The sequence below is a fragment of the Ictidomys tridecemlineatus genome, chromosome 5 (genome assembly GCF_052094955.1).
Source record: "Ictidomys tridecemlineatus isolate mIctTri1 chromosome 5, mIctTri1.hap1, whole genome shotgun sequence".
NCBI lineage: Eukaryota > Metazoa > Chordata > Mammalia > Rodentia > Sciuridae > Ictidomys > Ictidomys tridecemlineatus.
In genome coordinates, this window is record NC_135481.1 from 88,923,420 (window position 1) to 88,995,059 (window position 71,640).

Here is a 71,640-nt window from a genome sequence, read left to right on the forward strand (position 1 = left end):
TTCAGAATTAACCTAACGTTTACAGCCAATTGATTTTTAATAAAAGTGGTCAAGGAAGTTTTCACCATTCAGTGAAATAAGAATAATACCTTCAACAAATGTAATCAGGACACATGGACAACCACAGGCCAAAGAATATGGTGGACCTCCATCTCATTCCATGCTTCATAATCAACTCAAAATAGATCAATAGCCTACATAATAGTTAAAAACATAAAACTCTCAGAAGAAATCCTCAGGGAAATCTTCATGCCCTTCTGATTTGACAATGGATACTTGGGTCTGACACCAAAAGAACAAACAAACCATGAAATAAATAAGTTGGACTTCACAAAAATCTTGTGTATTAAATGACAGTGTTGAGAAAATGAAAAGACAACCAGCAGAAAGGGAGAAAATGTTTAAAAATCACATATCTTAAAATAGTTTGGTATCCATGACATATGAAGAACTCTGATAACTCAACAATGAAACACCAAACAACATAATTTTTTAAATGGGCCTAGGGCTTCACTTAACATCTTATCAAAGAAGTTATGCAAATGAATACTCAAAAAATGCAAAACATTATTAGTCATGAAGGAAATGCAAATCAAACTGAAGTATCACCCCACTTCACACCACCACAAGTATAATAACAAATCACAAAAAAAGTAAGTATTGGCCAGCACGTGGAGAAATAGGAACCCTCACACATTGTGGGTTGGAATGTAAAATGGTGCAGCTACTGTGGATAATGCTTTGGTTCCTCAAAATGTTCAACATTGGATTACCATATGACCCAGAAATTCCATTCCTATATATGTATCCAAGAGAAAGAAAGAAAAACATATTGGGCAATAGAAATTTGTAAACAAATGTTTATCTCTGAATTAACCATAACAGTCGGAATGTAGAAACAATATGAATGCTCATCAAGAGATGAATGAATAAATTGTGGTGTAACACAATAGTCATAGGACCACATGCTGTGGGTTAGATGGATCTCAGCACACTATTCTAAGTGAAAGAAGCCAGGCCCAACAGATACATACATGATTCCAATTCTATGAAATATTCAGAATATGCAAATCCATAGAGACTGAAAGAATAGTGGTGGTCAGGGGCAATGTGGAGGATGGTAGTATAAAGGGGAAAGTGGAGTGACTGACAGGCTACAAAGTGTCCTGGGATGATGAAAAACTTGGAATTACAGAGAGGTTGTGTTTGCACATTTTGAAACCATGAAATGTCACTGAAATTGTACACATTTTTTCTTTATTGTTCTAATTAGTTATACATGACAACAGAATGCACATAATACATGAATGGAGTATAACTTCTCAGTGTTCTGATTTACATGATGTAAATCTCACTGGTAATGTAGAACTATATGCACATAGGGTAACAATGTCGGGTTCATTCTACTATCCTTCCTAGTGCCATACCTGCCCCCTCCCTGCACTCCACTCTTCCTTACACAAAATAACTCTGTTTTTCCCTAGCTCCCCCTGATACACACTTATTGTGAAATACCATCTACATATCAGAGAAAACACTCTGGTTTTGGTCTTTTAGGATTGGCTTATTTCACTTAGCTTGATATTCTCCAGCTCCACCCATTTACCAGCAAATGCCATCATTTCATTCTTCTTGAAGGCTGAGTAATATTCTACTGGATATGTATACCACATTGTCTTAATCCATTCATCTGTTGAAGGACACTTAGGCTGCTTACATACTTTAGCTATTGTTAGTTGAGCTGCTATAAACACTGATGTGGCTGCATCACTGTAGTATTCTGATTTTAAGCCCTTTGGGTATAAACCAAGGAGGGGGATAGCCAGGTCAAATGGTGATTGCATTTTAAGCTTTCTGAGGAATCTCCATATCACTTTCTATAATGGTTGCACCTGTTTGCAGTCCTACCTGTAATGTATGAGTGTACCTTTTTCCCCACAACCTCGCCAACATTCATTGTTGCTTGTAATGTGCAGATTGAAATTGTACATGTTGAAGCAATTAATTGTATATGATATGAATTGTACCTCAATATTTATTTATTTTTCTGCAGTGCTGGGAATCAAAGTCAGGGCTTCACACATGCTAGGCAAGCACTTTACCACTCAGCTATACCTACAGGACCAATCCCAAATAGTTTTTAAATAGGCCATACACAGTGCTTAGCATAATTTCTTTTTAATTTAAGAAATGAAGATATTACATGAGTAAAAATATGATAGATCACAGAAGACATTAAAGATAATTATCAATGCATGGTAAGAAATCAGCTAATTTTAATTCATTTGCTAAAGTTATTGTATAAATCTTACATCATTAAGAATTAAATGCATATTAATTTTTAACAACTAAGAAAAAGAAACTATGGAAATATTAACTGGTTTGTTTTCTTTCAGTACTAGGGATTGAACTCAGGGCCTTGCATTTGCACAGACTCTACCTTGGAGCTACATCTCTAGTCCTGTTTATTTTGAGACAGAGTCTCACTAAGTTGCCCAGGCTGTCCTCAATACTTGTAATCCTCCTGCCTCAGCCTCCCATGTGCCTGAGAATAATAGATTTTTTTAAAGCATTAAGAGAATGATTAAGCTGTAGGGTTGAGGATAAAAGGAAATTGTATTGCATGTACAGTATTGTCCCAAGTACAATACACTGCTTAACTTTAAACATCTGTGTGGGAGACAGGCAAAGGTGCTACTTTTGCTTTCGATTTTCTACATTTTCTTAATGATACATAATAATCACAGTTAGACAAGTAATTTATTTTTTAAATGCTTGCTGTTGGGTACATTAAGTTTCTTTTAAAAGAAAAACTTTAATAAATGTAGATGATTTGCTGTTAATTAGGAGGATGCCTACACTGGAATTACTCATTTTGAAACTTAATGTTGGCCTAGAAAGACTGTAAAATACAGAGAACACAAAGATAGAAACTTAAATCACCAGAATCTAACAATTTCAAGACATAGTTGACTTTTGAACAACATAGGTTTGAACTGGATAGGTCAGCTTGCATGTGGATTTTGGCGGTCAGGTAGATTTGTGAAAAATTGAAAAAGAAAAAGAAAAAGGAACCTCAAAGGCTAGAATATTGAGAAAAATTTTTAAAAGGGTATGTCATAAATGCATAAAATATATGTATGTAAGACTCTATTTTACCATTTGCTACCATTCAGTATGCATGCATCTATTATAAAAGTTAAAACTTATCAAAACTCACACAAACTCAGATCATACACAATGCCACTCTGTGGAGTGAAAGGCAAAAAAAAAAAAAGTGAAGAGGCTGCATTTAATCTTCACTGCATGAATGAACTGCAGCACATCCTCATCCACTGCAGTAATTTCATAGCCATCTCCAGTCACTGTTGCTGTGAGCTCCCATGTTGTGACTCTTTAAAAGCCCCTGTGATGCTGATCATCATCAGGTGAGCTCCACACTTTCAAAGGTGGACAGTAATTAGTTGTTCTTATAAAAGACCTGAGAATGGGCTCAGCTAGAAGCAATCCTTCACTTCCAGTGGAATATGAACATTGGCATTACCAGTGTCTACTGTGAGACTTCTGTCAAGACCTTCCCTCTCTGGCCAAATATACAGAGGACTAAAAGGACAATTGCTGTCATTTGGCTGCCCAGCTTGCTTTCTCATTTCACATTGTATTAGTGACCTGACTATCTTTTAGGATATCAGTCCTCTTTCATCCTTAGTTCAATTGCTTTGGGTGGAACCTATCCCAGTCTACACTGAGAAGTAGGAGTAACCTGGCTGAGGTCAATCAGAGGATTCAACCCTTTGAGCCTCAGCAACTTGTTAATTTAGGCCAGTGAATGTTCAGTGTGAGAATTTTACTTGAAACATTGAGACGAGAGGTGGACTCTATCACACTGAGGTTTGATACTTAAGTGAGAGATGTATAAAATCTCCCTGGGAAGAAGCCATGATGACGAATGGTTTGCCAGGTAGGATTAGAGGGTGGTAGATGTGCCTTGTTACTGCCTGTCCATCACTCTGGTCATGACCTTCCCCTCCACAAACTATGCCCTGCTCATTTTCTACCAGAGGCTCAGCTCTCCAAGGGAAGGAGACAAATCTCCAACATGCTGGTCCTAGCACAAGAGATGGAGGCACATCTGCTAAACGCATGTCTGCTATATAAATTACCTTAATGAGCTTAGCAGCGGGGCATGGAGGCCATGGATGATTGTATCACTGGGAACCCAGAATTCTTCACTGGATAACACCACATCCTACAGTCTTCACCTTATGCTCTTGGGTTCCCATTCTGAGCTGGAACAGGTGGTGCACTGTGAATCATCAGCACTGGGTACTGATGTGGTCACTGCCTGTTCTCCCACAACCACTCAGAAGATGTCATCAGACCAGGCAGTGGGGGTAGGGAGCTCTCATATAAAGCCCTCTATGATGAAATGCCTTAAAAACAGACAGAAACACAAGATCTCACAGCCCACTCCACCTTCTTCTGCCCCTGGGGACTAAAAGAAAACAAGGACGAAGCTCCACAAGTCCTTCTAAGAAGATGCATTTGCTCCTGCTCCTGTTGGCCTTCTTTCTGCCTCCCAAGGCACAGGCAGGTGAGTGACCATTCCCTCCCTCAGAGGTCCAACCCTAACCCACAGGGGGGCACAGAACTCCTATATCCCTTCTGCACAACCCCTGATACAGTCTTCTACCCAGAGCCTTCTGAATCCCAGTTCCAACCCCACTGCAGAACCCCAAGAGAGACACTGGGTAAGCTAGCAACAGGAACATAAGGGCAGAAGTCTTTTTGGGAGAAGAGCCAATGGATTCAGTCCCCTGCCTAGATACCATTCTGGTCATCTGGAAAGTGGGGCTTGGCTACAAGTGCACCCCAGAGGGTGGAAGGGAGGAAATGTTCAATTCTCCTGGAAAGGGGTAAAGTGGGTCTGGCACCTGTGTCTGGGGTGAGACAGGTGCACCCCTTCCAATTGCTTAGCAGAGAACTCTAGAGCCCAGAAGACCCCAGAAATGCTGGAATCACAGTCCCCAGAAAACTTCCTTTTCTCAGTCCCAAGCCACTCCATCCCTTTCTCCAACTCTGTTTCTCTTCCCAGACCTCTGGTGACTCCTTGTTTTCTAGTAGGAGCCACTGTGGCAGACACTAACTTCTCTGCTTTCCAGAACCCCAGCAGCACTGCCCTACCAACCCTCACCCAGAGACAAACTGGAGCCATTCCTTTGTGTATCCCATGAACTACATGTCAGGCCTAGGAAATAGGACAGAACAACATCTAGAGTGAACTGAAATCCTGGCCATTAGCAAGCACCAAGTGTCCTAGGCATCACAGCACTCAGGAGGGCCTCAGAAATTTCTGGAAACAGAAGGCTCCTCTGGGATTTGATTGTCCCTAAAAATGTATGCTCAACTCCACCTATGTCAGGAGGAAGAATTCGTAGACCAACACCTGCTTTCTTTACCTTTTCCAGAAAAGTAAGATGAGGCCCCATCCCTCAGCCCCTGCCCAGACTCAGGTCATCCAAGGTTCTCAAATGCCCCACAGTTCTGGAGGCATGAAACAGATGCCCATCTGCTGGATTCAGGGGGTGCACACAAGTGAGGTGACTTTTTCATCAGGGGAGATCATCGGGGGACATGAATCCAAGCCCCACTCCCGCCCCTACATGGCCTATCTTCAGTATGTTGCTCAGGGTGAATGGAAGATATGTGGTGGCTTCCTGATAAGAGAAGACTTTGTGCTGACGGCCGCTCACTGCTTAGGATGGTGAGTAGCAGGAAACAACCCAGACCCTCCTGGAGACATTCCAGAGATATCCCTGACTCCTTCTCAATGTTAGCACAAAAGGACTGGGCTAGACACAAACTTCACAGATCAGCAAAAGCCTATATTCAGGAACAGAGTCACACCTCTGATGGACTCACTTTCCTGGTAGAAAATGAGCTACTGGCCAAAGTAAGAGCTTATGCTTACATAGGTCACCCTGAGAGGTGATTTTAATTAATAAGCGTATCAGGTTGGGCACTCAGGAATTTGAGATCTGTTATTACGTGGGCCAAGGGGAGGGTTCTGGGTCAGTGGTCAGTATTTAGGATTTATATTTATTGGGCCAGATGGAGGGACTGGGCTAGGATTTGTTTTGAGAAGGATCAATGTTTTACCCTCTTTCCAGAACCTGCCATTCCATGCTTGATAAATATCTCCTCCCTGAGAAAGAATGTACTGGGAAGGGATCAATATATTGCCTTCATCCTCATTCTCATTTCCCAGGCCATACAATTTTGCAGTTTGTTGTTTTCCATATTCAGTACTCAGTACACACACAGATCCCTGGGAGAATATGTACACGAGATAACTTCAGGGATGGAAAAGAGGATGGGAAAAGTCTTACGAGGGGTAGGCAGGCCGACTCCAGAGGCACTACTGAATAAGAAAGGAGGACCAGGGTGGCCAACCCTGCCATATAAAGAGCTAGGAGCATGCTTGGCCATGAAATGGAAACTAAAAAAATTGCATGTGTTTTCCTGGGCATGATTGAATCCTGAGAACCTATGGTTCAGATATCAATGGCCTCAGAATTCTAACTACCTCAATGCTAAGAAGCAGAGGGCACTGTCACTCAGCCCAAGGCCTCCTGTCCTCTCTGCTTCTCCTCAGCTACAGCTCTACCCTGGCCTTGCTGTAGCCTGCTCTTCACAGCTCCTAGATGTATTCTTTATGACTCCACATCACCCATGACCACTGCACTCTCTATGCAGGCCAATGAACGTCACTCTGGGGGCACACAACATTGAAAAGCAGGAGAAGACCCAGCAGGTCATCCCAGTGAAAAGAACCATCCCCCATCCATATTATGACAATCAACGCTTGTACAATGACATCATGTTATTGCAGGTATGTCCCCCTCCCAGCTGCCTCTGCCCTCCTTAGTACAGATGGTACCCTCCCACCATGACCCTGCCCCTTTATTAATTTCCATCCTGGACATCATGGTGTCTAGGCCCAGAGGCCCTTGTCTGAACTGGACTCTTTTTCTTCTCCCCCCATAGCTAGAGAAAAAAGCCAACTTGAATGCAGCTGTGCAGCCTATCAAGCTGCCCAGGGGCAACGACAAGGTGAAGCCTGGGAAGGTGTGCCTTGTGGCTGGCTGGGGGAGACTGGCCCCAAATGGCAAATACCCCAACACACTGCAGGAGGTGGAACTGACATTGCAGGAGGACCAGGTGTGCAAGAACCACTTCCGCATTTACAATAGCAACATAGAGATATGTGCGGGGGATCCAAAGAAAAACAAAGATCCCTTTCAGGTGAGACTGAGTGTCTGTCTCTCTTGGCTCTGTGTGTGAGAGGCCCTCTTGTGTGAGAGATATTTGGGGGAAGATCTGGGGCCTGGAGACCAGGCAGCATGGGCCTCCCTCACCCAGTTGGCTGTCATTTCTCCCTGGAAAGAGAAGACGGGAGCAGCTGGGAGGACCTAGGGCCTGCATTGAATGATGCCTGCCTGGAAAGCTGAGCTTGCAATGCTCCACACTGCCTCAGCTCACAGGCATTAGAGACCTGTGCACTTATGTGTGCAGTTGCTCTCACTAAGTGGCTTCTCAGTGCTGGCACCCACCCTGGTCCCTGGGCTCATCCTCCATGCTGGTGTCTGTGCCACTCACCTGCTTCCACAACCTTGAAAAATGCAACAGTGGTCCCTCACACTTTCATATGGAGAAGATCCCAGAACCTGTGGAGCAGGATAGAGGCGGAACCCAGGAGGGAGGTGAAGTAATAACAATGTCCACAGTCAGAACATATCAGCTGAGGGCCCTTAGAGTCTTGCATAGTCCTCTGAACGCAGACTCTACAGGTCGTCCTTGTCTGAGAAGGAGCCTGAGATGGCAGGGAGGATCCAACCAGGAGGATACAGGCTCAGTCCTCCCTCTTCTCTCTTCACAGGGGGACTCCGGAGGCCCTCTTGTGTGTAACCATGTGGCCCAAGGAATTGTCTCTTATACATATAATAATGGGACACCTCCAAGCGTCTACACCAAAGTCTCCAGATTCCTACAGTGGATAAAGGAAACCATGAAAAGCCACCAACTGCAGGAGACAGACTAACTCTGTAACTAACCTCCTTTCCCAGAACTGATTCTAGAATCACCCTGGAGGAGGTGCCCACAACTGAATAAATGTCCCTTAGCAATGTGGGAAGGCTGGTCTCTTCTTTATTCACTGGCCTTCATTCACAGGGTTTGTGTGCCAGGCAGCCAATGACAAAGCTCTGCTGTTTTCTGCTTCTCTCTTCTCTTTCTCCCTCAACACCTGCATAAACCCCACACACAGCTGTGACCCAGCTCCTTCCCACCCCTCCAGTATCTCCGGGGCTTGCCTTTCTGCCAGTGTTGGAGCTGGGCACCACCAGGAGAAATTTTAAATGGCTCTTGTCCTGGGTCTCATGGTGAGTTTTCTACCTGCTCCCTTGTATGAGGGGACAGAGAGGAAGGGGAGAGCACCATGGGTCCTGGAGGCCAGGTAGGCACAGCTGAGGTCACTGCTCAAGGACATGATCCTACCCCCCTGGGCACCGGAAGGGCCCTCCTAAACAGGATATTTCTCTTCCCCAGGTTTATCCTTAAGAGGGACAGTCCTTGAATAGCCCCTCATTCTCACATGGAATTACATTCCTTCCCTGCCCTCCTCTGAGTTCAGGGTCCACCTTGACCTCCAACCTCATGGCTGCCCATTCTTCTCCATCCCTGCTCATATTCTATCAACTCCACTCCAGGCCACACTGATCTGGGCTGCTTCCTTACTCAAATCCCTCCACCTAGGACTCCCAGATCCCCATGGGTTTCCATCAGGCCTTTCCATTGGGGTGCCCTCCCAGCTCATGCCCTGGCAGAGAGGGGACATCATAAGAACCAAGGCAGTGCTGGCATCGTGCAGGGTTCATGGAGGACCTGGCTGGCAGGATCTCTCTCCAGGACACTTGGTCCTTCTTTCACTTGGGCACAGCTAAAGCAAGCCCTCACTTTCAGCTTGATGTCCTCCCTTGTGCTCAGGGTCCACTGGCCACCTGATCACTCAGCAGCCTAAGCCTCTTTCAGCTTGTTCCTCTTGGTCACAGCTGGCCTGCAGCCTGAGACTCCCTGCTAGTCAGCTAGGCTTCATCAGTTGTGAAAGTTCCAGAAAAGAGTGTCTTTCTGCAGAAGGACTGTGAAACACAGCTTTTTCCATCAGTCACACTCATTGAGCACTTCATAATGGCCAGAACTTGGGGATATACGTTAACACAGTAACAGACCCAAGTGGAATGGACAGTGTTGGGGACTTTCCAAATTTTCCTGCTCCACCCTCCCTATCAGTCCATAAGGCATAGACCTGTGTGAGAAATCCATTAGAAATCAGAATTTATATCTTAGTTTTATTTCCAGTTAAAGGCAGTATGAATAGGATATTGCATGATGCTCTAGGACAAAGACTATGAAATTTGGAAGTGACTTTCATCATTTGGTTTGTGGATGTGAAGCTGCTGAACTATTCACAGGAGCGTCCTTTTTATGAGAGAGGGCAACAAATAGGGAAGAAGATTACCAGGGCAACCTTACTTTCATTTGTTTTCAAAGTAGCAGATATAAACGCAAGTGTACAGATTCACACTGAAGGAGACACACACACACACATCCAGTTGGACTGCTCAGAAACAAAATCCCTGTCATTACTGCACCCCTGCCATACAGAACAACATGAATCAGGGAGGCTCCTGGGACCTGGGAAAATGGAAATATGGCTCTAATATTCAGGCCATCATGGTTACTGCTCCCATCCATGTCCCCAGTGCCACCTGGGAATGTCTTTGGTGGGAAGGTCCTTCTTGGATATGGTGTGTAACTTTTTGTTAAATAAAGGTATGCCTATGTGTGGCTAACCCCGCAGCCCTGGATCAGGGTCTGCTCATTAATATGGGGCACTGGAAGTTTAGCACAAGTTCTAGCTCTAGATTAATGCCACCTTGTCCCAGACACACACCGCACTACATTCTTTTTAGACATGGAGAAAAATCTCTCTTCAGTTATGTAACTTGCAAAAGTATGCCCCTTTCCATCCCATTGTGTACAAATCATGCTGCCACACAATCTCATAATGATGTTCTATAAGCAAAGAGCAATGGATGTCACACAGCTTTGCATTTGGGGCTGAAAGAAATCCTGCATCTAAGACATGCTAGGACCAGGTTCCTGCACTGGAAAAAAAAAAAAAGAAAAACACAGAAGAAAAAGCAAACAAAAAATAGTATTTAGAAAAGTGACTTGGTCATATGCCTACATATCCAATTTAGGAGTTGCATCTCCTTTGAGGAAAAGGTTCTGTGGTTTCAATAACTTTCAAAACTATTGTTGTAGGCCTTTAACCTCCTCAGGAAGAGGAAGAAGAAAGGAATATCCAAGGGTAATGACTGACCAAAGGTATCACACAATGTGGGACAGACCTGGAAGATCCCCGCACTGCATGCCAGAAAGGGATCTTATGTGTCTTCTAACACCCAGCCTAGGATGGCTTCCCAGCATCTCCTGACATGAGATGAGTTGCTTTCTGCTCGGAAACTGCCCTAGAGAGAAAGACTCTGTGCTGAAACCACCCAGAGGCACAAGATGAATGGACTCCGAGGCAGGTTAGCACCTTAAACAGGCTGACTCCTTCCCCTCTTCCTGGTCTGAGAAAGAACCCCCAGTCTTCCCCATTTGAAGGGAACCCCTTTCTTTATCTCACCCATTTTTCCCCATAGTCGCAGAAACTGAACACAATTAAGCAACAAATGTATCACTTATAGTAACTTTGAAATCTTTTTCATGTTTTTAGAAGTCTATCCATTCATGGTAAGCCACAGGTAAATTCTAGGGCATTTGAATACACCCATATACATACACATACATACATTGGGAGCATATATATAAGCTCCAGATTATTATTTACAACCTATTTTAATACACGCATAATGCTTTTGTTGAAATAGTCACAGAACTGAACTTGGGACTCAATGGGTTAATCTCTAAGACAGGAAATGCTTGGACTCACCAAGACCCACTTCCCCATCCCTCCTTTCCTCCAGGCCCACTGGAAGTCAAATCCCTGCACGGCCAGGGAGAGAGCTGCAACATGGTCCGAGTAGGACACAGAACCAATGGAATGCAAGGTCTGCTCATGTGTTTGGGGATTGTGTGTTGGTATAATTCTGTTTCCCAGCCCGACGCCATACTGCTCCCAGCACCATTCTTGGATCAGCTACAGAACTTACAGGACCTCTTTGGTGTACTGTCTCTCACCCAACACTGCTTTGTACCAACAAACATATTTCACCATAAGAGAAGTGCAGAAGTAGGTTCATGTGCCATATCACCCAGAAGCAGCTAAACTGATAAAATTGTGAAAGAGTCCATGGAAGATAACAAGGACAGATGACAGACCACCACCTGTGAGATTGGGATGCTGCAATGGCTTTAAGCCAGCAGTAAAGGTATGCTTGTGTTTCCCCATAGGAAGAATACCTGGTTCCAGAAACAAAGAGGTGCTGGTAACAGTTTTTCCTTTGACTATCACATGTAGTGGCTCACACTCAAGCAATGTTTCATCTATCTCCATAATCTTGACTTTGTTGGCCTAAAGGTCTTAATCCTTGAGAAATTAATCAACTGTAAAATAAGTGGATTCCTATGGTACCTGGGTGATTGGGACTGACTTCCAGGAGAAAGGGCATTCAAAATAAGTGAACATCAGTGAAAGACAATTGCAGCACAGAAATGGATAGCGTTGAGAATCTTCAAGAATAGGGTTGAAGTCGCTATAGGTGAAGAATCCTACCAGGGAGGATATCTAAGGTAAGAGTCTTCTGAACAGCTTCTCAGAAATCACATAAGACCCCTTCTCATAATGGCTTTCCAGCCTTCTTGGCCATGGACCCCAAATTCTCCTTAGAGAACTCCCAAGAAAGGAAAAAATCGTGGGATTACCAGGCTCCCTGCTGACACAATCCAGCTGAGACCAACCTATTACTGGCTTTCACCCTGTCATTGTGGTTTTGAACCACTGAGCTCTTGGGCAACTGAGGCACACCATCTTCAGCATTGCTCCCACCCCACTCTGCCCATCCCTCTAACCACAGCCCCTCCATCTTCTCTATTTACTAACGTTTTTGTATCCTCTGCCATAGCCAAAGAGGCTCATCTCCATTTATCCAAATCTTACACAGGAAAGGGTTTCAACAAATGATCATCCTGAAAGTCAATGAAAGCCAAGGAAATAAATACTTTCCTGGATCTATCACAATGACATGCAGATTCCTCAGTCCCAGGACCCACTACTGGCCAATGTAACACCTCCAGCAACCCTAACTTCCGACCACAGGTTCCAGTTTTCTGTTTCTGTGATCAGCACTGAATCAAGAGTGATGGGTGCTTAGGCTTGGCCAAATTATTACCCAACCATCAGATTTTGATCAGGCAGTGATGGAAGGCTGAGATCATCTCAGAGGAAAAAGCCCCCACACACCAGAAGAGAACACTGGGAGTTTAAAGACCAGGAGGACGCACCAACCTCTTTGACCAGGGAGGCCTTCCTGGGAAAATGAAGTCACTCCTGCTCCTGTTGGTCTTTCCTCTGTGCCCAAGGACAGAGGCAGGTGAGTGACTATCCCCAACAACTGAAGCCCAACCCTAAGCTCAGCCCTGCTCAAATGCTGCACCTCTCCATTCCGGCTCAGGTGCACCTCCAGCAACTTTCTAAACAGTAAGGTAAACCTCACCCAAAGACTGGCAGGTTTCATGGGGATGGAAGCACAAGGGAGGAGCAGGTTAGAAGGCTGGTCTCCATAAGAGCCAGGTGGCAATTATCCCTTCCCTAGCTCTACCCTTTCCATCTGGAAAGCAGGTCCTATCACAAAGACATTTGAAAGTATATTTACAAACAGGAAAGAATGAATAAGGGCAGCTTAGAGAAAAGGGCTGGCCTCTGTGATCAATGTAAAGCCCAGTAATGTTCTAACAATGTCCATCTGCTTCTACAAAGTTTGTCATTCTCAAAGTGCACAGGAAGAAACCTGGAACCCATTTGATCTCAGAATCCTTGGCATATTTGTCCCCTTAACAATTACATGTGCCTTAGTTCAGCCTCAGTTTCTTTTAGGTCTTTTTTTTCGTTACAAGTGGGTGTGATGGCTTTGCCAGACCCCATCATCCCTGATGCTTACAATCTCACTAGCATTCCCCTCTAGCCCTCAGCCACAGGCTAATCAGGAGCCATTCCCTCACACATGCAAGACCTTTACTGGGCACCTACTTGGTGTCTGCCTCCAGCACACAAACATCAAACCGACTCAGCATCCTGACTTTATGTGCAAAACCAGTAGGAGCTCAGTGAGAACTAAGAGGGAAACAAGAGGGGAAAGAAGACTGGGACACTTCAGACAAAGGACTGACCAGGATCTTTAGGGACTTTGCTGCTTGTTCCAAACTCAAATCCTGTCAGTCAACTCAAATCCTGTCAGTCAAATCCTGAAGCAGGAATTACAGAGCAAGGACTGCCCTGCTCTTCATCAGAGAGAGTATCTGAGGATTGTGGGTCACTCTTCAAGCCAGGAATTCTGCCTGGAAAACACTCAGGGCCCATGTTTGCTGCTGCTGGCTACTGAGACCCTGCCCCTAGGGACATGTATAAGGGCTTGAGCAGCCAGGACTACATGGCAATTGAGGAGACCAGGGGCAGGGCCAGAACAAAGAAGCATGGAGAGGGTCTTTGGTGAGGTCAACTTCCTGCTTGATGAAAGTGCTTGAGGACACAAGCCAGGCACCCAATCAGACAGAGACATCTCTGTTTGTGCTCCTAAGTGGGGGACCCAATAGAATAAGTGAAACATATGTATGCACAGACACCAATGAATAATAGTGAGCAGAGGGTGAACAGGGATAAGATAAAGAAAGGAGGAAATTCCAGAGACCATAAAAAAGAACAAACCAAAACTTCCCCCACTCGATATCAGTTCTGGGAACCCTTCTATTCAGAACCATTTTTCTGTCCCTTTGGCAATAAACCTGCTGCTTGCTTGCTTTCTCTACATCCTATTCGTCAGTTCTTTGCTGAACAAGGACAATGAACCCCACAACCCTAAATGGTAACACCACCACACTCAATCTTTCCCTCCCTGGAGTTGACCCCAGTCTCCTCTCTTCAGCCTTTGGCTCCATGATCACCAAGGGCAGGACAGAACCTTTCTTTCAGGGAAAATCCTTGGGGGCCAGGAAGCTGTGGCCCATTCTCATCCCTACATGGCATTTCTTCGGATCAAGACTCCAACTACAACAAAAGAATATGGGGGTTTCCTTGTACGTGAGGACTTTGTCCTGAAAGCAGCACACTGCTGGGGAAGTTGAGTTCATACATCTAAAGAAAACCCCACAGGGAATCCTCTCCTTTGGGGCTGAAGAGAAGAGCTCTGTGGAGGGTTGGTAAGCTATGGGATGTGAGGAGCAGGTCAGTGCAAGTGGCTTGTTATACAAAAGGAGAACGTGGATCAAGGCTGGATGGGAAGGAGACAGATTTTCCCCAAGAGCCCAGAGTGCACATGTGAGAAATTCAGAGTCTCACCTGGAGACACCTGAGCTCTGTGCATGACTGAGCACACTCCATCTGCTCCAGGAATTGCACCAGCCCTGGCTGCCAGAGATACTCAGCCCAGGGTCCTATTCCCCTACACGTCCTCCCAACTCCACCCTGCCCAGCCCTGAGTAAATATTTTCCTTCAGGGATCCTGAGCTGTATCCCCTGTAACTCTACCTCCCTGTGTTCTCTAGGAGCAGATCCATCACTGTCGTCCTGGGGGCCCATGACATCAAACACAATGAGCAGACCCAGCAGATCATCCCTGTAAAAAAAGCCTTCCTCCACCCAGATTACAACAGCAACTATTTCAATGACATCATGTTACTGCAGGTGAGGAATGCCATTCCAATGGGTCTTGAACACTTTAATCCTGGAGGATTAAATCTGCTGTCCTTCAGTCCAACCATCCTTCCTAAAATGAAGCCTTCACTTGTCTCAGTGCCATGAAGAAGGCAATCCCATGACTGGAGTTTTGTGGGCTGTTGGTTCATCTGAATTCCTTTTATCTGCCTTTAGTTGAAAAAGAAGGCCAAGCTGACTGCTGAAGTGAGCCTCCTCAAGTTACCCTCAGGACATTCCCAGGTTATACCAGGGATGGTGTGCACTGTGGCTGGTTGGGGACACATTGGCCAAAACATATCCACAACAAAACTGCATGAGGTACAGCTTGAAATCCAAAAAGACAAGGAATGTCTCTCTCGTTACACAAAACCATACAACTCCACCATCCAGATTTGTGTGGGGAACCCAAAAGAGAAGAAGAATTCTTTTCAGGTGAGTTCACCTGCTTTGGCTATTCCCTGCCCTGGGCACAGCAAAGTTTGAGGAGAAACAGGGCAAAGGGAAATACTCATGCCCCTGTTTCTCCTCAAATTGCCTTTCATCAATTCAGTCTCTGGTCCTGAGGGTCAGTGGAGACTAGATGCCCATTGTCACTTCATAGACAGAGACTTACTGGAGAAAGAGAGGCATCAGTCAACTGGAGGGAATAGTCAGGGTCAGGCTGCAGCCCCCGGACTGAATGAGGGAACAAGGACTGCCCTGTTTGTGAATTCACAAACACAACCCTCTAACAGTTCCAACCATATGGGGAGGGGATGGTGTGAGAATTGGAGCAAGCCAGCTCAGGGTTGATCTCTCTACCCACAGGGAGACTCTGGGGGTCCTCTAGTGTGTAAAAACGTGGCCCTGGGCATTGTGTCCTTTGGAAAAAAGAAAGGGACACCCCCAAGTGTCTACACCAGGATCTCAAGCTTTCAACGCTGGATTGAAAAAACAATGAAATCCTTTAAACTCCAGGGACAAGACTGAGAAGCCTCCTGAACTGATCTTCATCTTCTCTTGAACAAAGGCCCAAAGTACACTGGGTAGAGGAGTAGAGGGGACACTGCCAGGTGCTTAATAAACTTTCATCTCTAGAACACAAGTGCTAGATTCCTCCTTTCTTCACCAGCATAATATTCTGTAAGGTTCTGATTCATGTCCAGCAGGATCTGTTCACATTTATGATTCCTTACATGCTTCCCCTCAAGCACACTCCATCTTCCACCTCTAGAATATAAAACCATGCTTTGTTGATAGTAGCTCCAAATGACCTGTCCCAATGCCAGCTCCCTGCAACAGGTTGAGTTTAAGCTACCCAGGAATAAGGACCCTTTCTAGACAAAACTCATTCCTACAATGCCATCTTACCACATTCTGTACCTACACCCTGACTCCACCTTGATTCTGTGCTACTGTGAAAACATAAAAGACCCCAGGTTTGTAAAGGGAATTATATTTCCCACCTAGTGGAAATGGATATGTGGCTTTTGGAAAGCTGTGGTTCATTCAGGGCTCCCTCTTCAAATCAGCACAACTGGAAGCTTGGAAGCATGAAGACTTTCAGTAAGAATTTTCAGTGTCCCCAAATGCTTCTTAAGTGGCTGTCATGGCCCTGTCTTATGGCCAGAGCCAGTACAATGTCTGTTCTCCCAACAGCCCATCCTCCCCCAACCCCAAATGATCTTGCATCTTAGTCTGAGCCAGCTTCTCTCCACCTCCCATGTCCAGGTTCCCTGGAAACCTGTGAGGATGGGAGTGAACTTTCTATCCTGTGTTCATCAAGATTCTCATCCTTGATGGATCTTGAGCCCTAGCTTATCTTATGCCCCATTCATGAAGGACCAGGAAGCAGGGAATGACCTCAAAACCCTACTCCAGAGATTTCACTTGGGTCAAGCCCACATCAGTCCTCCTCATGCAGAGTTTTGCTCCTGAGCTCAGAGCCCAACAAAGACAGGTCACACTCAACAGCCTGAACTCTTGCAGGCTCTTCCATTTGGGCACCACTGACAGCCTGGGACAGAATTCACTGATTGGTACCCTGAACCAAAATGCCCATCTATGTGAGACTGCCTGCCTCTGTAGCAGGAAGGAAGGAACATTCTGCCATCAACCAATACAGCAATGCTCATTGGGCAAATACTGTGTGCCAGGCAGTAGGGTCCCTGCAAAACAGCAGTCATCATGTAATCCATGTGGTTTTATCTGATTTGGATGTCACTTTGCTTGAGTGGCTTTTCTCATCTGGATCTGGGTTTTAAATACACAAGAATCAGAGTCATCTTCTTGTCAAGATAATAAAACTCTTTTGAATTGTCTTGGTGTTACATGGTACACTTTTGAGAGCATTATCACAGCAGACCTAAGAACTACTGATCATGGGGTTTAGAGGAAATAGAGACTTTCTAGTCCTGTCAGTGTACCGGTCTACCTGTCAGTGTTTAAGAGCCTCCCATGAGGCTCAAGGAAGATGGTGAGGAGGACTAGAGTGTGATCAGGCCTGTCCTGATTTAACTTTATGGCATTAGAAAGGCCCTTGTACAGAAACTCAGACTTTAAACATATTTCACATTTCCCTGAAGTCTGGAGTCTGACTTTAAGCCTGGGCCAGTGTGAAAAGTTACCCTAGTTTTTAGTAAGGCCTGGCCACACCCACAATTGAACCAAGATAGGCAGGCTTACGTGTGCTTAAAAAAATGTAACCTTCCTCTAATCTGTTTTGAATATATTTTATTGCTGCTTTATGCATAGTATGTGGGTTCATATGAAAAACTCACACACACCTGAAAATCAATTTCAGTTCATAATGCCAACTTTTTCACTCCCAGCTTTTCCCTCCCATCTAACTTCTCCATTCTACTTGACTTCCTTTAGTATATCTACTCATTAATTATAATCAGCATAATTAACCAGATTATTAATTGGTATAATTAATTATATTTGCTTGATTATTTGTAATATTTATTCTTCCCTCCACTTCCCTTAATGTTACTCTAGTTTTTGGCATAAGACAGAAAACATTCAACATATGGATTTCAGGGTTTGGCTTATAAGCATGATATTCTCCATTTCCATCCATTTACTGGCCATAATGTCATTCTTTTTATGGATGAGTCAAATTTCACTGAATAAATATATACCACAATTTCTTAATCCATTCATCTACTGACAGGCATCTGGGTTGATCCCATAATTTGGCTATTGTGCATTGTGCTGCTATAACCATTGAGGTGGTCGTATTGCTGTAGTATGTCCATCTTTCCTTTGGGAAAATAGCAAGAAGTGAGATAGCTGGATCATATGGTAGTTCTATCCCTAGTTCCTTGAGGTCACCATTCTGCTTTCCAGAGTGCTTGTACTGGTGTGCCATGCCACCAACAATATACAAGTGTTCCTTTACTGCCCACAATATTGCCAACATTTATTATTGTTCATAATCTTGATCGTTGCCACTCTGACTAGAGTTAGATGAAATCATAGGACAGTTTTGATTTGACTTCCCTGAGTCTACAAATGGTGAACCCTTTTTTAACATTTATTTTTTAGGTGTATATGGACACAATACCATGCTTTTATTTGTATGTGGTGCTGAGGATCGAACCCAGGTTCCTTCGGTGCTCAGCGGGCGCTCTACCGCTGAGCCACAATCCCAGCCTGGAACATTTTTTCATACATATCTTGTCAATTTGTGTTAATTTCTTTCTTGTCTTTTCTTTCATTCTTACTTTCTTTTTTTTTTTTTTTTTTGAGAAACTTCCATTTTGTTCTTTTGTTCATTTATTAATTGGCTATGTTGTGGGGGTGGGGTGTTTTGTGTTAAGGCTTTGAGTTCTTTCTATATTCTAAATAATAATCCCCTATTGGAGGATTAGCAGGCCAAAATTTTCTCCTGTTCTGTGAGCAAACTATTCACACTCTTAATCATTTCCTATGCTGTACAGAAGCTTTTCAGTTTGATGGCATCCCGCTTATTGAAACTTGGTGTTTGTTTTTTGTTTGTTTGTTTCTTTTCTTATTCACTAGGGGTCTCATTAAGGAAGCTGGTGCCAGCAACTACCTGCTGGAGTATTGAATCTATGTTTTCTTCCAGCAGTTGTACAGTTTCTGGTCTAATTCCTAGTCTTTGATCTATTTCAATCTGAGCTTTGTGCATGGTGGGAGAGAAAATCTTATTTCACTTTTCTACAGATAGCTATCCAGTTTCCCCAGCACCATTTATTTTAACAGGCTATCTTCTCTCCAAGAGGTGCCTTTGTCAATATCAGACAGCTATGGATATGTGGATATCTCTCTGGGTCTTCTATTCTGTTCCATTTGTCTTCATGTCTATTTTGATGCTTATACCATGCTGGTTTTGTTACTACTGTTTTAGATGTAATTACAGATCAGGTATTGTGAGGTCTCATGCTTCACTTTTCTTGCTTAGTATTGTTTTGGCTATTCTGGGTCTCTGATTCTTCCAGTTAAATTTAAGAATTGTTTTGCTAATTCTGTGAAGAATGTCATTAATATTTTGATGAGGATTGAAATGCATCTGTATATTGCTTTTGGTATTTTGGCCATTTTGATAATATCAACTCTGTCTATTGAAGATGGCATGCTTTTTCATCTTTTAAGGTCACCTTCAACTCCTTTCTTTGGTGTTCTATAATTTGTGTGCCAAGCATTTTCCCTACTTAGGTAGATTAATTTTTTGAAGTTATTATGAATGGGATTATTTTCATGATTTCTTCCTCAACGGAATCACTGTTGGAGTATAGGAAATCTAATGATTTATGGGTGTTGAACTTGTATCCTGCTACATTGCTAAATTCATTTCTATGCTCTAGAAATATTCTTGTCAGTATTTTGAGTCTTCTAGATATAGGATCATATTGTAGGCAAACAGAGATACTTCAACTTCTTTCCTAATTCTATTCTTTAATTTATTTTTCATGTCTGATCATCATGGCTAATGTTTCAAGTGTTATATTGAATAGGAGTGGTAGAGTAGATAAATTTGCCTTGTTCCTAATTTCAGAGAAAATGCTTTTAGTTTTTCTCCATTCAACATGAGGATGATGTTGGCTTTGGGCTTCTTTCCAAATCCAAAATGCACTAAAACTGTAGCATAGTTTTCATTTGATTTCCCTGATTGTTACACATGTTGCACAGTTTTCATATATTTTTATATGGCCTTTATGATTTGAGGTAAGTTCCTTCTACTCCTAGTTTCTTCATCACTTTTAACATGAATGGGTGTTGGATTTTATCAAAGGTCTTTTTGGCATCTATTCAGATGATCATGTCACTCTTGTCTTAATTCTGTTTAAGTGGTGAATTACATTGATTGATTTTCATATGTTGAACCAACCTTGCACCCTGCAATGAAACCCACTTCATCATAGTGTATTACCTTTTTTATGTACTTTTGAATGTGGATTAAAGTCAAGGGCACTGGACCACTGAGCCACATCCCCAGCCCTATTTTGTATTTTATTTAGAGATAGGGTCTCTTTGAGTTGTTTAGGGCCTTGCTAAGTGGCTGTGGCTGGCTTTGAACTTGCAATCCTCCTGCCTCAGCCTCCTGAGCCGCTGGGATTACAGGCGTGCACCACGGCTCCTGGCTGTATTTGACATTTTTGTAATGTTAAAGACCCTCCTTACAGCTCTCCTGATCTCATGATCACCTCTGCTCATGTCACACACATGGAATGGAACCGATTTCTTGACTGTCCACATCACTGTTCCCCTCCATGTGTCTTCTAATTGACTTGGTTTTTAATGGGGGTAGCAGTGATGCTGCCAAGATCTGGGGTGCTTTGGCTGTGAGCTCTGAGCAGTGATTCTTCACTGCTCTTTGGGCCATGAAGATAACACAGGTGACAGACACGGCACAAATCAAGGCTGGTCTTTGCTAGCCTGTACCCTTTGGGTGGGTGGGCATTAGAAGTGAATAATAAAAGTAATAAAATAATTATCTTTTTACACACTGAAGTAATAACTAATATCTTTGGTATATGACTTAAAATGCTTGACAGGAAAACCGGATAAGATTTCACCTTGTTAAATTTACTTGAAAACAGAGGAAGTTACAGATCACATAATTTATAATAGATAATAATAACTACAGTGAGAATTAGAAAGATTTACAGACATTTAATCAACTAAATGATTTTAATTCATTAACACCCTTCTAGGTCCCTGAACTCTATCCCACTAACTTGAAGACATGCTACAGTAAACACATGTATTTGGTTTCTTCAGTCTTGGCTATATCTTATACAAAGGTGAAACCGAGAACAATAAATTAGCATCATGATTGTCTACAGTTGAAACTACGATATACAGTATAAACTATTCAAAAGCCAGAAACATTTATGAAAAAAATTAAAAGACTAGGAGATACTTTTTTTTTTTTACAGATTCTACAAGTGATTGTGCTGCCGAGAATCTCAAAAAAGTTAAAGTCTAAATGAGATTTCCGTTTTTTACTTTAGTGTCTCACAACATACAATAATTAAGTACTGTTAAAAATAGTTAGGAATCAGAAAAATAACATTAAAGAAATTACTATTTCTATTTTCCTGCAATATCATGATCCCCCCAACCTAATGGACCTAAGGAATGTAAACACTATATTTTATCTGACTTTAAAGTATTAATACAGTATTTTAAAGTTGATCCACATCTGTACAATTCCTTTCAGAATTGAGCCATAAGGCAAGACTTTGAGGCATCGCATGTTAATATTACTGACGGCATTGTTTGGAGAGTTTGTTTGCAATTCTTTGTCCTCCAATATTTGTTCTACAGCAGACTTTGGTCTATGACTTAGAAAGGTCAGTATCACTCTCTTCCTTTTCCCTTTGGGGAAGGTTTAAATGACTGTAGTATTTTTCCAGGCTGGATTCAAAAATTACCATTCCCATCTCAAGACAGGGAATGCTCAGTGGCAACTAGAATGAACCTTGTATCAATCAATCTATCAGCTTCTCCTTCCTTTTCTTTTTCCATAGCTTGACATACTTCAGTTTTTATTTTCAACTACTTCGGACTGTGACTATTTGACATTCCAGCAAAAGATTAATGCTGTATTTTTTTAATGAACTACAAACCTTTATGATTAAAAGGATGGATGGCCTAACAAGCCTTTCAGCCAGAAATTCTTATGAAGTCCAACAATGCCAAAGCCACATTTCAGCAAATGTGAAATTTCAGCAAATTTCAGTAGCAGAAATAAGATCTAACTTGCTTAAGCTATGGAGCATTTGCTATAAAAAATTGTATTCATTTCCCTTAACATTCATGAATGCTTATGTAAGATAGAAGAGGGATACTGCCTGCTCTTTTTAAAAACATGAACACGTGACAAAACAAACTTGAGAACATATTTGAAATGGCAAGCTGACATATTTATAGACTGTTCTTATTAGCTGTTTGCAGGTCTAAGACATAGACATTTGGAATTCATGATTTAGTAGAGCTACTACTGGGCGTGGCTGAACATAGATCCCTTTGTACAGACTTGGTGATCACAGGGCAGAAGGTGCGAGGCCTTCCAAGGAAGAGAGAGGGGCTGTTTCAGGTTCAGCTGACGCATTCTTGAAAATTGCTTCAGTTCAGTTTCAACAGGGAGGAATTCTGTAAGCCCAATTCCCCCACTGTATAAGCCTAATTAACAACACACATTAGTTCCTAAATTTCTTCATAGTGGAGATTAGTTTAAATATACAAGAATTGGTCTGCCCATTTTTATTCTGACACAGTTTTAGAATCCATCTTGAGTTCAATCCACTCCCTTACAATGTCTTCCACATGAATCCTTTGGGGACATGAAGCGTTTGATTCACAGTTTGCAATAAAAATACCCGGATATATCATTTATTTGCTATTAACTATTTGATTAGTATGCCTTTTAAATTCAGTATCTTTAACCAAGTTTTTTAATTAGTCTTGCTTGGAGCAGTTCAGAGTATTTTTTTTTCCTCTTCCTATTCTTTCCCCCACCCCTCAAATCTCTTTGTGTTCAGGAAGCAGAACTCCTAGGTGTGATAACTTAGGTTCTTTCTGCATGCAATATTTCTATGAGAAGGTTATTGTAGGGCACATCCCATTCAGGTGCTTATACTGGAGGTATTCCTCAGCCTGCATGCTGATCGCCCAGATTTCAGGTGGTCGCATCAGTAGCTGCCCTAACTTCTCTGTTTGATGGTGGTAGTTGCACACGATATAGTACAGCAGGGGGGAGTTGACTTGTTCCTGAACACCTTCTATCAGCTGGAAGTTCTCAAGGTTTTTGACATCCAAACTAAAGAGCACCAAGAATTTCAGACACACAAACTCTCACTGATCAAACTGTAGGGAGCGAAGTTTTGCCACTAGGTGCTGTGCATGACTCATGAGGTTCTTAAGGGTGGCCCCAGCTTAAAAATCCTTGCGATTATAGAATAGTCCACTTGTTGCCCAGCAACCAGGAAAATGGATCCTTTCTTTCCATGTTCCATTTGTAGGTAAATGTGGTCGAGGATTAAGAGGTTACTCCAGCAATTCTGAAGCAGCTTCATTTGGTCATCAATCTTAAATTCTCTGACAAAGATACTACTTCTGGCCCACTCAACAATGGAGAAGAGGGTTTGATCTGCCATTTTGCACACCAGCCCAAACGTGCTCAGCTTTTCCTGCTTGCTTTCAGTAGCCTGCTCTTGCTGCAAATAGGTCATGATTTGGGCTTGAACTTGAGGCTCATCAGGCTCACACTTCAAATTTCCAGTATCAGATGTGGAGTGCTTGCTGGGGAGCTTGTCTGGTAACTATCCATATAGGAAAGCCCATTATTGACTCAGGTGAGCCTGAGTACAGGTCTGGGTATTCAGACTTGATGGCCAGGCTAGAAAGGTGGCCATATGCTTGGTAACCTTGCAGGCTGCCATGAGGTGGCATTGTCATGCTAATGGGAGATGTTACAAAGGGACTTCTGTCATAGTCTGTAGGAGGCAAGGCAGCATGGTTCAGAGGTAGGCCTTTGGAGTCAGAATGGATGTTCTGAATGGCAGAAGAGATGGTCAGGTCAGAGGGCATCGCTTGGGTCATCAGAGACATGGCTTCCAGGTGAAGTTCATTGGCTTGAATGAGAGGTTTTTCTGTTACTTCAGGGCCCTGTCTCTCTTGTACATTGGTCCAAACTTATTCCTTCCTCCACACAGTCGATCAGCCCTTACCACTTCTAGCTTCATTCCAACACTTAGATATTTTTGAAATCCACAGTAAGGACGTTTTCTCTGTGTTTTGTCAATTTGGCAGTTCTGGTTTTCTATACATATGTTCCTTTTAGTATTTTGGACTCTTCCTTAAAAATCCTTGCAACTCTCACAAGTGAGAAGCCTGCACTGGTACCCAGACACTTTATCTCCACACACAGGACAAAGCTCTTGGAGATCTTCATCAGAGGAGTAATTCACCATTTTAAATTTTGTCACTTGCATGTTTTCCGGCATCTTCCCCTGCTCGCCATGCAATCCAGCCAGTCCCAGGGCTTCCATCTCCGCGTTGTGCAGCATGACAAGGCGGCGAGGGCCAGAATGGAGAGTAAATATCAGTCCGAAAGCCCAGCAACCTCCCTCTTCTGCCTGGTTGACTTCTCTCATGTATCAGAGAGCAGCCCCTTCCAGCCCCAAGGGTGACGGTGCTGGGAAGGTGGGAGAAAAATCTTTACCACACATACCTCAGATAAGCACTAATCTCCAGGATATACAAAGAACTCAAAACAAATTTAAAAAAAAAATCAATAAATGGGCTAAGGGACTGAACACTTTACAGAAAAATAATTATAATTGATCAACAAATATATGAAAAGATTTTCATCATTTCTAGAAAATAGAGAAATGCAAATCAAAACTACTCTAAGATTTCATCTCACTCCAGTCAGAATAGCCATTATCAAGAATACAAGCAATAACAAGTGTTGGCCAGCATGTGGGGAAAATGGTACACTCATGCATTCTTGGTGGGATTACAAATTGGTGCAACCACTATGGAAAGCAGTATGGAGATATCTCAGAAAACTTGGAATGCATCCACTATGAGACCCAGCTCTCCCACTTCTTGATTTATACACAAAAGACTGAAAAGCAGCATACGACAGTGATGCAGCCACATCAAAGTTAATAGCAGCTCAATTTGCAATAGCTAAACTATAGAACCAATCTAGGTGCCCTTCAACAGATGAATGGATAAAGAATCTGTAGTACATAAACACAATGGAATATTACTCAGCCATTAAAAAGAACAAAATTGTGGCATTTACCAGTAATGGATGGAACTGGAAGTTATCATGGTAAAAGAAATAAGCTAATCTCAAAAAATCAAAGGCCAAATATTTTTTTTGATATGCAGTTGCCAATTTCACAAACAAAGTGGGTGCGGACAGCTATGGTCAAGGAAGAATATAAGTACTTTGGATTAGAAAAGGGGGAATGATGTGAAAGAAGTGGGAAGCGAATAGGAAAGATGGTAGAAGGAATCAGACTTTACTAGACTGCCGCCCCCAACTAGCAAGGGCCACTAAACTAAAGGTTGCTACAGTGAAATTCCTAGGATACCAAATAAAACACAGACACACACATTACCTTTAATTCAAGCTTCAGGATAGCTCCTCAATTCTCGGCCTCAAGACCCCCAAATGGGAAAGTGAGGAATGTCATGAGAGGCTGGCGAGAGAGAGCTAGCACATTTGGAAGTGAATTTTCATTGGGGGGGGGGCTCATTTTTTTCAAAATTCCATCCAAAAAAGGTCTAGATAGGCAGGGTTACAAGGACAGGTAAGGTAATTCGAACCCTGGGGCTGCAAGAGGCCATGCCTATGCATGAAGACACATTCTGCTACTTCCAAGATTGGAGCAGCCACCTGGGGCCACTTTGAATGTGACCAGATCACTACAGTTGTGACCAACAGAGCCTCTACCAATCAGGGAAGGAAAATGCTGGATACTCAGTGCAATGGTCCCCCATACTAGACAGTGCTCATATATGATTTTGTGACTAATGTAATTCTACATCATGTATAACAAGAAGAATGAGAAGTTATACTCCATACATGTATGTCAAAATACATTCTATTGTCATGTGTAACTAAATAGAACAAATTTTAAAAACAAGAGTAACAAGTATAAATGCCAGTGTACAGATTCACACTGAAGGAGACACACACACATCCAGTTGGACTGCTCAGAAACATAATCCCCGCCATTACTGCACCCTGCCATACAGAACAACATGAATCAGGGAGGCTCCTAGGGCCTGGGAAAATGGAAACCTGGCTCTAATATTCAGGCCATCATGGTTACTGCTCCCATCCATGTCCCCAGTGCCACCTGGGAGTCTCTTTGGTGGGAAGTTCGTGTCTTGGAGGTCACAGATGCAGCGTTTAACTTTTTGATAAATAAAGGTATGCCTATGTGGGGCTAACCCCACAGCCCTGGATCAGAGTCTGTCCGTTAATGGGGCACTGGAAGTTCAGCACAAGTTCTAGCTCTAGATTAATGCCCCCTTGTCCCAAACACACACCACAATACACTCTTTTTAGACATAGAGTAAAATATCTCTCTTCAGTTATGTAACTCTCAAAAGTATGCCCTTTTCCAGCCCATTGTGTACAAATCATGCTGCCACACAATCTCATAATGATCTTCTATAAGGAATGAATAATGGATGTCACACAAACTTGTATTTGGGGCTGAAAAAAATTACTGCATCTAAGACATGCTAGGAACAGGCTCCTGCACTGGAAAAAAAAAGGAAAACACAGAAGAAAAAGCAAACAAAAAATAGTATTTAGAAAAGCGACTTGGTCATATGCCTACATATCCAATTTAGGAATTATATCTACATTGAGGAAATGGTTCTGTGGTTTCAATAACTTAGAAAACCATTGTTGTAAGCCTTCATCCTCCTCAGGAAGAGAAAGAAGAAAGCAATGTCCAAGGGTAATGACTGACCAAAGTTATCACAAAAGGTGGGATAGACCTGGACCAAGCCCAGGTATCCTTATCACCATGGCAGAAAGGGACCTTAAGTGTCTCTAACACTCAGCCTGGGGTGGCTTCCCAGCATCTGTAAGCATGAGATGAGCTGCTTTCTGCTCAGAAACCTCCCTAGAGAGAAAGTCTCTGCGCCCTCCTGCAGCTGCTCAGTAACCGGATTTCACACACCTTCCTCTGGTAGTAGGAACCACCCAATGGCATAAGTGAGTGGAATCTGAGGCAGATGAGAACCTTAAACTGGCTGATTCTTTCCCCTCTCCTTAGTCTGAGAAAGAATCCCAGTCCTCTCCATTTGAAAAGAACACCTTCGATTGTCTCACCCATTATGTTCAAAATATGGAACAGTTATTAAAAACAATTGAGCAACAAATGTAGCAATTATGGTAACTTTGAAATGGATTTTATGTTTTTACAAGTCTATTCTTTCATGAAAAGTCACAATTAAATGCTTAGGGAATTCTAATACACACATATAAATGCACATGCACACATAGAGAGCATATATAAGCTCTAGATTAGTATTTAAAACCTATTTTAACATACCCATGATGCATTCATTGAAATAGTCACAGAACTGAAAACTTGGAACTCAATGGGTTAAACTCTCTAAGATAGGAAACGCTTCCCCACTTCCCCATTCCTCCTTTCCTCCAGGCCCACTGGAAGTCAAATCCCAGAACAGCCAAGGAAAGATCTGCAACTTGGTCCCAGTAGGACACAAAACCAATGGAATGCAAGGTCTGCTCATGTGTTTGGGGATTGTGTGTTGGTATAATTCTGTTTCCCAGCCCGATGCCATACTGCTGCCAGCACAAGTCTTGACTCAGCTACAGAACTTACAGGACTTTGGTGTACTGTCTTTCACCCAACACTACTTTTTACCAACAAACATATTTCACCATAAGAGAAGTACAGAAGTAGGTTCATGTGCCATATCACCCAGAAGCACCTAGACTGAAAAAATTGTGAAAGAGTCCATGGAAGATAACAAGGACAGATGACAGACCAAGACCTGTGAGATTGGGATGCTGTACTCTGGGAGGTAGTGTGTGCTTTAAGCCAGCAGTAAAGATATACTTGTGTTTCCCCACAGCTAGAATACATGGTTCCAAAAACAAAGGGGTGCTGGTAAGAGTTGCCCCTTTGACTCTCACATGTAATGGCTCACACTCAAGCAATTTTGCATTTATCTCCACAATCTTGGTCTTTGTGGACCTAGAGGTCTTACTCTCTGAAAAATAAGTGGATTCCTATGGTATGTAGGTGATTGGGACTGACTTCCAAGAGAAAGGGATTCAAAATAAGTGAGGTCAGAAAAGACGAATAAAGCACAAGGATAGAAAACCACTGAGACTCTTCAGCAATTAGGGTAAAACATCACTGCATCAGGTGAAGAATCCTACCAGAAAGGATATCTGAGGAATAGCGTCTCAGAAATCACATAAGACCCCTTCTCATAATGGCTTTCCAGTCTTCATGGCCATGGACCCTAAAACTTCTTCTTAGAGAACTCCCAAGAGAGGAAAAATTCTTAAAATTACCAGGCTCCCTGCTGACACAATCCAGTTGAGACCAACCTATTGCTGGCTTTCACCCTGTCATTGTGGTTTTGAACCACTGAGTTCTTGGGCAACTGAGGCACACCATCTTCACCATTGCTCCCACCCCACTCTGCCCATCCCTCTAACCACAGCCCCTCCATCTTCTCTATTTACTAACATTTTTGTATCCTCTATGGTAGCAAAAGAATCTCATCTCCATATATCCAACTTTTACACAGGAAAAGGATTCAACAAATGATCATCCTGAAGGTCAATGAAACCCCAAGAAATAAATACTTTCCTGGATCTATCACAATGATATTTAGATTCCTGAGTCCCAGGACCCACTACTGGCCAATGTAACACTTCTAGCAACCCTAACTTCTGACCACAGGTTCCAGTTTTCTGTTTCTGTGGTCAGCACTGAATCAAGAGTGATGGGTGCTTAGGCTTGGCCAAATTATTACTCAACCATCAGATTTTGATCAGGCAGTGATGGAAGGCTGAGATCATCTCAGATGAAAAAGCCCCCACACACCAGAAGAGAACACTGGGAGTTTAAAGACCAGGAGGATGCACCAACTCTTTGACCAGAGAGGCCTTCCTTAGAAGATGAAGCCACTCGTGCTCCTGTTGGTCTTTCTTCTGTGCCCAAGGGCAGAGGCAGGTGAGTGACTATCCCCAAAAACTGAAGCCCAAACCGAAGCTCAGCCCTGCTCAGATGCTGCACCCCACCATCCCGGCTCAGGTGCACCTCCAGCAAATTTCTGCATAGCAAGGTGAACCTCACCCAAAGACTGGCGGGCCTCATGGGGATGGAAGCACAGGGGAGGAGCAGGGCAGAAGGCTGGTCTCACTGGGAACCTTCCCCTTCCCCAGACCTACCTTTACCATCTGAAAAGCAGGTCCGTTCATGAACACATGAAAGTACAGTTACCAACAGGAAAGAACAAATAGTTAATTCCCCAAGAAAGGGAAATTTATAGAAAGGGCCTGGCTTCTGTAATCAAGGTAAAGCCCACTATGTTTTTAAATTAATATCTTAATATCTACCTTCAATGTCCACCTGCTTATCCAAACTTTATCATTCTCACACTGCCCAGGAATGCAGCCAAGGACCCATTTGATCTCAGAGTCATGGGCATTCTCGTCCCCTTAACAGTTACATGTGCCTTGGTTCAGCCCCATGTTCTCTCAGGTCATTTTCAGTTACAGATGGGTGCAATGGCTTTGTCAGACCCCATCTTCCCTGGTGCTCACAATCTCACTAGCACTGCCCCTCCAACCCTCAGCCATAAGCTGATCAGGAGCCATTTCCTCACACAGCCAATACCTTTACTAGGCACCTACTTGGTGTCTGGCTCCAGCAGACAAACATCAAACACAACTCAACATTCTAACTTTATGTGCAGAACCCAGTAGGAGCTCAGTGGGAACTAAGGGGGAAACAAGAGAGGAAAGAAGATTCTGGGACACGTCAGAGAAAGGAATGACCAGGATCAGTATGGACTTTGCTACTTGTTCCAAACTCAAATCCTGTCAGTCAACATTGACGTCTGAAGCAGGAATTACAGAGCTAGGACTGCCCTGCTCTTGGTCAGAGGGAGTATCTGAGTCTTGTGGGTCTCTCTTCAACCCAAGAATGCTGCCAGGTGCACACTCAGGGCCCCATGTTTGTTGCTGCTGGCTACTTAGACCCTGCCTCTAGGGCTTAAGAGCCAGGCAAGCAAGGAGATCAGGGGCAGGGCCAGAACAAGGGAGCATGGAGAGGGTCTTTGGTGAGGTCAACTTTCTGCTTGATGAAAGTGCTTGAGGACACAAGCCAGGTACCCAATCAGACACTTTATATTCATGTTCCTAAAGGAGGATCCAGTAGAAAAACTAAAACTGAAGCAAGGACAGAGAAGACACAATCAATAATAGTGAGCAGAGGGTGAACAGTGGACATGATAAAGACAGGAGGAAATTCCAGAGATCATAAAAAGAACAAACCAAAACTCCCACATCAGATACCAGCACTGGGGCATTTCTCTTCAGAGGCATCTCTCTGTCCCTTTCTCAATAAACCTGCTGCTTGCTTCATATATCTGTGTCCTTTTCTTCAGTTCTTTCTGAACAAGGACAATGAACCCCACACCCCTAGATGGTAACACCACCACACTCAATCCTTCCCTCCCTGGAGTTGATCCCAGTCTCCTCTCTTCAGTCTTTGGATCCATGAGCACCAAGGGCAGGACAGAACCTTTCTTTCAGGGAAAATCATCGGGGGCCGGGAAGCTTTGCCTCATTCCCATCCCTACATGGCATTTCTTCGAATCAAGACTCCAACTAAAACAAAACAATGTGGGGGTTTCCTTGTGCGTGAGGACTTTGTCCTGACAGCAGCCCACTGCTGGAAAAGGTGAGTTCACACATCTAAAGAAAACACCACAGGGAATCCTCTCCTTTGGGGCTGAAGACAAGACTCTATGGAGGGCAGGTAAGCTCTGGGGAGAGAGGAGCAGGTCAGTGCAGGTGGCTTGTTATACAAAAGGAGAACATGGATCAAGGCTGGATGGGAAGGAGGTGGGTTTTTCCCAAGAGCCCAGAGTGCACATGTGAGAATCTGTCTCACCTGGAGACACTTGAGCTCTGTGCATGACTGAGCACACTCCATCTGCTCCAGGAACTGCACCAGCCCTGGCTGCCAGGTTAGCAAAGGGCAGAGATGCCCAGCCCAGAGTCCTGTTCCCCTACATGTCCTCCCAACTCCATTCTGCCCTGCCCTGAGTAACCATTTTTCTTCAGGGATCCTGAGCTCTATCCCCTATGACTCTACCTTCCTGTCTTCTCTAGGAGCAGATCCATCACTGTCATCCTGGGGGCCCACAACATCAAACACAATGAGAAGACCCAGCAGATCATCCCTGTAAAAAAAGTCTTCCCCCACCCAGATTTCAAATGCAGCTATTTCAATGACATCATGTTACTGCAGGTGAGGAATGCCATTCCAATGGGTCTTGCACACTTTAATCCTGGAGGATTAAATCTGCTGTCCTTCTGTCCAACCATCCTTCCTAAAATGAAGGCTTCACTTGTCTCAGTGCCATGAAGAAGGCAACCCCATGACTGTCTGGAGTTTTGTGGACTATTTGTTGAAAAAATTGCCTTTATCTCCCTTTAGTTGGAAAAGAAGGCCAAGCTGACTGCTGAGGTGAGCCTCCTCAAATTACCCTCAAGAAAATCTCAGGTTATACCAGGGATGGTGTGCACTGTGGCTGGATGGGGACGCATTGGCCAAAATACATCCACAACAAAACTGCATGAGGTACAGCTTGAAATCCAAAAGGACAAGGAATGTCTCTCTCGTTTCAAAATATTATACAACTCCACCATCCATATGTGTGTGGGGAATCCAAAGGAAAACAAGACTTCTTTTAAGGTGAGTCACCAGCCTTAACCATTCCCTGCCTTGGGCACAGCAGAGTTTGAGGAGAAACAGGGCAAAGGGAACTACTCATGCCCCTATGTACTCAGCCTTTCACCAATTCAGTCTCTGGTCCTGGGGTCAGTGGAAACTGAAGTCATTGGTCACTTCATGGAAATAGACTTACTGGAGGAGGAGAGGCCTTAGTCAACTGGAAGCAGTAGTCAGGATTAGTCTGAGGACCCCCGCCCCCGGACTGAATGAGGACTGCCCTATTTCTGAATTCACAAAGTGTCCACCCCCAGCGGAGAGGCCAGGTGTGAGAATTGGAGGAGGCCAGCTAATGCTGTTTTCTCTACCCACAGGGAGACTCTGGGGGGCCCCTTGTGTGTAAAAACATGGCCCAGGGCATTGTGTCCTTTGGAGAAAAGGAGGCGACACCTCCATGTGTCTACACCAGAATCTCAAGCTTTAGGCTCTGGATTGAAAAAACAATGAAATCCTTCAAACTCCAGGGACAAGACTAAGAAGCCTCCAGAACTGATCTTCATCTTCTCTTGAACAAAGCCCCAAAGTGCACTGGGTAGAGGAGTAGAGGGGACACTGCCAGGTGCTTAATAAACTTTCATCTCTAGAACAGAAGTGCTAGATTCCTCCTTTCTTCACCAGCATAACATTCTGTAGGTTGTTGACTATATGTCCAGCAGGATCTCTTCACATTTATGATTCCTTACATACTTCCCCTCAGGCACACTCCACCTTCCATCTCTAGAATACAAAACCACACTGTGTTGATACTGGCTCCAAATGACCTGTGTCCCAATGCCAGCTCCCTGCAGCAGGTTGAGTTTAATCTACACAGGAAAGAAAGGACCTTCTCTAGACAAAACTCATTCCTACAATGCCATCTTACATCATTCTGTCCCTACACCGTAACCCTACCTTGCTTGTGGGCCGCTATTAAAACACAAAAGACCCCAGATTTAAAAAGGGAATTGTATTTCCCACCTGGTGGAAAAGGGTAGGAGCCTTTTGGAAAGGTGTGATTCATGCAGGGCTCGCTCTCAAATCAGCACACCTGGCAGCTTGGAAGCATGAAGACTTTCAAGAAAAATATTCAGTGTCCCCAGATGCACCATAAGTGTCTGTCATGGCCCTGTCATGGGGCCAGAGCCCAGTGCAGTGTCTGGTCGCCTATCAGCCCATCCTCCCACAATCCCAAATGATCTTCCATCTTAGTCTGAGCCAGCTTCTCTCCACCTCCCATGTCCAGGTTCCATGGAAACCTTTCTATCTGTGTTCACCAAGATTCTCATCCTTAATGGATCTTGAGCACTAGCTCACCTTCTGCCCTATTCATGAAGGACCAGGAAGCTGGGAATGTCCTCAGAACTCTAGTCCAGAGCTTTCACCTGGTCAAGGCCATGTCAGTCCTCCCATGCAGAGGATTCTTACTCCTGAGCTCAGAGCCAAAGACAGGTCACACTCAGCAGCCTGATCCCTTGCAAGCTCTTCCTTTGGGTACCACTGAAAGCCTGGCCTCTGGACCAAACTCACTGATTGGTACCCTGGACTATAATGTCCATCAATGTGAGAAAGCCTGCCTCTGTAGCAGGACACAAACAGCATTCTGCCATCAACCAATACATCAATGCTCATTGGGCAAATACTTCGTGGCAGGCAACAGGATCCCTGCAATTCAGCAGTCATCATGGAATCCATGTAGTTTATCTGATTTGCATGTCACTTCCTTCTGTGGCTTTCCAGGCCTGGATCCAAGTTTAATTTAGAAAAATCAAAGGCATGTGCTAGTCAAGATAATAAAACTCATTTGAATTGTCCTGATGTTACATGGTACAGTTTTTGAGCACATTATCACAGCAGACCTAAGAGCTGCTGTTTATGAGGTTTAGAGGAAATAGAGATTTTCTAGTTTGTCAGTGCTTAAGAGTACTCCCCTGGGGTTGGGGTTGTGGCTCAGTGGTAGAGTACTCACCTAGCATGCATGAGGCACTAGGTTTGATCCTCAGCACCACATAAAAATAAAATAAATATCTTGTGTCCACTAAAACAAAAAAATAAATATTAAAAGAAAGAGCATCCCTCCCAGGAGGCAGGAGGAAGTTAGGGAGGAGTACTAGAGTGGAACTCGCCTATCTTGATTTAACTATGGCATGGAAAAGGAGCTTGTACAGAAACTCAAACATAGAACATATTCTACCTTTTTCTGGAGTCTGGGGTCTAACTTTAAGCCTGGGCCAGTATGAAAAGTTACCCTAGTTATTACTAAGACCTGGCCACACCCAAAATTGAACCTAGATAGGCAGGCTTAGGTATGCTTAAAAAAATGTAAGCTTCCTCTAATCTTTTTTTAATATATTTTATTGCAGCTTTATATATAGTATGTGGATTCATCTGACAAACTCACACATACCTGAAAATCAATTTTGGTTCATAATGCCAACCCTGTCACACCCATCTTTTTCTTCCCATTCTCTCCTTCCCCATTTGCCATCTTATATTCTATTTGATTTCCTTTTGTTCATCTATTAATTAATTAAATTTAATTAGTAATGATTATATTTGATTAATTAGTATAATTAACCAAATTATTAATTGGTATAAATATGTGCTTATTATATTTGATTGGTTCTTTATAATAGCTATTCCTCCCTCTGCTTTCCTTAATTTTACTCCAGTTTCAGCAGAAGAGAGAAAACATTCAACATTTGGATGCAAAGTTTGGCTTATTTCCACTTAGCATGGTATTCTCCATTTCCATCCATTACTGGCTATAATTTTATTCTTTTTTATGGCTGAGTCAAACTATACTGAATATATATACCACAATTTCACAATCCATTCATCTACTGGCAGGTATTTGTATTGATCCCAATATTTGTCTATTTTGCATTGTGCTGCTATAACCTTTGAGGTGATTGTATCGCTATAGTGTATCCATTTTTTTCCTTTTTCTTTTTTTAGTTGTAGTTGAACACAATACCTTTGCTTTATTTATTTACCTTTTTATATGGTGCTGAAGATCAAACCCAGCGCCTCATACATACTAGGTGAGTGCTCGATCACTAGCCACAATCCCAGGCCCAGTATATCTATTCTGTCCTTTGGGAAAATAGCAAGAAGCAGGATAGCTGGATCTATCCCTAGGATAGGGTTCTATCCCTCGTTTCTTGAGGAGTCACCATACTTCTTTCCAGAGTGGTTGTACTGATCTGCCATGCCACCAACAACATACAAGTGTTCCTTTCTGCCCATAACCTTGCCAACATTTATTGTTGCTCATATTCTTGATCATTGCCAACCTCACTAGAGTCAGATGAAATCATAGAATAGTTTGGATTTGATTTCCCTAGGTCTAAAAATGGTGAACATTTTTTCATATATTTGTTGTCCATTTGTTTTTCTTTTTTTGAGAAACTTCCATTTTGTTCTTTTGCCCATTTATTGATTAGATATGTTGTGGGGGTGGGGGTGGGGGCATTGTGTGTTAAGGCAAAGTTCTTTATATATTCTGGATATTAATCCCCTATTGGAGGATTAGTGGGCCAGGATTTTCTCCTATTCTGTCAGCTCACTCTTCACACTCTTAATCATTTCCTATTCTGTGCAGAAGATTTTCAGTTTGATGGCATCCCACTTTTGAAACTTGATTTTTTTCTTATTCACTGGGGGTCTTATTAAGGAAGTTGGTGCCAGCAACTACATGCTGAAGTATTCACCCTATGTTTTTTCCAGTAGTTGTACAGTTTCTGGTCTAATTCCTAGTCTTTGATCAATTTCAATGTGAGTTTTGTGCATGGTGTGAGAGAAAATCTAATCTCATTTTTTTTCAGATAGTTATGGCTGAGTCAAACTCCACTGAATATATATATACCAGAATTTCTGAATCCATTCATCTACTGACAGGTTTTGTGTTGATCCCAATACTTGGCTATTTTGCATTGTGCTGCTGTAACCTTTGAGGTGATTGTATCGCTATAGTGTATCCATTTTTTTTCTTTTTAGCTGTAGTTGAACACAATATCTGATGGGATGCCAGCAAACTGAAAAGTTTCTGCACAACATAGGGTTTCCATTTTTAACAGGCTGTCTTTTCTCCAAGAGGCATTTTAGGTGCCTTTGTAAAATATCAGACAGCTATGGGTATGTGAATATCTCTCTGGGTCTTCTATTCTGCTCCATTGGTCTTCATGTCTATTTTATGCCAATACCATGCTGTTTTTCTTACTACAGTTTTGGATTTAATTACAGATCAGGTATTGTGATACCTCATGCTTTATTTTTCTTGAGTACTATTGCTTTGGCTATTCTGGGTCTCTGATTGTTCCAATTGAATTTAAGAATGGTTTTTCTAATACTGTGAAGAATTATTCACTGGGGGTCTTATTAAGGAAGTTGGTGCCAGCAACTACATGCTGAAGTATTAATATTTTGATGATGATTGAAATGAATCTGTATATTGCTCTTGGTATTTTGGCCATTTTGATAATATTGATTCTGCATATTGAAGATGGCATATTTTTTCATCTTTTAAGGTCATCTTCAATTCCTTGCTTTGGTGTTCTATAATTTTTATTGCCAGGCACTTTCCCCTCCTTATATGTGCTTTTAGTTAGATTTATTTTTTGAAGTTACTATGAATGGGATTACTTTCATGATTTCTTCCTCAACTGAATCACTGTTGAGTGATGTTGGAGTGTTGGGGGGGGTTCAGCAGTTGTCAACTATTAAAATAATCATAAAATTTATTTTGTTTTAAAGAAAACAGCAGGTGTCAACTATATCATCCACAGCAGTAATGATTAAATCAGCACTAATGGAGGTGGCCAGAGTTATATAAGACAATTAGTTATGAAAGATGGTAAAAATACACTTTGAGGGAAAGAAAATACATTGGGAAATTAGAAGAGTGCCTTGTTTCAAAAAGTGAACAGAGAGAATGCAGAAGAGATGTAGCATGTGATGTTTATGTAAGAAAAAGAGGAAAATTTGAAGCAGCAAAGTATTGGGAGAGAGGGAGAGAGAAAAATAGAATTTGGCCATTAGCAGGAGAAGGTAAGAGAGAAAGAGAAACAAAGATATGAAAATAATACAACCCAAGCCAAAATATATAATAAAAATCCTAAACCCTCAAAAGATAATATTACAGAAAATTATATTTGAAAATACACAAAATAAAGAAAAATAATAAGTTTATGTACTTATGTTCCTCACCATCAGCCAGAATTCACATGTATGCATGCAAACACATAAACACATACACACACAAACACACACACACACACACACACATACACACACACACACACATAAACACATGAGACATATTATAAATAAATAAGTAATAATCCCATAAGGAATGAAGGAAATATATCCACTGAGATGGTCAAAATAGTTGACCATATTGGGTGGTCACTGCCCCTTTCCAACAATCTTTGTTTCTATTTCTTTTTGAGCTATGTGCTGATATGGTAAGGGTTGGAGATTTTTGTGTTGCTCTATAGTTGCCGATTGGAGCAGATTAAGATTGAAGCTGTTTGATATAATATTCAGCTTCCCTTCTCACCAGTGTGAGTTGAGATGGGTTAGGATGTACTGTCAGTTGCCATTGTGTCCATTTGAACCAGTTCAGTCCACTCCACTAGAAACCCATGCCTAATAGAAGAAAAAAATAGATCTAAATCTTCATTATGTTGGCCTAGGATCTGACTTCCTTAACAATACTCCTAAAGCATAAGAAGTAAAATCAATAAACAATAAATGGAATGGATTCCAATTAAAAAGCTTCTCTCAGCAAAGTAAACAATCAGTAATGTGAAGAGAGAGGCTATGTAATGGGAGAAAACCCCTACTACATGAACCTCTGATAAACCATTAAAATATAGAAAGAACTCAAAAAATAAAATACAGAAAAAAGAACTCAAAAAATAAAATACAAAAAAAAAACAACCAAATAACCCAATTAATGGGCTAAGAAAAAGAACAGACATTTCACAAAAGAAGAAGTAAAAATGATCAAGAAATATAGGAAAAAGTGTTCAACAAATCTAGAAATTAGAGAAATATAAATCAAAACTACTCTAAGATTTCATCTCACGCCAATCAGAATGGTATTCATCAAGAATTCAGGCAACAATAAATGTTGTCGAGGATGTGGGAGAAAAGGTACACTTATACATTGCTGGTGGGACTGCAAATTGGTGCAACCATAATGGAAAGCACTATGGAGATTCCTCAGAAAACTTGGAATGGAACCATCATTTGATCAGTTATTCTACTCCTCGGTTTATACACAAAGGACTTAAAATCAGCTGTAGTAACAGTGATACAGCCACATCAATGTTTATAGCAGCTCAACTCACAATAGCTAAACTATGGAAGCAACCTAGGTATCCCTCAATAGATGAATGGTTAAAGAAAATGTGCTCTATAAACTCATTAGAATATTACTCAGCTTTAAAGAAGAGTGAAATTATGGCATTTGTCAGTAAATTAATGGAGTTGGAGAATATCATGCTAAGTGAAAGAAGCCAATTCCCCCCCAAAAAAAGGCCGAATGTTGTCTCTAATATGCAGATACTAATACCCAATAAGGTGGGGGCCACTAGAGAAGACTAGTGTTACGTTAGACTAGGTAGAGGGAAGTGAAGGGAGGGAAGATGAGGATATGTGGAAATAGGAAAGATAGTAGAATTAAATTATACACACACACACACACACACACACACACACATACACACACACACACACACACACACACACACACACACACACATACTTTTTGACAGAATTGAGATCAAGATGTTCCAAACTGGGAGGTTTTTACAATGGCAGAATAGAGGCCAGCACATTCTTGGCTGCTTCGTGGCACGAAATCAAGAAAGCAGACAGACAGCTAGCTTCTCAGCAAGTAAGGAAATGGTAAGTATCAGGGACATTGTAAGTCCACAGGGTAGAAACTCTAGCCTAAGATCCATACTACTAGAAAGATAGACACATAAAAACATTAAAAGCAATGGAAAATTGTTCCAAACAAACCAAAATACTCCCATAACAGAATCCAGCAACACCACAGTTGAAGGAATGTGAGAGAAGGAGTTTAGAATGTGAAGTAAATGACAGTATAAGGAATGAAAGCAGGAAAATACAGGAAGTGAAAGATAACTTGAATAAAGAGATGAACATTCTGAAAAAAAAAGCAGTAATTCTAAAAATAAAGAAATCAATTAAAAACATAAAAATTTTAACTGAAAAACATCACTAATTTAAAGAGAATTTAATTGAAGAAATCTCTAATAGAAAAAGACTAGATCACTTGGAAGACAGAGTTTCAGGCAAAGATATATTCTGAAAAACAAAGTAAACTGTGGAGAAAAGATGGTAAGAGGCCATGAACAGAACTTTCAAAAATATGGGATAACCTGAAAAGACTAAATTTAAGATTTATAGGGAAAGATGAACACACAGAGACACGAATGAAAGACACAAACACAATTTTTTTCAATGGAATAATATCAGAATATTTTCCAAACCTAAAAAGTAAAATGGAAAATCAAGTACAGAAGGCAAATAGGACTCCAAATATACAAAATTCCAACATACCAATAATGTTACCATTACTATGAAAACACTAACATACAGATTAAAGATAGAATCTAAAGGCTGCAAGAGAAATATTATAGGTAATATTTAGAGGAAAACCAACATGGACCCCAGCTTATCTCTCAACCCAGCACCTCAAAGCCAGGTCTTAGAATAATGCATACAAAAATCTGAAAGAACATGTATGCCAACAAAGAACTCCATATCCAACAAAATTAAGCTTCAGATTTGAAGACAAAAACACTTTCCATGAAAAACCAAAGTTAAAGGAACTCACAACTAGAAAGCCTGCACAATAAAACACTCTCAACAAAATACTCCATGAAAGAGAAATGGAAAAAAAACTGTGGGGGGAGACTAGCAAACAGAGGATTTACATTACAGGAATAGTCAATCAAAGAGAAACTAATTCAGATTATAAACAAGAAATGAATGGGAATACAAATCACATCTCAATGATAACCTTGAATGCAAATGGCCTAAGCTCATCAATCAAAAGACATAGACAGATTGGATTGAAAAATAAAGACCCAACAGTATGCTGTCTCCAAGAGACTCACCTCATAAGCAAAAAAAAAAAAAGATCCATAAACTGAAGGTGAAAGTATAGGAATAAAACATATCACTCACATGGATCACCTACACAAGCAGGGGTTTCTATCCTCATGTCAGGTAAATTGGACTTCAAGCCAAACTTAATCAAAAGCATAAAGAAGCACTTTTTACACTGCTTAAGGGATAATACATCAACAAGACATAACATTTGTAAATATCTATACCCCAAACAATGAAAAATTTATGTACATCCAAAAAATCCTTCTCAATCTCAAGAAGCAAAGAGACCACACAGTATAATACTAGGTTACTTTAATTCATCTCTCTCACCACAGGATATAAAACAAATACTAAAAACAAGAAAACATAGAACTAAAAAATAAATTAATATTTAGACTTAACAGACATATAGAGAATATTTTGTCCATCAAAGACTAAATACACTTTATTTTCAGCAATAGATGGATCCTTCTCTAAAATAGAAGGTATCTTATGCCAGAAAGCAACTCTTAACAAATACAAAAAAATACAGATAATAACTTGCATCCTATCAGATCATAATAAAATGAAATTAGAAATCAAATATATAATAAAAATACCAGCCACTCTAACACTTGTAGACTAAAAAGTATGCTACTAAATGATAGCAATTACAGAAATGCAAATAGATAGCTTTTGTAATCATGGTAAAGTTCACTAATTTTCTAAATTAATGTCTTAAAATCTACCCTCAATCTCCACTTGCTCTTCCAAACTCTGTCATTCTCACACTGCACAGGAATGCAGCCAAGGACCCTTTTGATCTCAGAATTGTGGGCATTCTCATCCCTTAACAGATACGTGTGCCTTGGTTTAGCCTCAGTTTCTCTCAGGTCATTTTCAGTTACAGATAGGTACAATGGCTTTGTCAGACCCCATCATCCCAGGTGCTCACAATCTCACCAGCACTGCCCTCCAAAGCTAAGCCACAGGATTCTCAGGAGCTATTCCCTCACACAGCCAAGGTCTTTACTGGGCACCTACTTGGTGTCTGGCTCCAGCAGACAAACATAAAACACGACTCAGCATCCTGACTTTATGTGCAGAACCCAGTACGAGTTCAGTGGGAACTAAGGGGGAAACAAGAGAGGAAAGAAGACTGGGACACTTCAGAGAAAGGACTGACCAGGATCAGTAGGGACTTTGCTGCTTGTTCCAAACTCAAATGCTGTCAGTCAACATTGACGTCTGAAGCAGGAATTACAGAGCAAGGACTGCCCTGCTCTTGGTCAGAGGGAGTATCTGAGTCTTGTGGGTCTCTCTTCAAGCCAGGAATGCTGCCAGGTGCACACTCAGGGCCCCATGTTTACCTCACCACTGTTGGCCCCCAAATTTGGCCTTGGTGCCAGTGGGGGGGTGAGGTTCTTTGCCTCACCTCTGTTGGCCCCCAAATTTTAGACCATCACTAGCAAAAGGGCGGAGGATACTGAATGCCATGACACCAAGCCAATTGACGGCTCCTTTGGAAAAATTGCATCACTGGTGACACCATCAGCAAAGATATGCCAGCACTACCACAATTCACTGCACCAAACGATAGTTCACAATGTATACAAGTGATACATAGTCTAGGAAAGTTCTGCAAGCAGTTCAAAGTGGAGGAATCTATCAATATGTCCATTTCCTCCCAAAGTAAATTGAGTCCTTGATTAAGTATTACTTGTTGAGTTATATTCATTGATGCATCAGTTTATACAGTTTACTGTGATAGCTATCATAGAAGCTGTAGTTTGGTTTTATCTTAGTCTTTACCGGCACTGGGATGGAGATGGGAATTCTGGCAATGATGCTAAAGAGACATTATCCTGAACAGAATTATTAAATATAATGAAAAGGAAAGGTGAAAGTAAACAAACAGATCTGTTAACCACCTTTAAAAACAATCCTTAACAGCTATTTACCTAATTTAAATTAAACCATTTAAATCACGTGAATAAAAAAAATAATTCGGATCCATTTTCTCATGAGCGCTCTTCATATATGATCTATGGACATACGCACATACAGACATACAACACAAAACACAAATGTGCACACACAAACGTACAACACATAAGACAATAATAAAGGCCTTGTACATTTACCTACGTGAAATCTCCATTGCAATGTTTAAAAACTCCACAGTCAAAAAATAAAACTGGTCAATAAAACATTAACCTAGGTCTGTATGAGCTCAAAATATAAAATAGAACTTTATGATGTGGGAAAAGGCAATAATAAAATAGATATTGAAAAAAGCATCCTGGTTAATCACTGTAGCAGATGTAAGAATAGCCAAGATGGAGCTCTGGATATCAGCTGTTATGGATTTGAGTCAAATCATCTTCTTTTTGGTCTGTAAAAATTGCTTTGGTTAATCTCTCTGAAATCCAAATCGGCTGCTGTTCTCCCTGTGGAAATACACAAACAGAACCCTGACTCCAGACAATCACTGGGTCAGCACCTTTCCATTGTCCTGTTAGAATATCCTTCCAAAGTACCTTAGGCTTATGTACATTTTTTGGATACATATGTCTTTCTGCAGCACTAAGTCCGGATGAATCCAAATTTAGAAAGTTTAGAGTAAAAAGGGTTATTTTAAGTTTATCTTTGGGGGATATATACCCCTTTCCAATTCCCTCTTCTTAGTTTAATGAGTAGGTTTAAAAGTTTTTTTTTATTGGTTGTTCAAAACATTACAAAGCTCATGACATATCATCTTCCATACATTTGATTCAAGTGGTTTATGAACTCCCATTTTTTACCCCAAATACAAGTTGCAGAATCACATTGGTTACACATCCACATTTTTACATAATACCATATTAATGACTATTGTATTCTGCTACCTTTCCTATCCCCTACTATCCCCGCTCCCCTTCCCTCTCATCTTCCCTCTCTACCCCATCTGCTATTGTTTAATTCTCTCCCTTGTTTTTTTCCCCTTTCCCCTCACAAACTCTTATAAGTAATTTTGTGTAACAATGAGGGTCTCCTTCCATTTCCATACAGTTTTCCTTCTCTCTCCATTTCTCTCCCCCCACTCGTCTCTGTTTAATGTTAATCTTTTCCTCATGCTCTTCTTCCCTGTTCTGATCTTAGTTGCTCTCTTTATATCAAAGAAGACATTTGGCATTTGTTTTTTAAGGATTGGCTAGCTTCACTTAGCATAATCTGCTCTAATGCCATCCATTTCCCTGCAAAATCCATGATTTTGTCGTTTTTTAGTGTTGTGTAATACTCCATTGTGTATAAATGCCACATTTTTTAATCCATTCATCTATTGAAGGGCATCTAGGTCGATTCCAAAGTCTAGCTATTGTGAATTGTGCTGCTATGATCATTGATGTGGCCGTATCCCTATAGTATGCTCTTTTAAGGTCCTCATGGAATAGACCGAGAAGGGCGATAGCTGGGTCAAATGGTGGTTCCATTCCCAGCTTCCCTAGGAATCTCCAAACTGCTTTCCATATTGGCCGCACCAATTTGCAGTCCCACCAGCAATATACAAGTGTACCCTTTCCCCCACATCCTCGCCAGCACTTATTGTTGCTTGACTTCATAATGGCTGCCAATCTTACTGGAGTGAGATGGTATCTTAGGGTGGTTTTGATTTGCATTTCTCTGACTGCTAGAGATGGTGAGCATTATTTCATGTACTTATTGATTGATTGTATGTCCTCCTCTGAGAAGTGTCTGTTTAGGTCCTTGGCTCATTTGTTGATAGGGTTGTTTGTTATCTTATTCTTTAATTTTTTGAGTTCTTCATATATTCTGGATATTAGGGCTCTATCTGAAGTGTGAGGAGTAAAAATATGTTCCCAGGATGTAGGTTCCCTATGTACCTCTCTTATTGTTTCTCTTGCTGAGAAAAAACTTTTCAGTTTAAGTAAGTCCCATTTGTTTATTCTTGTATTTAACTCTTGGGCTATGGGCGCCCTATTAAGGAATTTGGAGCCCGACCCCACAATATGCAGATCAGAGCCAACTTTTTCTTCTGTCAGGTGCAGTCTCTGATTTGATATCTAGGTCCTCGATCCATTTTGAATTAACTTTTGTGCATGGCGAGAGAAAGGGGTTCAGCTTCATTTTGTTGCATATGGATTTCCAGTTTTCGCAGCACCATTTGTTGAAGATGCTATCCTTTCTCCATTGCATGCTTTTAGCGCCTTTATCAAATATAAGAAAGTTGTAATTTTGTGGATTGGTCTCTGTGTCCTCTATTCTGTACCATTGGTCCACCTGCCTGTTTTGGTACCAGTACCATGCTGCTTTTGTTACTATTGCTCTGTAGTACAGTTTGAAATCTGGTATCGCTAGCTATACCTCCCAATTCACACTTCCTGCTTAGAATTGCTTTTGGTATTCTGGGTCTTTTGTTTTTCCATATGAATTTCATGATTGCTTTATCTATTTCTACAAGAAATGCCGTTGGGATTTTGATTGGCATTGCATTAAACTATAGAAAACTTTTGGTAATATCGCCATTTTGATGATATTGGTTCTGCCTATCCATGAACAGGGTATATTTTTCCATCTTCTAAGATCTTCTTCTACCTCTCCTTTTAGGGTTCTGTAGTTTTCATTGTATAAATCTTTCACCTCTTTTGTTAGGTTGATTCCCAAGTATCTTATTTTTTTGAGGATATTGTGAATGGGGTGGTTTTCCTCATTTCCCTTTCAGAAGTTTGTTGCTGATATACAGGAATGCCTTTAATTTATGCATGTTGATTTTGTGTCCTGCCACTTTGGTGAATTCATTTATTCGTTCTAGTAGTTTCTTTGTAGACCCTTTTGGGTCTTCTAGGTATAGGATCATATCGTCCACTAATAGTGATATTTTAAGTTCTAATTTTCCTATTTTTATGCCTTTAATTTCTTTTGTCTGTCTAATTGCTCTGGCTAGTATTTCAAGGACTAAATTAAATAGAAGTGGTGAGAGAGGACATCCCTGTCTTGTTCCAGATTTTAGCGGGAATGTCTTCAGTTTTTCTCCATTTAGAATGATTCTAGCCTGAGGCTTAGCATATATAGCTTTTACAATGTTGAGGTAAGTTCCTGTTATCCCCAGTTTTTCTAGTGTTTTGAACATAAAAGGATGCTGTACTTTGTCAAATGCTTTTTCTGCATCTATCGAGACAATCATATGGTTCTTATCTTTAAGTCTATTGATGTGGTGAATAATATTTATTGATTTCTGTATATTGAACCTACCTTGCATCCCAGGGATGAATCCTACTTGATCATGGTGCACAATTTTTTTGATATGCTTGTGTATTCGATTTGCCAGGATTTTATTGAGAATTTTTGCATCCAAGTTCATTAGAGATATTGGTCTGTAGTTTTCTTTCTTTGAAGTGTCTTTGGTTTCGGCATCAGGGTGATGTTGGCCTCATAGAATGAATTTGGAAGAGCTCTTTCTTTTTCTATTTCTTGAAATAGCTTGAAAAGTACTGATATTAATTCTTCTTTGAAGGTTTTGTAAAACTCCACTGTATACCCATCCGGTCCAGGGCTTTTCTTGGTTGGTAGTCTTTTGATGGCTTCTTCTATTTCTTCCCTTGTTATTGGTCTGTTTAAATTGTGTGTGTCTTCTTGACTCAATCTGGGCAGCTCATATGACTTAAGAAATTTATCGATGTCTTCACTGTCTTCTGTTTTATTAGAATATAGGGTTTCAAAATACTTTCTAATTATCTTCTGTATTTCTGTAGTGTCGATTGTGATATTGCATTTTTCATCCCATATGTTAGTAATTTGAGTTTTCTCTCTTCCTCTCTTTGTTAGCATGGCTAAGGGTCTGTTGATCTTATTTATTTTTTTAAAGAACCAACTTTTAGTTTTATCAATTTTTCCAATGGTTTTTTTGTTTCAATTTCATTGATTTCTGCTCTGATTTTAATTATTTCTTGTCTTCTGCTATATTTGCTGTTGTTTTGCTCTTCCTTTTCTAGGGTTTTGAGATGTAGTGTGAGTTCATTTATTTGTTGGTTTTTTTCTTTTTTGAGGAATGAACTCCAGGAAATGAATTTCCCTCTTAAAACTGCTTTCATTGTGTCCCATAGATTCCGGTATTTTGTGTCTGAATTCTCGTTTATCTCTAAGAATTTTTTGATTTCCTCCTTTATGTCTTCTGTAACCCATTGATCATTCAGTAATATATTGTTTATTTTCCACGTGATGCAGGATTTTTCCTTCCTTCTTTTATCATTGATTTCCAGTTTCATTCCATTATGATCAGATATGGTGCATGGTATTATCTCCACACCTTTATATTTACTAAGAGTTGCCCTATGGCATAATATATGATCTATCTTTGAGTAAGATCCATGTGCTGCTGAGAAGAACATGTATCCACTTGATGATGGTTGATATATTCTATATATATATCGGTTAAGTCTAGGTTATTGATTGTGACATTGAGTTCTATAGTTTCTTTATTAAGCTTTTGTCTGGAGGATCTGTCTAATGGTGTGAGCGGTGTGTTGAAGTCACCCATAATTATTCTGTTGTGGTCAATTTGACTCTTGAACTTGAGGAGAGTTTGTTTTATGAACGTTGCTGCTCTATTATTTGGTGTATATAAATTGATAATTGTTATGTCTTGTTGGTGGATAGTTCCTTTTAACAGAATATAGTGTCCTTCTTTATCCCTTTTGATTAACTTAGGTTTGAAGTTTATTTTATTCGATATGAGTATGGCCACTCCTGCTTGTTTCTGAGGGCCATGTGAGTGGTATGATTTTTCCCAACCTTTCGCCTTCAGCCTGTGTATGTCTTTTCCTATCATATGAGTCTCCTGAAGGCAGCATATTGTTGAATTTGTTTTTTGATCCAGGTTACTAGCCTGTGTCTCTTGATTGGTGAGTTTAGTCCATTAATATTTAAGGTTACAATTGAAATATGATTTGTACTTCCAGTCATGTTTATTTATTTATTTATTTTAGTTTGGCTAGTTTTTACTTTTTAGTTGTTTTCCTCCCCCTTTACTGAGATACCTCCCACTGTTGGTTTTGGGCACTATTTTTCCATTCCTCTTCTTGTAGAATTTTTCCCAAAATACTTTGCAGTGCTGGTTTTCTGGCTGCGAATTCTTTTAGCTTTTGTTTATCATGAAAGATTTTAATTTCATTGTCAAATCTGAAGCTTAATTTTGCTGGATACAGTATTCTTGGTTGGAATCCATTATTTTTCAGTGTTTGAAATACATTGTTTCAGGATCTTCTCGCTTTCAAAGTCTGTGATGAAAAATCAGCCATTAACCTAATTGGTTTACCCCTGAATGTAATCTGCCTCCTTTCCCTCGTAGCTTTTAATATTCTCTCCTTGTTCTGTATGTTGGCTATCTTCATAATTATATGTCTTGGAGTTGGTCTATTCCAGTTTTGGATGTTTGGGGTCCTGTAGGCTTCCAGGATTTGGCAATCCATTCCATCTTTCATCTCTGGGAAGTTTTCTAGGATTATTTCATTTAATAGGTTGTTCATTCCTTTGGTTTGAACCTCTGTGCCTTCTTCTATCACAATGACTCTCAAATTTGGTTTTTTGATGAGATCCCATATCTCTTGGATAGATTGCTCATGAGATTTAAGCATATTTTCAGTGTTGACTATATTCTTTTCAAGTTGATAAACCTTTTCTTCATTATCTGATGTTCTGACTTCTACTTGATCTAGTCTATTTGTAATATTCTCGTTAGCGTTTTTAATCTGGCTTATGGTTTCTTGCATTTCTAAAATTACTGTTTGGGTTTTTTTTTTAACATCTCTATCTCCTGGTAAAGCTCGTTCTTTGCAGTTTGAATTTGTTTGTTTAGTTCGTTTTCAAAACATACTTTCAATTCTTGGACTTGCTGTCTCATGTCTTCTCTAAAATTCCGTTCCATCTGAGTTAGTTATGCCTTGATTTCTTTCCCTGTCCATGTTTCTGATGCTTCTAGGTCCTCCTGTAGATTTAAGTTGCCCTGCATTATCAGTAATCCTTTTGTCCCTTGTTTTTTCATGTTGTTCACGTTACTTTCCAGCTCTGTTTGACTGCTTTGTAACTGCTTTCTCCTATACATTTGTGTTAGGTTTGTTTATCTCTGTTGTCTCTCCTTTGTGGTGGGAGATTATGCCTATAGATGTTGGGCTTTATTGTACTTTAGAGCTGATTCAATTTATAAAGGGCTTCTGGATTTTGTATGCATATAGTGATTTGCTTTTTGTTCTTAGGACTTTAGGTTAGGTGCTATGAAGACATAGGGTTAGTATGTCTTGGCTACTTTAGAAGATTGCTCTACTGAAGGGGAATACTAACTGTCGATTGGATCAGGGTGTTGGAAGTAGCTAGGTATTTAGGAGCACTATAGATGGCCTTGAAACATTCACCTATTTGCATTTAGACAGTTACACGAAATGGAGGACATAATGCTTGGGATGAAAGTTGGGGGGGAAGGGGAAGCAAGGTGCTCTTGAAAAGAAAGAAGGAGAGGAAGATAGATAGCATAGAGGAGAATGGAAAGAACAATAAAACTTGAAAGGGGAGAGAAAGAGGGAAAAAGGGAGAGAAAAAATAAAATAAAATAAGAAATAAAATTAAGTCCTAGAGAACCATTTTCTTCTCTTCCCGTAAGCAAAGCTGTGCCCTCCGGGCTGACTTTTGCCCTCAATGTGTCAACAGCAATCCCTGTAAGGTGGCTCCTGGGAGTCTCTCAATCCTGTTGGTCCAGAGCCTTTTCAATTGTACGGCCCCTCCTCCCCTTCCTCTTGCCAGCCAGCCAGGTAGTGCTCACCAGAGGCAGTTCCCCAAGGATTTGGGTACACTTTCAGCCCCACCGAGTTCTCTATTTCCCTAACGACTGAGCACTCTCTCTGTCATTTATCTAAGCCCCAGTGCTGTGGAGCTGTGGTCTTGAAGTCAATAGTTTAATTTTTCCGGACCCCTTTGGTGGGCACACCTTCGGAATCTGGCGGCTAAGACCATTGGTGTCGCCGCTGGTGGTAATGGGAGTTGAGGATCCAGGATCCCCTTTGCTTCCCTCAGCCCCTACAATCACGACCACTCCTATGGCGGTAGGAGGAGTTGGGGGTCTGGAGTGTCCTCTGTTTCCCTCTGCCCCTTCCGTCATGCCCTCTCAGTTGGCGGTTGGGTGAGTTGGGGGTGGGGAGTCTTCTCTGCTTCCCTCTGCCCCTACGGTCACGCCCACATCACTGGCAGTAGGCGGAGTTGGGGGTCGAGAATCCTTTGGCCCTTATGGTCACGCCCACAGAGAGATTTTGAAGTTTCCTGGTTGTTTGTATGTGATGTGGGTGGGAGTCACACACCTGCTAAAGTAGATTCCGCTGGGAAGGAATCTCTTTGGCCGAACTTTGGTGACTTCCCCTCTCTGCTATGGTGGGTCCCTGGCTCCTTGCCAGAGTTCCAAAGGGAAGGGTGGAACTGGCTAGTCTCTGGTCTGACACAATCTCTGGTTCTAGTTCCCAGTTCCCTATTAGATAAAGGCTTGGTTAGATTCCCTTTACGTCCTCTCAGGGGGGCGGAGCCCTTTGCCAGGTGGGCGGGGCCTTCGCAGAGCCAGGCAGGGGGGGGGGCCATTCACCGTGTGGGCGGGGCTGCCAGCAAAGCCAGGAGGGCAGGGAGGCCGTTTGCCAGGTGGGCAGGGCCGTTCCCAGAGCAGGGCTGGGGGGAGGGGCGTTCACCAGGCCACAAGGCGGATGGGCCATTAGCAGAGCCGGGAGGGCTCAGGCCGTCTGCCGGGCCAGGCAGGGAATCTTTTTGCCACACCAGGCCGCCGAGGGCCGCTTGTAGAGCCGGTCAGGTGGTGGCCATGTGGCTAAGAGCCAGGTGTGCGGGGTGGCCGTTCGCAGAGCGAGTGGGTCCCCCCAGGAGAGCCGAGATGGCCACTTGCAGAGTCAGCTTGTCGGTGGCCGCGGGATTGGACCTCTGTGCCCGCGTGGCTGGCGAAGATTCACTTGTCTGGGACAAACAGTCACCTCTAATAAACTTACTAATTCCCCGCAGGTCTCCTTTCAGCGGAGTTTTGCTAGAAGTTCCTCAGTAGGTAGAATGTAGCTGTTTTAATGGGTCTTTCTGATCCCTTTAATGTGGAGATACTGAAAGTGCTGCTTCCTCGCCGGCTGCCATGTTAGATCCCCGCACGTTTTAATAGTTTGATGAGCTCTTTCAACTATGCTTTGTCCCTGTGGATTGTATGGGATTCCTGTTAAGTAAAACATGAGCTGATTTTTTTCAGAGATAATGTTTCAAAATATGCTATATACATCATTTGGAAATTTAAAGATACTTTTAAATTCAAGTCTTCCAAAAGCATTTTGCCTTAGTTTTTAGAATTACTTTAGTCTTTTCAATTTTTGATGTGGTTTTAAACCAATTTCCTTCTAGTTTAATGTTTTGTAAATTGGCTCTTGTCTATAAATTTTAACACCCTCATCTGAGACTTCTAATTTCTGCACCACCAGAAATTAAAGTTGATGGGCCTTTTGAAAAAATTACTAATAATCTCCTTGTTCTTTTATCTAATATTTGACTTTAAACTTTTCTCATTTATTTTTTTATCTTGAATGTATGTATCTAATAGTTGTCTTAGCTTTTTGTATTTTTTATCTGAAATATCTTTATTTGACATTTTTAACCATTTTTATCTTGTTTCTATCTTCTAGTTTTTTCCTAAGTTTTGTACATTTACCCTTAGTTGCTTTTTTTTCCTCTTAGATTTTTTTTCTTCCTATTTTGTGGGTTTAAAATTCTTGTCTTCCTATATCTTTTTTATCTTCCTACATCTTTTTATCTTTTTTTTCTTAACTTTCGATACCTCTGTCTATAAAGTTTTTCACTTCAAATTTTTAATCGTCTTTATCTAAATATCTTTTATCCTATTATCTTCCCATTTTCATAGGTTTTTTTTCCTCCATCACGAAGGCATCTTAACCAACTTCAATTTAACCTTTTAAAGCCTTTTGCAACTTACTTAGACATTTTACAACTTTTTACTTTACCACACAAAGATTATCTCATCTAGAAACATTTCTTTTTATTTTAACCTTTCATATTAAAATATATTTCCACATCTTGAATCTTTTTATCTCTTTTTTCTTTTTTCTGCCCTGAAGGTATCTCAACCACCTTCAATTTAACCTTTTAAAGCCTTCCAATTATCATCTATACTGTACTTTTAAATGTACTTTTTCACCACCTGCAGCTTCATTCTTTTAAATGAGGCTTAGATTCTGTTTAAATCGCTTAATGTTAGTTTACATGGCTGCCCTTCAACCAAAGGCTTTTTTTTTAACTCGATTAAGAAGTTTTGCAAGAACTCAACGAGAACTCCATGGGAACTCAAGGAGTGGGTGCGCCTGAGGCAGCAGGATACGCCCTATTCCCAGCAGGGTACACTTTAAACCTAAAACCACCCTAAACCCAAGGAGAGCCCTAAACCCTGATTCGCCCTAAACCCGGATCCACTCTGGTCCTTGAGCAAGGTCACCTTACATGCAATGTAACTGTAAATGACCTGGTACAATATGGAGAGTCCTTCATCTATGCAACATTGGGTAGGCTAACAAAGAAATCGCCATGCGACATTTCTACTTGGCAATGGTTCTCAGCACTCTTCAGAGAAATCTGCCTGTTGTTCTTGCAATAAACCTGATGATTTCTTGCTCTCTCTGCATCCTGTTTGTTAATTCTTTGCTGATCAAGGCCAATGAACCCCGCACCCCTAGATGGTAACACCACCACACTCAATCCTTTCCTCCCTGGAGTTGATCCCAGTCTCCTCTCTTCAGCCTTTGGCTCCATGAGCACCAAGGGCAGGTCAGAACTTTTCTTTCAGGCAAAATCATCGGGGGCCGGGAAGCCATGCCTCATTCTCATCCCTACATAGGATATCTTTGGATCAATGCCACAGAGAAAACAAAAAAATGTGGGAGTTTCCTTGTACATGAGGACTTTGTCCTGACAGCATCCCACTGCTGGAGAAGGCAAGTTCACACATCTAGAGAAAACCGCACAGAGAATCCTTTCCTTTGGGGCTGAACACATGAAGACCATGGTGGTAGAAAAGATCTGGGGAGAGAGGAGAAGGTCAGTGCAGGTGGCTTGTTATAGAACAGGAGAACATAGATCAAGGCTAGATGGGAAGGAGGCAGGTTTTGCCCCAGATCCCAGAGTGCACCTGGAGAGAGTCTCTGTACATGATTGTGCATGTTCTGTACATGACTGAGCACACTACAACGCTCCAGGACCTGCACCAACCCTGGATGCCAGGAATCAAAATGAAGATATACTCAGCCCAGAGTCATCTTCCCATGTAGCTTTTCCCAACTCCAACCTGCCCTGTCCTGGGCAAACCATTTTCCTTCAGGGATCCTGACTTGTATCCCCTATGACTCTACTTCACTGTCTGCCCTAGGAACAGATTCATCACTGCCATCCTGGGAGCCCACGATATTGATTAGCAAGAGATGACCCAGCAGGTCATCCCTATAAGAAAAGCCATCCCCCATCCATATTTTAAAAGAAAGTCATTCAATCACATCATGTTACTTCAGGTAAGGCATGCCATTCCACTGAGTCTTATACAGGTTAATCCTAGAAGGTTAAATCCTCATGGCCTTTTTTCCATTATTCATTTCCAAATTCACCCCTTCACTTGTCCCCATGACTGTGTGTATTTTCGGGAGCTGTTGGTTGATCAGAATTTCCTTTATCTGCCTTTAGTTGGAAAAGAAGGCCAAGCTGAATGCTGAGGTGAGCCTCCGCAAGTTACCCTCAGGACATTCCCAGGTTACACCAGGGATGGTGTGCTCTTTAGCCAGCTGGGGACATATTGACCAAAACATATCCACAACAAAACTGTATGAGGTACAGCTTGAAATCCAAAAAGACAAGGAATGTCTCTCTCGTTTCAAAAGACCATATGACTCCTCCACCAAGATTTGTGTGGGGAACCCAAAAGAGAAAAAGAATGGTCTTCAGGTAAGTTCACCTGCATTGGCTATTCCCTGCCTTAGGCACAGCAGAGTTTGAGGAGAACCAAGGCAAAGGGAACTACTTATGCCCCTATGTACTCAGCCTTTCACCAATTCAGTCTCTGGTCCTTGGGAATCAGTGGAGACTGACTGCCATTGGTCATTTCATGGAAAGAGACTTACTGAAGGAGGAGAGGAATCAGTAAAAGTGGAAAGAACAGTCAGGGTCAAGCTGGAGCCCCCCAAACTGAATGAGGACTTCCCTGTCCTGAGATCACACACACAGCCCTCTAACAGTGCCCACACACACCTGGGGAGTGGGTGGTGTGGGATTTGGAGAAAATTAGCTAAGGGCGGCCTATCTCTGTCCACAGGGAGATTCAGGAAGTCCTCTTGTGAGTACAAACGTGGTGCAAGGCATTGTGTTCTATGGGAAAATAGAGGGGACACCTCCAAATATCTACACCAGGATCTCAAGCTTTCTGTGCTGGATTAAAACAACAATGAAATTATTCAAACTCCAAGGACAAGACTGAGAGGCCTTCAGATTGATATTCATTTTGTCTTGAACAAAGGCCCAAAATGCACTAGATGGAGGAGTCGAAGGGAGACTGCTAGGTACTTAATAAACTTTCATCTCAGCAACAGAAGTGATGGATTCCTCCTTTATTCGCCAGCATAACATTCTGTAAGGTTCTCATTGCATGTCCAGCAGGATCTGTTTACATTTATGATTCCTTACACGCTTCCCCTCAGGCAAACTCCACCTTCCACCTCTAGAATATAAAACCATGCTGAGTTGATATTAGCTCCAAATGACCTGTCCCAATGCCAGCTCCCTGCCTCAGGTTGAGTTTAAGCTACCCAGGAATAAAGACCCTCTCTAGACAAAACTCATTCCTTCAGTGCCATCTTACCTCATTCTGTACCTACATTCATACCCCACCCTACATCAGGGCCAGTAACACAATACAAAAGAACCAATATTTGAAAAGGAAATCACATAATTCCCACCCTAGTGGTAATCAGTAGGAGCCTATTAGAAAGGTGTGGTTCATGCAGGGCTCCTGCTTCAAGTCAGCACAACTGGCAGCTTGGAAGCATGAAGAATTTCAGGAAGAATTTTCAGTGTCTCCAGATACAACTTGAGTTACTGTCATAGCCCTGTTGTGAGTCCAGAGCCCAGTGAAGTGTCTGGTCTCCTGAGAACCCATCCTCCCATAATCCCAAAAATATTTCATCTTAGTCTGAGCCAGCTTCTCTCCGCCTCCCAAGTCCAGGTTCCCTGGAATCCTGTGAGGATCCAAGTACCCTTTATATCTGTGTTCACCAAGATTCTTATCCTTGATGCATCTTGAGCACTAGCTCACTTCTGCCCCATTCATGAAGAACCAGGAAGCAGAGAAAGTCCTCAGAACTCTAATCCAGAACTTTCACCTGGGTCATGACCATATCAGTCCTCCTCATGCAGAGTCTTGCTCCTGAGCTCAGAGCCCAACAAAGACAGGTCACACTCAGCAGCCTGATCTTTTACAGGCACTTTCTTTTGGCCACAACTGACAGTCTGGCCTCTGGGACAGAACTCACTGATTGGGATCCTGACTATAATGTCCATCTAAGTGAGACAGCCTGCCTCTGTAACAGGACAGAAGCAACATTCTAAAAAGCAGCAGTCATCATGTGGTGTTTCTGTGGCTTTCCAGGCCTGCATCTCAGTTTAAAATTTACAAGAATCAGAGGCATCTTCTGTTCAAGATAATAAAACTTATTTGAAATTTCCTGATGCTACATGGTACAGTTTTTGAGTATATTATCACAGCAGATCCAAGAAGTGCTGATTATGGGGTCTAGAGGAAATAGAGACTTTCTACTCCTATCAGTGCTTAAGAGCATTCCCTCCCAGGAGGCAGGAGGAAGATGGGAAGAAGAACCACAGTGTGAGCAAGTCTGACCTGATTTAACTTTGTGGCATGTACACAAACTCAAACACGAATCATAGTTCACATTTTTCTGAAATCTGGAGTCTGACTTTAAGCATGGGCCAATCTGAAAAGTAACCCTAGTTATTACTGAGGCCTTGCCACACCCACAACTGAACCAAGATAGGCCGATTTAGGTATGCTTGGAAAAGGGAAGTCTTCTCTAATCGTTTTTAATATTTTTTATTGCAGGTTTTACAGTGAAACATTGTAACTGGGTTCATCCTGACAAACTCACACATACATGAAAATCTATTCAGTTCAATCTTTTCACTCCCCTCTTTTACCTCCCATCTAAACTCTTCTCTCCCATTCTCCTTCATCTACTCTACTTGACTTACTTTTGCTCATCTATTAATTAATTATATTTAATTAGTAAAGTTAGCCAAATTATTAATTGGCATAATTAATTATATTTTCTTGATTCTTTGTAATATCTATTCCTCCCTCCACTTTAGTTTCAGCATAAAACGGTAAACATTCAACATTTGGATTTCAGAGTCGGCTTATTTCACTTAGAATGATATTTCCCATTCACATTCATTACTGGCCATAACTTTTTCTTTTGTATGACTGAATCAATCTCCACTGAATATATATACTACAGTTTCTTATTCCATTCATCTACTATCTGGATTGATCCCATAATTTGGCTCTGTGCATTGTCTTGCAATAACCATTGAGGTGGTTGTAGTATGTTGATTCTTATATTTGGGGAAATACCAATGAGTAGGATAGCTGAAAGACATGGTGTTTCTATCCCTCGTTCCTTGAGGAGTCACCATACTGCTTTCCAGAGTGGTTGTACTGATCTGCCATGCCACCAACAATGTACAAGTATTCCTTTGCTGCTCACAATCTAGCCAGCATTTATTGTCTATATTCTTGATCATTGCCAATCTGACTAGAGTCAAATGAAATTATAGGACAATTTTGATTTGATTTTCCTAATTCTACAAATGGTGAACATTTTTCATATATTTGTTGCCCATTGGGTTTCTTCTTTTGAAAAACTTCCATTTTTTTCTTTGCATATTTATTGACTGGATCCTTTGGGGGAGGGGGGTGTTTTGTGTTAAGGCTTTAAGTTCTTTGTATATTCTGGATATTAATCCCCTATTGGAGGATTAGCAGGCCAGGACTTTCTCCTGTTTTGTAGCCTCTCTCTTCCCACTCTTAATCATTTCCTTGGCTGTGCAGAAGCTTTTCAGTTGGATGGCATCCCACTTTTTGAAACGTGGTTTTTTTTCCTTATTTACTGGGGGTCTCATTAAGGAAGTTGGTGCCAGCAACTACCTGCTGGAGTATTGAACCCATGTTTTCTTCCAGCAGTTGTACAGTTTCTAGACTAATTCCTAGTCTTTGATCCATTTCAATGTGGGTTTTGTGCATGGTGTAAGACAAAAGTCTTATTTCATTTTTCTACAGATACCTATCCAGTTGCCCCAGAACTGTTTGTTTTAACAGGCTGTCTTTTCTTCAAGAGGCATTTTTGGTGCCTTTGTCAAATATCAGATGCTATGGATATGTGAATATCTCTCCGGGTCTTCTATTCTGTTCCGTTGGTCTTCATGTCTATTTTGATGCCAATACCATGCTGTTTTTGTTACTACAGTTTTGGATGTAATTACAGTTCAGGTATTGTGATGTCTCATGCTTCACATTTCTTGCCTACTATTGCTTTGGCTATTCTGGGTCTCTGACTTTTCCAATTGAATTGAAGAATTATTTTTCTAATTCTGTGAAGAATGTCATTGATATTTTGAGGAGGATTGAAATGCATCTGTATATTGCTCTTAGTATTTTGACCATTTTGATAATATTGATTCTGCATATTGAAGATGGCATATTTTTTCATCTTTAAAGGTCATCTTCAATTCTTTGCTTTGGTGTTCTATAATTTGTATTGCTGTGCACTTTTCCCTCCTTAGTTAGATTAATTTTTTGAAGTTACTATGAAGGGGATTGTTTTCATGATTTCTTCCTCAATGGAATCCCTGTTGGATTATAGGAAAGCTAATGATTTATGGGTATTGATCTTGTATCCTGCTACATTGTTAAACTGATTTCTAAGCTCTAGAAGTCTTCTTATGATATTTTTTGAGTCTTATTGATATAGGATCATGTTACAGGCAAACAGAGGTACTTCTACTTCTTCCTTTCCTAATTCTATTCCTTTGATTTCCTTTTCATGTCTGATCACCATGGTTAATGTTTCAAGTGTTATACTGAATAGGGGTGGTGAGAGTGGATAAATTTGCCTTGTTACTAATTTCAGAGGAAATGCTTTTAGTTTTTCAACATTGAATATCAGGATGGTGTTGGCTTTGGGCTTGTTTCCAAATCCAAAATGCAGATAAAATTTTAGCATAGTTTTCATTTGATTTCCCTGATTGTTACAGATATTGAACAGTTTTCATATATTTTTATTTGGCCTATATGATGTTGAAGTAATGTCCTTCTATTCCTAATTTTTTCGTCATTTTTAACATGAATGGGTGTTGGATTTTATCAAAGGCCTTTTTGGCATCTATTCAGATAATCATGTCGCTCTTGTCTTAATTCTGATTAAGTGGTGAATTACATTTATTGATTTTCATATGTTGAACCAAACTTTCACCCTGAAAAGAAACCCATTTCAGCATGGTGTAATTTTTTATGTGTTTTTGAATGTGGTTGGCTAATATTTTATTAGGGATTTTTGCATCTACATTCATCAGGGATATTGCTTTATAATTTTCTTTCCTGGATGCATCTTTGTCTGTTTTTGGTATCTGGATGACACTGACTTCATAAAATATATTTGGGAGTGTCCCCCTTTTTCAATGTCATGGAATATTTTTTAAAAAACAAATGGTTTTAATTCTCCAGTAGATATTTGGAAAAACTCAGGTGAGAATCCATCAGGTCCTGGAGTTTTCTTTTTCTTAAAGCTTTTATTTGCTGTTTTCATTGGGTCTGGGATTTTTATTTTTCATAAAGCTTTCAATTACAAGTTCATTACTGAATATTGGTATGTTTAGGTTTTCTATACATTCTTGTTTCAATTTGGGCAGATCATAGGTGTCTAGAATTTGTCAATGTCTTCCAGATTATGGAGGTATTGAAGGATACATTTTCGAACTATATTTTGTTAATGCTTAGGATTTCAGAAGGATCTAGAGTAATATCTCCTTTTTTTCATCTCTGATCTTGTTGATTTGCTTCTTCTCCATCTTTCCTTTGGTTAGTTTGGCTAAGGATTTGTCAATCTTATTTATCGTTTCAAGAACGAACTTGTCATTGCATTCATCCTGTGTATTATTTTCTTATTCTCAATTTCATTGATTTAAGTTGTAATCTTAATTATTTCTTCTCTTCTACTGGTTTGGAGTTTGTTTCCTCCTTTATTTTTAAGGCCTTGAGGTGGAACATAAACGTATTTACTAGTAATTTCTCTAATATTTTAACATAGGCTTCTATACTATCAATGATCCTCTTAGAATTGCTTTCATACTCTCTCAGAGACTTTGATATGTTGTGTCTTTATTCTTGTTCATCTCTAAGATTTTTTGAGATTTATTCTCATTTCTGCTTTGCTTCATTCACCAAATAAGAGAGTATTGTTCAATCTCCATGTGTTTATGGGGTTTCCATGATTTTTCTTGCTATTGATTTCTAGGATCATACCATTATGATTTTATGATCTGATAGGATACATGTAATTTTATCAGCTTTTTTGTACTTCCTTAGATATGCTTTGTGTATCAGAAAATGGTATATTTTGGAATAGGTTTCATGCACAACTAAGAAAAAGGTAGATTCATTTGGTTTTGATGGAATATTCTGTAGATGTACATTAGGTCCACTTGATTTATAGTGTTGTTTATCTCACAGATATCTTTCTGGATTTTGTGTTTGATGACTGTCTATTGGTGATAAGAGTCATTAAAGTCATCCAATTTTATTGTGTTGGGGTCTATGTAGGACTTACTCTCACACCATCTTCAACATTGCTCCCACCCCACTCTGCCCATCCCTCTAACCACAGCCCCTCCATCTTCTCTATTTACTAACTTTTTTGTATCCTCTGCCGTAGACAAAGAGGCTCATCTCCATTTATCCAACTCTTACACAGGAAAGGGTTTCATCAAATGATCATCCTGAAAGTCAATGAAAGCCAAGGAAATAAATATTTTCCTGGATCTATCACAATGATATGCAGAATACTGAGTCCCAGGACCCACTACTGGCCAATGTAACACCTCCAGCAACCCTAACTTCTGACCACAGATTCCAGTTTTCTGTTTCTGTGGTCAGCACTGAATCAAGAGTAATGGGTGCTTAGGCTTGGCCAAATTATTACTCAACCATCAGATTTTGATCAGGCAGTAATGGAAAGCTGAGATCATCTCAGAGGAAAAAGCCCCCACACACCAGAAGAGAACACTGGGAGTTTAAAGACCAGGAGGACGCACCAACCTCTTTGACCAGAGAGGACTTTCTGGGAAAATGAAGCCACTTCTTCTCCTGTTGGTCTTTCTTCTGTGCCCAAGGGTAGAGGCAGGTGAGTGACTATCCCCAACAACTGAAGCCCAAACCGAAGCTCAGCCCTGCTCAGATGCTGCACCCCACCATCCTGACTCAGGTGCACCTCCAGCAACTTTCTAAACAGTAAGGTAAACCTCACCCAAAGACTGGCAGGTCTCATGGGGATAGAAGCACAAGGGAGGAACAGGTTAGAAGGCTGGTCTCCATAAGAGCCAATTGGCAATTATCCCTTCCCTGGCTCTACCCTTTCCATCTGGAAAGCAGGTCCTATCACAAAGACATTTGAAAGTACATTTACAAACAGGAAAGAATGAATAAGGGCAGCTTAGAGAAAAGGGCTGGCCTCTGTGATCAAGGTAAAGCCCAGTAATGTTCTAACAATGTCCATCTGCTTCTACAAAGTTTGTCATTCTCAAGGTGCACAGGAAAAATCCTGGAACCCATTTGATCTCAGAATCCTTGGCATCTTTGTCTCCTTAACTGTTACATGTGCCTTGGTTCAGCCTCAGTTTCTTTTAGGTCTTTTTTTTGGTTACAAGTGAGTGCAATGGATTTGCCAGACCCCATCATCCCTGATGCTTACAATCTCACTAATATTCCCCTCTAGCCCTCAGCCACAGGCTAATCAGGAGCCATTCCTTCACACATCCAAGACATTTACTGGGCACCTACTTGGTGTCTGCCTCCAGCACACAAACATCAAACACGACTCAGCATCCTGACTTTATGTGCAAAACCAGTAGGAGCTCAGTGAGAACGAAGAGGGAAACAAGAGGGGAAAGAAGACTGGGACACTTCAGACAAAGGACTGACCAGGATCTTTAGGGACTTTGCTGCTTGTTCCAAACTCAAATCCTGTCAGTCAACTCAAATCCTGTCAGTGAAATCCTGAAGCAGGAATTACAGAGCAAGGACTGCCCTGCTCTTTATCAGAGGGAGTATCTGAGTCTTGTGGGTCACTCTTAAATCTAGGAATGCTGCCTGGAAAACACTCAGGGCCCATGTTTGCTGCTGCTGGCTACTTTGACCCTGCCCCTAGGGACATGTATAAGGGCTTGAGCAGCCAGGACTACATGGCAAGTGAGGAGACCAGGGGCAGGGCCAGAAGAAAGGAGCATAGAGAGGGTCTTTGGTGAGGTCACCTTCCTGCTTGATGAAAGTGGTTGAGGAAACAAGCCAGGCACCCAATCAGACAGAGACTTCTCTGTTTGTGCTCCTAACTGGGGGACCCAATAGAATAAGTAAACAGAAGTATGCACAGACAGACACCAATCAATAATAGTGAGCAGAGGGTGAACAGGGATAAGATAAAAAAAGGAAAAAATTCCAGAGACCATAAAAAGGAACAAACCAAAACTTCCCCCACTCGATATCACTTCTGGGGACCCTTCTATTCAGAACCATTTTTCTGTCCCTTTGGCAATAAAAAATGCTACTTCCTTGCTTTCTCTACATCCTATTCTTCAATTCTTTGCTGAACAAAAATAATGAAACCAGCACCCCTATATGGTAACACCACCACACTCAATCCTTCCCTCCCTGGAGTTGATCCCAGTCTCCTCTCTTCAGCCTTTGGCTCCATGAGAACCAAGTGCAGGACAGAACCTTTCTTTCAGGGAAATCATTGGGGGCCGGGAAGCTGTGCCTCATTCCCATTCCTACATGGCATTTCTTCGGATCAAGACTCTAACTAAAACAAGACGATGCGGGGGTTTCCTTGTGTGTGGGGACTTTGTCCTGACAGCAGCCCACTGCTGGAAAAAGTGAGTTCACACATCTAAAGAAAACCCCACAGAGAATCCTCTCCTTTGGGGCTAAAGACAAGAACTCTGTGGAGGGCAGGTAAGCTATGGGAAGTGAGGAGCAGGTCAGTGTAGGTGGTTTGTTATACAAAGGGAGAATGTGGATCAAGGCTGGATGGAAAGGATGCAGATTCTTCCCAAGAGCCCAGAGTGCACATGTGCGAAATTCAGAGTCTCACCTGGAGACACCTGAGCTCTGTGCATGACTGAGCACACTCCATCTGCTCCAGAAACTGCAGGCAGAGATACTTCAACTTCTTTCTTTCCTAATTCTATCCTTTAATTTCTTTTTCATGTCTGATCATCATGGCTAATGTTTCAAGTGTTATATTGAATAGGAGTGGTAGAGTAGATAAATTTGCCTTGTTCCTAATTTCAGAGAAAATGCTTTTAGTTTTTCTCCATTCAACATGAGGATGATGTTGGCTTTGGGCTTCTTTCCAAATCCAAAATGCACTAAAACTGTAGCATAGTTTTCATTTGATTTCCCTGATTGTTACAGATGTTGCAGTTTTCATATATGTTTATATGACCTTTATGATTTGATGTAAGTTCCTTCTACTCCTAGTTTCTCCATCACTTTTAACATGAATGGGTGTTGGATTTTATCAAAGGCCTTTTTGGCATCTATTCAGATGATCATGTCACTCTTGTCTTAATTCTGTTTAAGTGGTGAATTATATTTATTGATTTTCATATGCTGAACCAACCTTGCACCCTGCAATGAAACCCACTTCATCATAGTGTATTACTTTTTTTATGTACTTTTGAATGTGGATTAAACTCAAGGGCACTGGTCCACTGAGCCACATGCCCAGGCCTATTTTGTATTTTATTTAGAGATAGGGTCTCTTTGAGTTGTTTAGGGCCTTGCTAAGTGGCTGAGGCTGGCTTTGAACTTGCAATCCTCCTGCCTCAGCCTCCTGAGCCGCTGGGATTACAGGCGTGCACCACGGCTCCTGGCTGTATTTGACATTTTTGTAATGATAAAGACCATCCTTACAGCTCTCCTGATCTCATGATCACCTCTGCTCATGTCACACACATGGGATGGAACCGACTTCTTGACTGTCCACATCACTGTTCCCCTCCCTGTGTCTTCTAATTGACTTGGTTTTTAATGGGGGTAGCAGTGATGCTGCCGAGATCTGGGGTGCTTTGGCTGTGAGCTCTGACCAGTGATTCTTCACTACTCTTTGGGCCATGAAGATAACACAGGTGACAGACATGGCACAAGTCAAGGCTGGTCTTTGCTACCTGTACCCATTGGGTGGGTGGGAATTAGAAGTGAATAATAAAAGTAATAAAATAATTATCTTTTTACACACTGAAGTAATAACTAATATCTTTAGTATATGACGTACAATGCTTGACAGGAAAACCGGATAAGATTTCACCTTGTTAAATTTACTTGAAAACAGAGGAAGTTACAGATCACATAATTTATAATAGATATTAAATAACTACAGTGAGAATTAGAAAGATTTACAGACATTTAATCAACTAAATGATTTTAATTCATTAACACCCTTCTAGGTCCCTGAACTATATCTCACTAACTTGAAGACATTCTACAGTAAACACATGTATTTGGTTTCTTCAGTCTTGGCTATATCTTATACAAAGGTGAAAACGAGAACAGTAAATTAGCATCATGATTGTCTACAGTTGAAACTACTATATACAATATAAACTATTCAAAAGCCAGAAACATTTATGAAAAAAAAATTAAAAGACTAGGAGATACTTTTTTTTTACAGTTTCTACAAGTGATTGTGCTGCCGATAATCTCAAAAAAGTTGAAGTCTAAATGAGATTCCCATTTTTTATTTTAGTGTCTCACAACATATAATAATTAAGTACTGTTAAAAATAGTTAGGAATCAGAAAAATAACATTAAAGAAATTACTATTTCTGTTATCCTGCAATATCATGATCCCCCCAACCTAAAGGACCTAAGGAATGTAAACACTATATTTTATCTGACTTTAAAGTATTAATACTGTATTTTAAAGTTGATCCACATCTGCACATTACTTTCAGAATTGTGCAATAAGGCAAGACTTTGAGGCATCGCATGTTAATATTACTGACGGCATTGTTTGGAGAGTTTGTTTGCAATTCTTTGTCCTCCAATATTTGTTCTACAGCAGACTTTGGTCTATGACTTAGAAAGGTCAGTATCACTCTCTTCCTTTTCCCTTTGGGGAAGGTTTAAATGACTGTAGTATTTTTCCAGGCTGGATTCAAAAATTACCATTCCCATCTCAAGATAGGGAATGCTCAGTGGCAACTAGAATGAACCTTGTGTGAATCAATCTATCAGCTTCTCCTTCCTTTTCATTTTCCATAGCTTGACATACTTCAGTTTTTATTTTTAACTACTTCGCACTGTGACTATTCGACATTCCAGCAAAAGATTAATGCTGTATTTTTTTAACGAACTACAAACCTTTATGATTAAAAGGATGGATATGGCCTAACAAGCCTTTCAGCCTGAAATTCTTATGAAGTCCAACAATGCCAAAGCCACATTTCAGCAAATGTGAAATTTCAGCAAATTTCAGTAGCAGAAATAAGATCTAACTTGCTTTAGCTATAAAGCATTTGCTATAAAAAATTGTATTCATTTCCCTTAACATTCATGAATGCTTATATAAGATAGAAAAGGGATACTGCCCACTCTTTTTAAAAACATGAACACGTGACAAAACAAACTTGAGAACATATTTAAAATGGCAAGCTGACATATTTATAGACTGTTCTTATTAGCTGTTTGCAGGTTTAAGACATAGACATTTGGAATTCATGATTTAGTAGAGCTACTACTGGGTGTGGTTGAGCATAGATCCCTTTGTACAGATTTGGTGATCACAGGGCAGAAGGTGTGAGGCCTTCCAAGGAAGAGAGAGGGACTGTTTCAGGTTCAGCTGATGCATTCTTGAGAATTCTTTCAGTTCAGCTTCAACAGGGAGGAATTCTGTAAGCACAATTCCCCCACTGTATAAGCCTAATTAACAACACAGGTTAGTTCCTAAATTTCTTCATAGTGGAGATCAGTTTAAATATACAAGAATTGGTCTGCCCATTTTTATTCTAACATAGTTTTGGAATCCATCTTGAGTTCAATCCACTCCGTTACAATGTCTTGCACATGAATCCTTTGGGGACATAAAGCCTTTTATTCACAGTTTACAATAAAAATACCCTGATATATCATTTATTTGCTATTAAGTATTTGATTAGTATGCCTTTTTAAATTCAGTATCTTTAACCAAGATTTTTAATTAGACTTGCTTGGAGCAGTTCAGAGTATTATTTTGTTCCTCTTCCTATTCTTTCCCCCACCCCGCAAATCTCTTTGTGTTCAGGAAGCAGAACTCCTAGGTGTGATAATGTAGGCTCTTTCTGCATGCAATATTTCTATGAGAAGGTTATTGTAGGGCACATCTCGTTCAGGTGCTTATAGTAGAGGTATTTCTCAGCCTGCATGCTGATCGCCCAGATTTCAGGTGGTCGCAGAAGTAGCTGCCCAAACTTCTCTGTTTGATGGGGGTAGTTGCACACTATGTAGTACAGCAGGGTGGAGTTGACTTGTTCCTGAACACCTTCTACCAGCTGGAAGTTCTCAACGTTTTTGACATCCAAACCAAAGAACACCAAAAATTTTAGACACACAAACTTTCACTAATCAAACTGTAGGGAGCAAAGTTTTGCCACTAGGTCCTGTGCATGACTCATGAGGTTGTTGAGGGTGGCCCCAGCTTGTGATGCGATTATAGAATAGTCCACTTGTTGCCCAGTAACCAGGAAAATGGATCCTTCCTTTCCATGTACCATTTGTCGGTAAATGTGGTAGAGGATTAAGAGATTACTCCAGCAATTCTGAAGCAGCTTCATTTGGTCATCAATCTTAAATTCTCTGACAAAGATACTACTCCTGGCCCACTCAACAATGGAGAAGAGGGTTTGATCTGCCATTTTGCACACCACCCAAACGTGCTCAGCTTTTCGTGCTTGCTTTCTGTTAGCCTGCTCTTGCTGCAAATAGGTCATGCTTTGGGCTTGAACTTGAGGCTCATCAGGCTCACACTTCAATGTTTCCGGTATCAGATGTGGAGTGATTGCTGGGGAGCCTGTCTGGTAACTATCCATATAGGAATACCCATTATTAACTCAGGTGAGCCTGAGTACAGGTCTGGGTATTCAGACTTGATGGCCAGGCTAGAAAGGTGGCCATATGCTTGGTAACCTTGCAGGCTGCCATGAGGTGGCATTGTCATGCTAATGGGAGATGTTACAAAGGGACTTCTGTCATAGTCTGTAGGAGGCAAGGCAGCATGGTTCAGAGGTAGGCCTTTGGAGTCAGAATGGATGTTCTGAATGGCAGAAGAGATAGTCAGGTCAGAGGGCATCTCTTGGATCCTCAGAGACATGGCTTCCAGGTGAAGTTCATTGGCTTGAATGAGAGCTTTTTTCTGTTACTTCAGGGCCCTGTCTCTCTTGTACATTGGTCCAAACTTATTCATTCCTCCACACAGTCGATCAGCCCTTACCACTTCTAGCTTCATTCCAACACTTAGACATTTTTGAAATCCACAGTAAGGACGTTTTCTCTGTGTTTTGTCAATTTGGCAGTTCTGGTTTTCTATACATATGTACCTTTTATTATTTTGGACTGTTCGCTAAAAAATCCTTGCAACTCTCACAAGTGAGAAGCCTGCACTGGTACCCAGACACTTTATCTCCACACACAGGACAAAGCTCTTGGAGATCTTCATCAGAGGAGTAATTCACCATTTTAAATTGAGTCACCTGCATGTTTTCTGGCATCTTCCCCTGTTCCCCATGCAATCGAGCCAGTCCCAGGGCTTCCATCTCCGCTTTGTGGAGCATGACAAGGCGGCGAGGGCCAGAATGGAGAGTAAGTATCAGTCCGGAAGCCCAGCAACCTCCCTCTTCTGCCTGGTTGACTTCTCTCATGTATCAGAGAGCAGCCCCTTCCAGCCCCAAGGGTGACGGTGCTGGGAAGGAGGGAGAAAAATCTTTACCACACATACCTCAGATGAGCACTAATCTCCAGGATATACAAAGAACTCAAAAAAAATTTCAAAAAAATCAATAAATGTGCTAAGGGACTGAACGCTTTATAGAAAAAGAATTATAATTGATCAACAAATATATGAAAACATTTTCATCATTTCTAGAAATTAGAGAAATGCAAATCAAAACTACTCTAAGATTTCATCTCACTCCAGTCAGAATAGCCATTATCAATAATACAAGCAATAACAACTGTTGGCAAGCATGTGGGGAAAATGATACACTCATGCATTCTTGGTGGGATTACAAATTGTTGCAACCACTATGGAAAGCAGCATGGAGATATCTCAGAAAACTTGGAATGAATCCACTATGAGACCCAGCTCTCCCACTTCTTGGTTTATATGCAAAAGACTGAAAGTTGGGTAGGGGTGATTGGTTAGAACAAGAGGGGGATTCCTTTGAACTGATTGGTTTAAGTCACAAGGGGTGTACGTGCTAAACTACATGGTTTCCCAAAATGTTTTCAGCCACCATAAATTACTGGGAGGTCATCTGGAATCCCAGGCATTTTCCCTGTCTCATGTTTATTGGAGGCTGCTAGGAGGTTGCTATGGGTCTTCACCTAGCCTAATTGAGTCAGGGACACTTGGCGCTGCATATCTCTTGTTATTTATAGACAAACAACTCAGAAGTCTGGGTATGTGCTTAGGAGTCTGTTGGTTTTTCCAGGGACAAGGGTCATGCTCCCTTCCTTGGACAGGCTTTGAGATAGAAATTGTTTTCAAAAATGGAGTCACATCAGTTTCTCACATCCTTGCTATCTGTCTATAAGTTTTAGACCTATGTGAGAAATACATTAGAATTTAGAATTCATATCTTTGTTTTCTTTCTAGTTACAGGCAATATGAATACAATATTGCATGATGCTCTAGGACAAAGACTATGAAATTTGGAAGTGACTTTCATCATTTAGTTTGTGGATGTGAAGCTGCTGAACTATTCACCAGAGCTTCCTTCTTAGGAGAGAGGGCAACAAATAGGGAAGAAGATTACCAGGGCAACCTTACTTTATTTCTTTTCAAAGTAGCAGATATAAACGCCAGTGTACAGATTCACATTGAAGGAGACACACACATCCAGTATGACCGCTCAGAAACATAATCCCTGTCATTACTGCACCCCTGCCATAGGGAACAACATGAATCTGGGAGGCTCCTGGGGCCTGGGAAAATGTAAACATGGCTCTAATTTTCAGGCCATTATGGTTACTGCTCCCATCCATGTCCCCAGTGCCACCTGGGAGTCTCTTTGATGGAAAGTTCCTTCTTGGAGATCACAGATACAGTGTGTAACTTTTTGTTAAATAAAGGTATGCCTGTATTGGGCTAACCCCACAGCCCTGGATCAGGTTCTGTTCATTGATTTGAGACACAGGAAGTTTAGCACAAGTTCTAGCTCTAGATTAATGTCCCCTTGTCCCAAGCACATACCACTTACGACTCCTTTGTCACATGAAGTAAAATCTACACCTTCAATTTTGTAACTCTCAAAGGTATGCCCTTTTCCATCCCTTTGTGTACAAATCATGCTGCCACACAATCATAATGATCTATAAGGAAAAATCAATGGATGTCACACAGCTTCACATTTGGGGCTGAAATAAATTCCTGTATCTAAGACATGCTAGGAACAGGCTTCTGCATTACGAAAAGAAAAGAAGAAGGAGGAGGAGGAGGAGAAGAAGGAGATGAAGAAGGAGAACAAGAAGAAGAAGACACAGAAAGTCAAACAAAAAATAGTATTTAAAAAAGTGACTTGGTCATGTGCCTACATATTCAATTTAGGAGTTACAGCTACTTTGAGGAAAAGGTCCTGTGGTTTAAAATAAATTTTTAAACCATTCTTATAGGCCTTTATCCTCCTCAGGAGGAGGAAGAAGAAAAGAATGCCCAGGAAAGGGTAATGACTGACCAAAGGTGTTCACACCAAGCCCAGGTCCCCCCACCACCAGGCCTGAAAGGGACCTTAAGTGTCTCTAACACTCAGCCTAGGGTGGCTTCCCAGCATCTCCAGGCATGAGATGAGCAGCTTTCTGCTCAGAAACCTCCCTAGAGAGAAAGTCTCTGCGCCCTCCTGAAGTTGCTCAGTGACAGGATTTCACACACCTTCCTCTGGTAGTAGAAACCACCCAGAGTCACAAGTGGGTGGATTCAAATGTCAAATGAAAATCTCTCTGGTAAAGTTAACTACATAGATAAATATGAAAGCTAGTATGGTTGTATTTTTGGTCTCTAGATCCTCTTTTTCTCCTAAAATATTTAAAAGGAAAATGCATAAAATAATGTTAATTGGCACACAGTATACTAGGACATAATTTGTGATGATAATGAAGAGCGGTATGGATCTGGATAGGAGCAGAGTTGAGGTGTGTTGTTGAAGGTACATTGGTATTAATTCAAACAACATCGGTATACCTGTAGGATATTCACTGTACATTCTATAGTAATCATTAAGAAAGTAACTTAAAAATATAATCAAAAAAGTAAACAAATGATTCAAAATTGTACATTAGAAAAAAATCCACCACAAAAGACAGCAATATTGGATAAATTGAGGAGCAAAAATATATGAAATAAAAAAACACACAGCAAACTGGCAGAAAAAAACCTTTCTTATTATCAATAATCACTTCAGTGTAAGTGGACTAAACTCACCAATTCAAAATCAGGGATTGGAAAAAGGGATTAAAACTATGGTCTGACCATATGCTGCTTTTGAGACTTACTTTACACGCTACTATATATTATATAAAATGAAAGGACAGGGGAAGATATTCCATGCAAAAGTAATCTAAAGAGAGCTTCGGTGGCTATGTTAATATCAGACAAAAAAAGACTGTAAAATAAATCATATTAAAAGACACAAAGAACATTGCATATTGAATAAAAGTCAATACCTCAAGAAGACAATACATATGTAACCTTCAAAGACATATAGGCACCCAACATCAGCTCTCCAGAAAGATGAAGCAAACATTGGCAGAGCAGAAGGGAGAAATTAACAGTTCCATAAAAATCCTTGGGAGCTTCAATACCTTGCTGTAACAGTGGATAGAATATCTAGACAGAAGTTCAACAGGATACAGAATTGTTGAACAACACTGAAACCATCTAGACTGTCTGACAGCAACAGAATGCACATCTCTCTCAAGTGCACATATAACATTCTTCAGAGTAAACAATACATTATGCTATAAACCAATTTTCAGTGTGATCAAAAATATTGAAATAATTCAAATTCTTTTCTCTAGTCACAATAGAAGAAAGCTATAAATCAATAACAGACGGAAATTAAAAGTTCTCAAACTTGGAAATTGAAATAGCCACTTAAATAATCAATGGTTCTAAGAAGAAATCTCAAGAGAAATTAGAAAATTCTTTGAGATGAAAGGAAATAAAACATAACAGAATGGATGCCATACAGACAAATCAGTGCTAAGAGAGAAACATATAACTGGGAACATGCACATAAAAGAGGAAAGGACTCAAGTCAACATCATAACTTTACAACTGAAAGAACTAATAAAAAATAAAATAACTCAGCCCAGCCAAATGAAGAAAATTATAAAGTTTAGAAAGAAATCAGTAAAATGGAAAAAAAATCAAACCACAGGTAGTTTCTTTCAAAAGATAACAAAATTGACAAACTTTTAGCTAGATCAACTCAGAACAAAATGATTCATATTACTAAAAGCAGAAATGAAAGTAGAGACATTCCACCCATGAAACAGATTATAAAAGAACAATTGAACCCAGTAAAATTGGATAATATACATGGAATGAACAAACTCCTAGAAATTCAGAAATTATCACAATTGACTCAAGAAAAATAAGAAAACTGACCAGACCTATAACCAGTAAAAACTTTGAGTCAGCAATTTAAAAATCTCCCAATAAATAAAACCTCAGAAACAGAGAGCTTCACTGGCAATTTCTACCAAACATTTACCTAAGAATATCACTAAATTCTTCTTTCAAAAAAATCAAAGAAGGACTGGGGTTGTGGCTCAGCAGTAGAGCGCTCACCTTGCACATGCAAGGCCCTGGGTTCAATCCTCAGCACCACATAAAAATAAATAAATAAAATAAAGGTATTGTGAACAACTGCAAATTAATAAATATACATTAAAAATTTGAAGAGGAGGTAGCACTTCCTGACATTCAAAGAGACCAAAACACAGATATAAAAGTCACGTAATTATGTCCAAAGAAAAGAAAATGACACACCAATATTCTTTATGAATATACATGCACAAATCCTAACAAAATATAGTAAATCAAAACTTACTGCACAATTAAGGGATCACACATCCATGACTAAGTGATATTTGTTCCAGGAAAGCAGGATGTGGTTCAACATAAGGAAATAATCAAGGTGATACACTATATTGAGACAATGGAGAAGAAAGGCCCTATTATAATCATCAAAACAGACACAGAAAAACACATTAGAAAAAATTCAAAACTCCTTCATGATTTACAAGATTCGGCAAACTAGGGAAAAGAGAAATTCCTTAACAGTATAAAGGATATTTATCCAAAACCCAAAGCTATCATCATACACATCTTCAACACAAAAAGTATATATAAAACACTAGAAAAACCAGGCACAGCAGGAACTCACCTCAACATTGTAAAAGCTATCTATGCTAAACTCAAAACCAACATCATTCTAAATGGAGAAAAATTGGAAACATTCCCTCTAAAAACTGGAACAAGACAGGGATGCCCTCTTTCACCACAGCTATTACATAATCCTCTTTGACCATTTCTACATAATCCTCGAACCTCTAGCCAGAGCAATTAGACAGATGAAAGAAATTTAAGGGGAGCAGATAGGAAAAGGAGAACTCAAATTAGCACTATTTACCAATGATATGATTCTATAACTAGAAGACCCAAAAAATTCCATCAGAAAACTTACAGAACTAGTAAATTAATTCAGCAAAGTAGAAATATATAAAATCAATACCAACAAATCAAACGCATTTCCATATATCAATGATGAAGTCTATGAAAGAGAAATTAGAAAAACTACCCCATTCACAATAGCCTCAAAAAAATAAAATACTTGGGAATCAACTCAACAAGAGGTGAAAGACATCTTTCAATGAATACTACAGAACACTAA

General features: G+C 40.9%; 4 protein-coding genes and 2 pseudogenes across 4 annotated transcripts; 4 read left to right on the forward strand and 2 right to left on the reverse strand.

The window, feature by feature from the left end:
* Positions 1-4,407: 4,407 nt before the first annotated feature.
* On the forward strand, positions 4,408-8,190 carry LOC101977084 (granzyme B). The gene is made up of 5 exons (XM_078048994.1): positions 4,408-4,594; positions 5,617-5,764; positions 6,757-6,892; positions 7,048-7,305; positions 7,940-8,190. Exons 1-5 carry the CDS (start codon positions 4,540-4,542, stop codon positions 8,099-8,101), a joined length of 759 nt encoding a protein of 252 aa, XP_077905120.1. The 5' UTR covers positions 4,408-4,539; the 3' UTR covers positions 8,102-8,190.
* Positions 8,191-12,604: 4,414 nt separating this feature from the next.
* Positions 12,605-15,946, forward strand: LOC101976810 (mast cell protease 3). Its single transcript, XM_078049045.1, has 5 exons — positions 12,605-12,659; positions 14,255-14,403; positions 14,834-14,965; positions 15,152-15,409; positions 15,785-15,946. Exons 1-5 carry the CDS (start codon positions 12,605-12,607, stop codon positions 15,944-15,946), a joined length of 756 nt encoding a protein of 251 aa, XP_077905171.1.
* Positions 15,947-22,815: 6,869 nt separating this feature from the next.
* Positions 22,816-24,501, reverse strand: LOC144377554 (nuclear receptor subfamily 5 group A member 2 pseudogene; annotated as a pseudogene).
* A 1,774-nt stretch (positions 24,502-26,275) lies between these two features.
* On the forward strand, positions 26,276-32,522 carry LOC144377645 (duodenase-1-like). Its single transcript, XM_078049046.1, has 5 exons — positions 26,276-26,384; positions 30,774-30,921; positions 31,356-31,494; positions 31,684-31,941; positions 32,292-32,522. The coding sequence occupies exons 1-5, from the start codon at positions 26,276-26,278 to the stop codon at positions 32,451-32,453; spliced, it is 816 nt and encodes a 271-aa protein (XP_077905172.1). The 3' UTR covers positions 32,454-32,522.
* A 20,064-nt stretch (positions 32,523-52,586) lies between these two features.
* On the forward strand, positions 52,587-53,629 carry LOC144377646 (mast cell protease 3-like). Its single transcript, XM_078049047.1, has 3 exons — positions 52,587-52,673; positions 52,843-53,100; positions 53,468-53,629. Exons 1-3 carry the CDS (start codon positions 52,587-52,589, stop codon positions 53,627-53,629), a joined length of 507 nt encoding a protein of 168 aa, XP_077905173.1.
* An 11,142-nt stretch (positions 53,630-64,771) lies between these two features.
* Positions 64,772-66,077, reverse strand: LOC144377647 (nuclear receptor subfamily 5 group A member 2 pseudogene; annotated as a pseudogene).
* Positions 66,078-71,640: the final 5,563 nt, after the last annotated feature.

Excerpts from the sequence above, each read along its gene's own strand:
- LOC101977084 (XM_078048994.1), top strand. The coding sequence starts at position 4,540 with ATGCATTTGCTCCTGCTCCTGTTGGCCTTCTTTCTGCCTCCCAAGGCA. Across the intron at positions 4,595-5,616 it reads GCCTCCCAAGGCACAGGCAG|GGGAGATCATCGGGGGACAT; the intron begins GTGAGTGACCAT and ends CTTTTTCATCAG. Across the intron at positions 5,765-6,756 it reads GCCGCTCACTGCTTAGGATG|GCCAATGAACGTCACTCTGG; the intron begins GTGAGTAGCAGG and ends CTCTCTATGCAG.
- LOC101976810 (XM_078049045.1), top strand. The coding sequence starts at position 12,605 with ATGAAGTCACTCCTGCTCCTGTTGGTCTTTCCTCTGTGCCCAAGGACA. Across the intron at positions 14,966-15,151 it reads ATGACATCATGTTACTGCAG|TTGAAAAAGAAGGCCAAGCT; the intron begins GTGAGGAATGCC and ends ATCTGCCTTTAG. Across the intron at positions 15,410-15,784 it reads AGAAGAAGAATTCTTTTCAG|GGAGACTCTGGGGGTCCTCT; the intron begins GTGAGTTCACCT and ends CTCTACCCACAG.
- LOC144377645 (XM_078049046.1), top strand. The coding sequence starts at position 26,276 with ATGGTTACTGCTCCCATCCATGTCCCCAGTGCCACCTGGGAGTCTCTT. Across the intron at positions 26,385-30,773 it reads TAACTTTTTGATAAATAAAG|GGAAAATCATCGGGGGCCGG; the intron begins GTATGCCTATGT and ends CCTTTCTTTCAG. Across the intron at positions 31,495-31,683 it reads ATGACATCATGTTACTGCAG|TTGGAAAAGAAGGCCAAGCT; the intron begins GTGAGGAATGCC and ends ATCTCCCTTTAG.
- LOC144377646 (XM_078049047.1), top strand. The coding sequence starts at position 52,587 with ATGACCCAGCAGGTCATCCCTATAAGAAAAGCCATCCCCCATCCATAT. Across the intron at positions 52,674-52,842 it reads ATCACATCATGTTACTTCAG|TTGGAAAAGAAGGCCAAGCT; the intron begins GTAAGGCATGCC and ends ATCTGCCTTTAG. Across the intron at positions 53,101-53,467 it reads AGAAAAAGAATGGTCTTCAG|GGAGATTCAGGAAGTCCTCT; the intron begins GTAAGTTCACCT and ends CTCTGTCCACAG.